This window comes from Mobula hypostoma, chromosome 22 (assembly GCF_963921235.1).
Source record: "Mobula hypostoma chromosome 22, sMobHyp1.1, whole genome shotgun sequence".
NCBI lineage: Eukaryota > Metazoa > Chordata > Chondrichthyes > Myliobatiformes > Myliobatidae > Mobula > Mobula hypostoma.
The window spans coordinates 38,535,038-38,607,126 of NC_086118.1; the positions used below are offsets into that span (position 1 = coordinate 38,535,038).

A 72,089-nucleotide genomic window follows, 5' to 3' on the forward strand; every position below is an offset into this window, starting at 1 on the left:
AAATGGAGAATTTGGAAAGATGGAGCGTAGAAAGCAGTTAATCAGATGTTATTTTGAATCACAGCCATTTAAGGTGATGAATGAAATAAACCATTGTAGCCAAGAAGAATCAGTGATAGTTTTCAAATAACACCATTCAGCCCCAAAGTTCATGATACACTCATTGGTCTCGAGTCACGGTATTGATTGGGATGAGTGGGAGTAGAGATGGGACATGAGGATAAGAATTAGTTTTAATATTGTAGGACAAAGGAAACAGGGCTAGAGCCACAGTTGGAAGCAAAACTTGTGGATGCCAGGCAAGTTGGAGATAAAGGAGACTGTAGATACTGAAACGTGAAGCAATAAGACAAACTGTTGGAGGGAACAGTTCATATGTGGTGGGAAATGGATAATTAACTTTTCAGCTGAACTGGAGGGTCAGAGATAACATAAGATCATATAGCCTTGAGATAGGAGTAGAATTAGGCTATTCAGCCCAGTGAGTCTGCTCCGCATTCCTAATGGTTGATTTGTTTTCCCCTCAACCCCATTCTTCTGTATTCTCCCCATAACCTTTCATGTCCTGATGAATCAAGAACTTTTCATGTCCTGATGAATCAAGAACTTTTCAACCTTCACCTTAAGTACACCCAATGACCTGGCCTCCATAGCAGCCTGTGGGAACAAAATCCACTGATTCCCCACCCTCTGGCTGAAGAAATTCCTTGTCATCTCTGTTCTAAATGGATGTCCTTCTATTCCGAGGCTGTGCCCTCTGGTCCTAGACTCCCCATATCAATTCTATCAAGGCCTTTCAACATTTGATAGGTGTCAATAAGATTTGCCCCTCTCCCCAGACATCTAAATTCCAACAACTACTGGCCCAGAGCCATTAAACGCTCCCCATATGATAACCCTTTCATTCTAGTGAGCTCTTTTGAACCCTCTCCAATGTCAATACATCCTTTCATAGATAAAAGACCAAAAGCTGCACACAATGCTCCAAGTGAGGTCTCACTAGAGCCGAATAAAGCTTTAGCATTACATCCTTGCTTCTATATTCCAGTCCTTGTGAAATATATGCTAACATTGCATTTGCCTTCCTCACCACCGACTCAACCTGCAAGTTAACCTTCAGTGAATCCTGCACTAGAACTCCCAAGTCCCTTTGCAAATTGCACTTTTTGAATTTTGTGCCCACTTACAAAATAGTCCTTGCTTTTGTTTCCTCTGCCAAAGTGCATGATCATGCACTTCCTGACACTGTATTCCATCTGCCACTTCTTTGCTTATTTTCCTAAACTCGCTTAAGTTCTTCTGCACCCTCCCTTTTCCTTAACATTACCGCCCCTCCACCTGTCTTCGTATCATCCGCAAACTTGGCCACAAAGCCATCAATTTCATTATCCAAACCATTGTCATATAATGTGAACAGTCGCAACACTGACCCCCATAGAACACCACTGGTCGCCAGCAGCCAATCAGAAAAGGCACTCTCTATTCCAACTCTTACCTCCTACCCAACAGCCAGCCCTCTAGCATTTTCCTGCAATACCATGGATTCTTATCTTGTTAAGTCACCTCATGAGTGGAACCCTACCAAACCTTCTGAAAATCCAGTACACAATACCCACCAATTCTTTTTTGTCTATCCTGCTTGTTATTTCCCCAAAGAATTTCAACAGATTAGTCAGGCAAAGTTTTCTCTTAAGGAAGCCACGCTGATTTTGGCCTATTTTATCATGTGTCCAATTATCCTGAGACCTCATCCTTAATGATTGACACCAACGTCTTCCTATACACTGAGGTCAAACTAATTGGTCTATGATTTCCTTTCTCCTGCATCCCTCCCTTCTACAAGAATGGGGTAACATTTGCAATTTTCCAGTCCTCTGGAACCATATCAGTATCTACTGATTCTTGAGAGATCATTACTAATGCCACCACAATCTCTTCAGCTACCTCTTTCAGAATCTTGAGGTGTAGTCCATCTGGTCCAGGAGACTTATCTACCTTCAGACCTTTCAGCTTCCCAAGCAACTTCTCCCTTGTAATAGGAATTGCACTCACTGCTGTCCCCTGACATTCTAGAACTTCTGACATACTGCTAGTGTCTTCTACAGTGAAGACTGATGCAAAATACTTATTTAGGTCTTCCCCCATTGCCTTGTCCCCCATTACTACCTTTCCAGTTTCATTTTCCTGTGGTCTGATATCTACTCTCGCCTCTCTTTTACTCTTTATATATCTGAAAATTCTTTTGGTATCCTCTTTGCTAACTTGCCTTCATAGTTCATCTTCTCCCTCCTTATGGCTTTTTTTAGTTGCCTTCTATTGGTTTTTAAAAGGTCTCCAATCCTCTAACTTCTCACTGATTTTACTCTATTATATGCCCTCTTTTTTGCTTTTATGTTGGCTGTGACTTCCCTTGTCAGCCACAGTTGTGTCATCCTGCCTTTAGAATACTTCTTATTCTTTGGGATGCATATCAGAATCAGAATCAGATTTAATATCACTGTCGTATGTTGTCAAATTTGATGTCTTTACGGCAGCAGTACAATGCAAGAAACAATATTAGAAAAAAAACTGTGAATTACAGAGAAAAATATATATATAAAAGAGTTAAATTAAACAAGTAGTGCAAAAATAAAAAAACTTGAAAAGTAGAGAGGTAGTGTTCATGGGTTCAATGTCCATTCAGAAATCGGACGGCAGAGGGGAAGATGTTCCTGAAACATTGAGTGTGTGCCTTTAGGTTCCTGTACCTCCTTCCTGATGGTAGCATTGAGAACAGGGCATGTCCTGGGTGCTGGGGGTATTTAATGATTGATGCCAACTTTTTGATGTATCACTCCTTGAAGATGTCCTGGATACTGTGGAGGCTAGTGCTCATGATGGAACAGCCTAAGTTTACAAGTCTTCGCAGCTTATTTCAATCCCGTATTGTAGCCCCCTCCCCATATCAGACTTTGATGCAGCCAGTTAGAATGCTCTCCACAGTATGTCTGTAGAAATTTGCAACTGTCTTTGGTGGCAAACCAAATCTCGTCAAACTCCTAATGAAATAGAGCTGCTGTCTTGCCTTCTTTGGAGCTGCATCAATATGTTGGGCTCAGGATAGTTCCTCGAAGATATTGAACTCAGGAACTTGAAACTGCTCACTCTTTCCACTTCTGATCCCTCTATGAGGACCAATGTGTGTTTCCTTGTCTTACCCTTCCTGAAGTCCAAATCAGTTCTTTGATCTTACTGGCACTGAGTGTAAGGATGTTGCTGCAACAGCACTCAACTAGCTGATATGTCTCTCTCCTGTACACCTCCTCAACACCATCTGAAATTCTGCCAACAATAGTTGTGTCATCAGCAAATTTATAGATAGTATTTGAGCTGTGCCTAGCCACACAGTCATGGGTGTAGAGAGAGTAGAGCAGTGGGCTAAGCACACATCCGAGGTGATAGTCAGCAAGGTGGAAACATTACTTCCAATCTGCACAGATTGTAGTCTTCCGGTTAGGAAGTCAAGGATCCGGTTGCAGAGGGAAGTACAGAGGCCCAGATTTTTGTGCTTTTCGATCAGAACTGTAGGAATGATTGTGTTAAATGCTGAGCTGTAGTTAATAAACTGCATCCTGACATCGTCATTTGTAGTGTCCATGTGATCCAAGGCCACGTGAAGAGCCAATGAGATCACATCCACGCAGACCTATTGTGATAATAGACAAATGCAGTGGGTCCAGGTCTTTGCTGAGGAAGCAGTTAATTCTAGCCATGACCAACATCTCAATGTACCTTCAGAATTTCTCCCAGAAACTCCAGCCATTGCTGTTCTGTCATCCTCCCTGCTAGTGTCCCCTTTCAATCAACTTTGGCCAGCTCTTCTCTCATGCTTCTGTAATTCCCTTTACTCCACTGTAATACTTGTACATCTGGTTTTAGTTTTCTCTCAAATTGTAGGCTGAAGTCTATCTTATTAGGATTACTGCCTCCTCATTTTAGATTTCCAGTATCTGCAGTTGTTTTTGTAAATTTTAATTTACTGTAACATTCTGAATGATATAATCTTCCAGTCATTCACATGCTTAAGCTCCCTAATCAAATCTGGTTCATTACTCAACACCCAATCCAAAATAGCCTTCTTCCTAGTGGGCTCAACTACAAGGGTTTCTAACGACCCAACTTATATACAAACTCTCTCTCTTGGGATCCAACACCAACCGGAGTTTCTCAATCAACCTGCGTATTGAAATTCCCGATGACTATTGTAACGCTGGCTTTTCGACAACCATTTTGTATCTCTCATTGTAATTTGTAGCACACATCCTAGCTACTGTTCAGAAGCCTGCAAATGCATTTTTTAAATCTCCCCCCCCCCACCCCCAGTTGTGTGTAGCATCCTCTCTTGATTTGATTGGGCTGTCGTTAAAAAATATCCAGTGTAAAGAGGTGAGGGGGAGGGTTGGGGACGAAGCTGGCAACTGATATGTGGATCCATGGAGGAGGGATGATAGGCAAATAGACGCAGGCGGGGAGAGAGGTCTGGAAATAGTGACTGAGGCTGGGAGGTGATAGGTGGAGGCACCAAAGGGCTGCCTCTGATAGAAAAGGAAGGTGGAGCATGTAGGCAAATAAGGGAGGTGGGGAGAGCAGAAGGAACAGTGTGGGGAGGGGACAAGTGAGTGGGTGGTGTGCAGATGGAGTAGGTGGAGGAGGGGAAAGCACAGAGATAGGGGTGAATGAGTGGGTGGATTTGGGTGTGTACAGGAAGACCTGGGTAGATCAGAAGGACAGAGGGAGAGAGGGTTACCTGAAATTGGAGAGTTGTCATCGGGTTGTCGACCAGCCAAGCGGAAAAAGAGGCACTGGTTCTCTAGTTTACTTATCGGCCACATCCTGACAGTGGAGAAAGGCAAGGACAGAAGGGTCAGTGTGGGAATGGGGAGGGGATTTAATGGCTGGCAACTGGGAAACCCAGTCGGACACAGCGGATGGAGGGCAGGCGCTTGGCAAAGCATTCGTCTAGTCTGCATTTGAACTGCAACACTGAGCCAGACCATGGCGCCTGCAATACCCAGAAAGTCTTCTATCAGGATTGCAAGGCTTAGTGAAGGATGAATGGCTATCCAGGGCAAACTGGAGAGAAGGTTCCTTTCCATCCACGGATGCAGCTCGACCCTCCAAGTTCCTCCAGCAGTTTGTTGCTTTGTGTTTCCAGCATCTGCAGCCCCTGGACTGGAGTGATTGACAGACGTGGCACAGACACCACCAAGGAGAGAAAGCTGTCTGCAGAAGGAAGGGTGTAACCTGTGAAAAAGGAAGATGGTGTTTTAAAAGGCAGCAATGACTCTGGAATTAGTACCTCATGCAGAATCACAGGCATGGAAGCAGAACCTAAGTGAGTGGAGAAGTGTTATTTATGAGTCAGTGAATGCCCCAGTGGGACATGGGTCAAAACACACAGAAATGCAGCATTGCCCTCTGGAGCCAATGCACGTTACTACAAGTGACAAGAGTCAGATTTTGTTGCAAACCAACAAAATCTGTTCAAGAACCAATGAAGTTCATTTGAGATTTGAGACTCTTTTCCCACTTACCTGAGAACTGCAAAGGAACTCCTCTGTGTGAATCCGCAGTCACTGAAACCTAACAAGTGAGTTGCTTTGGGAATTTCTTTACTCAGGTAGTTCATTCCAACCATCTCATTTAGTTAATGAAACCATCTGGAGCATGACAAAAAGAAGTTTACATTTCGAGGTGCAGTGTTGCATATTTTGGAAGAGCAGGATAAGGTAACTAATCATCCTCCATTAAAAGCTTAGCTGTAAAGGAGGATAGCATCTTCTTGTTTATGTGGAATGTGATAATTGCCGTTTTCCATTTTAGGTGAGTTAAGTAAATACACGAGGGCCACAGCACTGTTCAGTCTGGATTTCACTCAGTGCCAATATGAGCCGCTGTCAATCAAACCCATTAACAGTGGTGGAAGAGATCTCTTCTCTATCAGTGAAGAACCACCCTGTTCTTCTCACAGCCGTAATGCAGTATGACAGCACTCACAATGAAATTGCAGCACACATTCAGATCCAGCAGGTTATTGCATCTGAGCCCAATCCTGTCTTCACCTATCTGCGCCTCCCCACCCATTCCCTCTGGGCCACCTGGTAATCCTACTCTAAATGGGTTTAACCCCTGCATTCAAATAGCACACTGTGAATGAGACAAGTGTTCAGAAACTAATGTTGCAAGCAGCCATATGCTTTTATTAACTTTCCGTGAACAACCGTCTGACAAAGGCTGGAGTGCTCTCCTCCTGAACCCACCTTTAATCCTGACTGTGCATAATATTTCTGTCAGGTAGAATTCTCATCTCCAGCTTAGAAAACTGTAGATTATTCGCCCAAATATTGACTGCACTCACAATGTACAATGTGTTCCTGAGAACGGGCTGCCGGCGACGGTGGTGGAGGCGGATACGATAGGGTCTTTTAAGAGACTCCTGGATGGGTACATGGAGCTTAGAAAAATAGAGGGCTATGGGTAATCCCAGGTAATTTCTAAAGTAAGGACATGTTCGGCATCGCAATGTGGGCTGAAGGGCCTGTATTGTGCTGTAGGTTTTCTATGTTTCTATGTTTTGAGGAGCTGAAATGTTTTTTTTTACACATTTTTTGGGATGCAGGCGTTCCTAGCAAGGCCAGCAGTTATTTCCTCAAGAAGGCGGTGGTGCCCCTCTATATTTCCACTCCAAGCAGCCAAATTCCATTACTGAACTAATAGTCCAGCTGCCTTTAACCAATGATACTGACTTCATCTCTGAGAGAGGACAACAACCTGGCCATTGGCTACTTAGTTGGCCTCCTTACAGCAGTGAGCACTGTTCAGAAGTACGGAGTAACACACACAAAACGATGGAGGAACCAGGTCAGGCAGCAGCAACAGAAATGAATAAAGAGATAACGTTTCAGGCTGAGACCCTTCCTTGGGACTGGAAAGGGAGGGAGAAGATGGAAGAATTAAAAATGTGAGGGAAGGGGAAGGGGCAATAGCTAGAAAGTGAATGGTGATGCCAGATGGGTGGAAAAGGTAAAGGGCTGGAGAAGAATGAATCTGATAAGAGAGGAGAGTGGACCATAAGAGAAAGAGAAGAAGGAGGAGCACAAGGGAGAGATGATGGATAGGTAAAGAGAAGAGGTAAGAGGCCAGAGTAGGGAATAGAAGAAGAAGAAAGGGGGAGGGAAAAGATTACTCAAAGGAGATGCCGATGTTGATGCCATCAGCTTGGAGGCAACCTAGATGGAATAGGAGGTATTGCTCCTCCATTCTGAGAGTGGCCTCATTGTGGCAGAAGAGGGGGCCTCAGACCGATAGGTCGGAATGGGAACGGTGATAGGAATTAAAATGGTTGACCACCAGGACATCCTGCTTTTGACAGAGGGACTGGAGGTGCTCAAAGAACAATCCCCCAATTTAGGTCGAGCCTCACCGATGTCGAGGAGGCTACACTGAGAGCACTGAATACAATAGCCAACCCCAACAGATTCGCGGTTGGAGGTTTGCCTCACCTAGAAGGGCTGTTTGGGGTCCTGACTGGAGGTGAGGGAGGAGGTGAATGGACATGTGTAGCATTTCTGTCGCTTGCAGGGATAAATGCCAGGTAGGAGATTAGAGTGGAGGTTCGAGTGGACAGGGGAATCACAGAGGGAGTGAGCCCTGCAGAAAGCAGGGGGTGGGGAGGAGGTAAAGGTGTGTTACTGTTCTAGTTACTGTTCAGAAGTAGCTTGTTGAAGTGGAACAAGTGCTGCACATGCCCTTACACTTCCTCTCTCACTACCATTCAGGGCCCCAGACAGTCCTTCCAGGTGAGGCGACACTTCACCTGTGAGTCGACTGGGATGATATACCGCGTCCGGTGCTCCCGATGCGGCCTTCTATATATTGGCGAGACCTGACGCAGACTGGGAGATTGTTTCGCTGAACACCTACGCTCTGTCTGCCAGAGAAAGCAGGATCTCCCAGTGGCCACACATTTTAATTCCATGTCCCATTCCCATTCTGATATGTCTATCCACAGCCTCCTCTACTGTAAAGATGAAGCCACACTCAGGTTGGAGGAACAACACCTTATATTCCGTCTGGGTAGCCTCCAACCTGATGGCATGAACATTGACTTCTCAAACTTCCGCTAATGCCCCACCTCCCCCTCGTACCCCATCCGTTATTTATTTAATTATATACACACATTCTTTTTTTCTCTCTCTCCTTTTCCTCCCTCTGTCCCTCTCACTATACCCCTTGCCCATCCTCTGGGCTTCCCCCCTCCCCTTTATCTTTCTCCCTAGGCCTCCTGTCCCATGATCCTCTTATATCCCTTTTGCCAATCACCTGTCCAGCTCTTGGCTCCATCCCTCCCCCTCCTGTCTTCTCCTATCATTTTGGATCTCCCCCTCCCCCTCCCACTTTCAAATCTCTTACTAACTCTTCCTTCAGTTAGTCCTGACGAAGGGTCTCGGCCTGAAACATCAACTGTACCTCTTCCTAGAGATGCTGCCTGGCCTGCTGCGTTCACCAGCAACTTTTATGAGTGTTGCTTGAAATTCCAGCGTCTGCAGATTTCCTCCTGTTTGAGTTGAAGATAATCCTTGGGTTGCTACAAGGATATTCTAAGTTGCTAGATAAATTCTAATTCTTTTTATCTAATTTTCAATGGGTGAAGCTTAGCAATTTTACAGAACAATAGCATCAAGTAGGACTTCCACAACCTTAGTTTAAGGAAGCTTAACAGACACTGAAATAACATTAGACTAGGCTATTTATCAAGTTGCCTTGGCAACCATCCAGTTTAGGGCCCTTCCATAGTTAAGTGACAAACTCGATGTCTGATTGAGTTTCTACTGTTAAACTGAGCGGCAAAATCATACTGCTACATATGGGATCCTTAAGGAATAGCCATCACCAACCAGTTTATCACTTTTGGAAAAACATTCCAAAGTGTTTTTCCTTTAAAAGGAAAAGCAGGAGTGACTGCCGACTCCAGGGGATCTCTGCTGCCTCCTTACTCGAGCTGTCCACATCTTCCCCACCACCATTCTCACACTGCTACCCAAAGCTATATCAAGTAGCTCTTAAACATATGAAATATATGTTGCTTTTTGTTGCATGCTGGGCTAAAACATCACATATAAATGAATATGGCCACTACAGCTGATCTTTGATGGTTTGATGGACTGGGTGTGTAGTGTCAAATGGGTTGAATAATCTTAGGAGGCTAGAGGTCCAATATCCATTTGACCTCAGGCCCTTGTGGCCTTTGTGCGCAGCATCTACTTTGGGCCAAAGATTCTGACTAAAGCAGTTCCTCTGCTTAATCTGAGTTGCAGGTGTTAGCAATGGTGGGATGGGGTGCTGGTGTGTGAGAGCAAGTTGGAGAATGGATATACAGAGTAGCTGCAACGTTTATGTTTCATTTAATATTGAACTTATTAAAGCTCTTTTTTTTCAACAGAGTTGCTTTAAGAACATTTGTCTTAAACTAGACCTGTCTGAGGCATGGTTTTGATTATGAAGACACGCAGTCCTCTTTTATTGTCATTTAGTAATGCATGCATTAAGAAATGATACATTAATTCCTCCGGTGTGATAACACAAAACACAGGACAAACCAAGACTGAAAAGACTGACAAAACCACATAATTATAACATATAGTTACAAACAGTGTAACAATACCGTAACTTGATGAAGAAGTCCATGAGCACAGTAAAGTTCAAAGTCTCTCAAATGTCCCACATCTCACACAGACGGGAGAAGGAAGAAAAACTCTCCCTGCCATGCCGACCACAATCCGACTCTGAGTCATCCGAAAACTTCGAGCTCTGATCAGCTCTCCGACACCGAGTACTGAGCGCCATCTCTGTCTGAATGATTCGACCTCCTTCTCGGTCGGCAAAAGCAGGCAAGGCCGGGGATTTTGAGGCCTACCTTCCGAAAGATTCCCGACCACACAGTAACGACAGCAGTGAACGGGCGCTTCAGAAATTTCAGAAATTGACCTACATTGAACAATAAACCTCTTCAAAAACTGGCTTTCATGATCCAATTGCTAAGGCCTTCACCCACTTTGCTAGAAGTCCAGCATAATCTACAGAAAGATCACAGCATCTCCAGCCACCAACCCTATCGAGCTTCTCCTGGCTCACATTGGTCTCATCAGAAGCCTCCAAACAGGAATGGTAGCAAGTCATCCTTGACCCTGAAGGACTGCATAAGAAGATACCTTAGAGAGATACCATGAGAGCCATATTAAGGTGAATGAGTGGGAAGGAGGCGGGTTGTCAATTGCTGCATGTAGCTCACCAACTTCGACCTCAGCCACGACACTGAGGTCAGAAGATACTTAAAACCTGCTAATGATTACAAATGGGTGTGGTAAACCATATATATAGGTTGTAACTGGGTTACCTGTCTGGACACGCCCCTCTGTTGACTGCTCCTGTGGCTCTGTCACTGCTCCTCCCTCAGTCCAGATACTCAGCATGGATGTTGGTCCATTTACTGTTAGTAAAAGCCTTTAAGTATTTACTCTACTTCCAGTCTTTTGGAGTAACTGATAGTGTATCAATGGGCTTGATAGGTTGCAGAGCTGGATATACAGAGGTAATCAAATATTCTAAGAAACAATGGCTGAAATGTTTTGTTTTCCAGATGATACATAACTAACCCACTGGTGAAAATTAACTAGGTTTGAATCATGTAAGTGTAAGTGATTGTACATATTTTGTGAGACACCTATTTTGTTTGTCTTGGTTAAGAGGTGGAGTTATTTTGCTTGTTTTAGTTAAGAGGCAGAGTTATATTAATGGATAACTTTCCCTCAGCTGTCTGAATGAGTTAATTAGAATTCACACTACTTAGTCTGTGGATTGGGTGTGCTGGATAGGTCATTGTGTTTTTTTTTAAACTGAACATTCTGTTCCAGTTCAGACCTTGCTTCTTTTGATGTATGTAAAGTCTCAAAATTTAAAGTGGAAAATGGGAGGCAATGTCATGTGGAATGAATTTTAAAATTCAATACCTGATTCAAAGACAAAAAAATTTCAAGGATTTTGTAAAATGTAAATTACTGCAGATGTCGGGAGATCTGAAATCAAATCTGAAAGTCCATCTGCCAGTTATAAAAAGTCATGTTAAACATGTATGCCAAAAAAGAGGATTTTCAAAATACCATTTTGGCTGTTCTGGATTTCGAATACAGGCATAAGTAATTGAGAATAAAATTAATGAAAGTCTACATTGAGGAGAAAGCAAGGTAAAAAGGACAACTATTGTCCAAATACAATGAACCAGCTGGTTTGAAAGCATCATTTGATCAAAAGCTCCACCTGGGATCTTAGATTAAATCACACCAATACTAAAAGAGGCTTTTAAAGAACCATGTGATAAAATAAATGCAGATTTAAAATTTTAGATTAACAATGTTGATAATTTATCTAGGTACTAGCACATCAAGGTCCATTTAGAATCACTTCCTAAAAGCAGATTGAGATACTTAAGCTAGTTCAAAGCAAACCTTGAGTTTATTATTACTGGGATCTGCTCAACATGCCCTTGAAAGAGGTAATTTTTATGCGATTATGCACCATGAGAACATCTATTTCCTTTACTTGCCTTTGATCTGTAAAGTATGCAAGCTTTATAGAGAGAAAAAATAAGTTGTGCAGTTAAAGAGGCTGCAACATCTTCATAAGAGGGAGGCGAAGATCAGCGATGACGGAGAGGAGCAGCAGCAAGTGTGCATTGCTGTCCAGCTCAGCGGTGGGAATGGAGCACGTTATCGGTGATACGCACAATGAACTGACAGGCAGCTGATTCTCAGCACATGCAATGGATAGTGTGGCCATTGGCGTAGAATCAGAATCATTTATTGTCACTGACGTACGTCCAGAAATTTGTTGTTCTTGGCAGTGTAATATCTACAGTGCAATATATAAAATATACTATAAATTACAATAAGGTATATATATGTGTATAGTATATCTTATCATTGTTTATTTATTGTATATTACTTATTTACTTGAATATTAGTACCAAGTGTATACTATGTGTGTATTTATATCTATATATATATTGCGGCCGCTCTGAAATGATATCGTATTTGATAAATAGGTACCGTGCACAATCCTGATTTGATGGAGACAGACGTGAACAGATCGAGAATCTCCAGAGGGGAAGGCCCCAAATCCTTGGCTTTGCCTATTGCCTGTTGCCGGGGCCGGGGTCGAAGCGCTCGGCGGAGATGATGCTCGGTGTCGGAGGGCTGGTCGGAGGCTCGAAGTTTTCGGATGGACTCAAGAGTCGGCTGTGGTCGGGTGCTTCCAGGGTGCTGCATCGGCAAGTTTGCGGCGCTGGAAGCTCATGGCAGAAAGAGAGTTTTTCTTCCTTCTACCGTCTGCGTGAGATGATGGGGCTTCCGAGAGACTTTGAGTCTTTTTTTAACCGTGCCTATGGTCTGTTCTTTATCAAATTATGGTATTGCTTTGCACTGCTGTAATTATATGTTATAATTATGTGGTTTTTGTCAGTTTTTTTAGTCTTGGTTTGTCTTGTGTTTCTGTGATATCAGTCTGGAGGAATATTGTATCATTTCTTAATGCATGCATTACTAAATGACAATAAAAGAGGACTGCATGTCCTCATAATCTTTTATATATATATATACATACACATACATACACTTATATATACACTTAGTTACATACTACCTTTCTACTTACTTCCATTATATACACTCAGTGGCCATTTTATTAGATATGCCTGTACTCATGCTTGTTAATACTAATATCTAATTGGCCAATCGTGTGGCAGCAACTCGATGCATAAAAGCAGGGTCAAGGGGTTCAGTTGTTCAGACCAAACATCAGAATGGGGAAGAAATGTGATCTAAGTGACTTTAACCATGGAATGATTGTTGGTGCCAGACAGGGTGGTTTGAGTATCTCAGAAACTGCTGATCTGCTGGGATTTTCCCGCACAACAGTCTCTAGAGTTTATAGCCAATGGTGTGAAAAACAAAAGAAAGAAATTCAGTGGGCAAAAACGTCTTGTTAATCAGAGAGTTTAGAAGAGAATGGCCAGACCGTTCAAGCCAACAGTAACACAAATAACCACACGTTACAACAGTGCAGAAGAACATCTCTGAATGCACAACATGTCAAACCTTGAAGAGGATGAGCTACAGATTTGCATGTAGTTCATTTTTTTAACTGTAGTGTATGTGATTAATGCATTAATTTACATTCACATTAATAACACCCAATATTACAGATTATTTAGCAGGCATAAATGGAATTCTAACATCTGAACAGAAATTCTGTTCCTCAATAGCTGGAAACATGTGTTGACCTCTTTGGCCTGATCTAAAATGACTGTTGGCTGGAAACAATAGTTGACCAGAGTGCTTTGCTGCCAGTTGCAGAAGTGTCAGTGAGCGCATGGTGTGTTGGAAAAGGAGCTGAACTACACTCTCATTTTAATTTTTAAAGCATGTTGCTTGAGTTGGAACCAGAGTTTGAGTCAATGGACCACCCTTCTGTTTTCAGTTTACTCTGTTCCTCTCTGGCATGTCATCATGGAGAATAAAGTGATCTCCTCAAAGCACATCATAAGATTCAAGAATTGCTAAGAGCAATGTTTTGACATGCATTCTTATGTAATGATACTAGGATGATATGTTTTTTTAATAATATATGATGGAATCTACCTCTCCTTCCAATTATAGTGCAGTCCAGGAGGAATATGTCAGAATACTGACCAGATAGACGGTATTAATGTATTGGTTAATCAGAGGGGAGAGAGTTAAAGTATGTTAAAAAGCACATGGTGATGGGCAACAAAAAATGTTTGGAAGTAATATTTATTTTAACAAGAGACTTTTATTTTAAGACATTAAAATATTTGCTTGAAAAAGCTAAGTTGTCGTGTTGTCAGGATATTTGAACCGTTGTCAGGTTTTAACAAAAGTGAAGAAGAAATGAAAATATGTACCGGTGGAGCGAGAAGGTCTTTCTGAAGTTGGTGCTGTGAGGAGTTTCTCACTACTGTTACCCTGGCTCGAGGCAATGAAGTTAATTAGCTGTTTAATCGTGGCTTGAGTGCTGGCTTCAGGGGAATGCATCTGTCCCTTTTCCTTATCTGTCACATCACCAGATAATCTTTTCTTTCATTATCAAGCATATGCATCAGATCTCAACTCTGCTAGTGCACAGAGGACATTGCAGCAGGTCCAGACCCTGCTCTCCTTGCAACTCATCTCATTCCATCCACATTCTGACAGTGTCACTACTCCTCTGCACTTCCAAGCTGTACAGCAGCCGATGCTGAACTGGAAAGCAAGTGTACTGATCCTCATCCCCCTCCAGCACAACTCAAAAAGAAAATGTTTGATTATCCGTGAGACACTGATTCTTCTCGAACACCTTAAGGTTAACTTCTTAGTCTAAACTGGAAAATGAAGTAGCCTTTGTGTTGATGAAAATTTTCCTCCAAAATCCTAAAACTGTTATGCCTGAGTCTAATTTGGAATACATTCATGTGGCTCACATTGATTCCTCAGGAGGAAAACCAAGTTCTGGTATATCCTTTGCAAATTTGTGCAGAATTTGAGCTCATCCAATATGGCTGCTCTCATAAGACATCAAAGTTAAAGTAAAATTATTATCAAAGTATCTATATGTCATGTATATGCCTTGAAGGCAAAACTGAGCCAATTTGAGTACTCTTCTATGAGGTTACTGATACAAAGACTATGCGTAATGTATTGACATTGGCGATAATACAATTTGTTTTATTGTTCATACTTCACACTACAATTAGACTTTAGAGTGCTCACTACAATCACCCTTGTATTTAGGGATTATTACACTTGTTTTCATTCCACTCTTGGAATAGTTAATGTATGCAGTATAACTGTATTCAGACTGCTGAGTGGATCTTTCATTATCCAGGCCTACCAGTCCTGGAATTCCCCTTAGATATCCAAGTACCGAGCTGGCTAGTTTCTGCTGAGCTCGGTACAGATCCATTGCACCCATCGTGTGCATTGAATGTTCCAAACAAAGTTTCAGAATCATATTTATTACCACGGACATATGTTGTGAAATTTGTTGTTTTGTGACATTAGTACAGTGCAAGATGTAAAAAAAAAAAATTACAGTAAGTTACAAAAAGTAAATAAGTAAATAGTGCAAATGTGGAATAGCGAGGTAGCATCCATGGGTTCACGGGAAGTTCTGACAACTGATAACGGAGGGGAAGAAGCTGTTTCTCAAACATTGAGCACGGATCTTCAGGCTCCTGTACTTCCTCACCGATGATTGTAATGAGAGGAGGGCATGTCCCAGACAGTGAGACTCATTAGTGATGGATGCCGCATTATTGAGGCACCACCTTCTGGAGATGCCCTCGACGCTGGGGAAGGTTGAGCCCAGGATGAATTTGGTTGAGTCTACAACCCTCTTCAGCCTCTTCTGATCCTGTACATTAGAGCCAGTCAGAATGCTCTCCACGGTACATCTGTAGAAATTTGTTAGAATCTTTGATGGCATACCAAATCCCCTCAAACTCCGAATGATGAAAATTCTGATGAATTTATAAATTATCGGAAGATCAAAGTTAAATCATAGAAACATAGAAACATAGAAAATAGGTGCAGGAGTAGGCCGTTCGGCCCTTCGAGCCTGCACCGCCATTTATTATGATCATGGCTGATCATCCAACTCAGAACCCCGCCCCAGCCTTCCCTCCATACCCCCTGACTCCTGTAGCCACAAGGGCCATATCTAACTCCCTCTTAAACATAGCCAATGAACTGGCCTCAACTGTTTCCTGTGGCAGAGAATTCCACAGATTCACCACTCTCTGTGTGAAGAAGTTTTTCCTAATCTCGGTCCTAAAAGGCTTCCCCTCTATCCTCAAACTGTGACCCCTCGTTCTGGACTTCCCCAACATCGGGAACAATCTTCCTGCATCTAGCCTGTCCAATCCCTTTAGGATCTTATACGTTTCAATCAGATCCCCCCTCAATCTTCTAAATTCCAACGAGTACAAGCCCAGTTCATCCAGTCTTTCTTCATATGAAAGACCTGCCATCCCAGGAATCAATCTGGTGAACCTTCTTTGTACTCCCTCTATGGCAAAGATGTCTTTCCTCAGATTAGGGGACCAAAACTGCACACAATACTCCAGGTGTGGTCTCACCAAGGCCTTGTACAACTGCAGTAGTACCTCCCTGCTCCTGTACTCGAATCCTCTCGCTATAAATGCCAGCATACCATTCGCCTTTTTCACCGCCTGCTGTACCTGCATGCCCACTTTCAATGACTGGTGTATAATGACACCCAGGTCTCGTTGCACCTCCCCTTTTCCTAATCGGCCACCATTCAGATAATAATCTGTTTTCCTATTTTTGCCACCAAAGTGGATAACTTCACATTTATCCACATTAAATTGCATCTGCCATGAGTTTGCCCACTCACCCAACCTATCCAAGTCACCCTGCATCCTCTTAGCATCCTCCTCACTGCTAACACTGCCACCCAGCTTCGTGTCATCCGCAAACTTGGAGATGCTGCATTTAATTCCCTCATCCAAGTCATTAATATATATTGTAAACAACTGGGGTCCCAGCTCTGAGCCTTGCGGTACCCCACTAGTTACCGCCTGCCATTCTGAAAAGGTCCCGTTTATTCCCACTCTTTGCTTCCTGCCTGCTAACCAATTCTCCACCCACACCAATACCTTACCCCCAATACCGTGTGCTTTAAGTTTGCACACTAATCTCCTGTGTGGGACCTTGTCAAAAGCCTTTTGAAAATCCAAATATACCACATCCACTGGTTCTCCCCTATCCACTCTACTAGTTACATCCTCAAAAAATTCTATGAGATTCGTCAGACATGATTTTCCTTTCACAAATCCATGCTGACTTTGTCCGATCATTTCACCGCTTTCCAAATGTGCTGTTATCACATCCTTGATAACTGACTCCAGCAGTTTCCCCACCACCGACGTTAGGCTAACCGGTCTATAATTCCCCGGTTTCTCTCTCCCTCCTTTTTTAAAAAGTGGGGTTACATTAGCCACCCTCCAATCCTCAGGAACTAGTCCAGAATCTAACGAGTTTTGAAAAATTATCACTAATGCATCCACTATTTCTTGGGCTACTTCCTTCAAATCGGTTGACTGGATATTATGTTTAGGAAAATAAATCTCTTGACACACTTCATGCACCAGATTACAATTGAACATCTCTTGTAAAGTGCAAGGAGTTTGAATGAAAACAGGACTGGTCTTTGTAGTGACATTTTTCATAGTCAAATCGCTTATCAACATACACTGTCCACTTGCACAAAATAACTGTTCTTACACAGTGTCGCTGATGAACCAATACATCTCAAAGGACTTCACTGGGAAATATCCAAATGAAATCTACCGCAGAAACGCATGAAATGATGTTGAGATAGTGACTAGAAAAACTTGGTCAAAGAGAAAGGATGTAAGTAAGGAAAGTCTCAGAGGAGGCAGGAAAGGGTAGAAGTTTAGGAGAGTAATTCCACAACTCACTGCCTTGGTAGATGAGGCCGTAGCAACATTGATGGTCTGATTTAAATTTTGGAGAACATCACTGTAGGAGCAAAGGTATTCTGGTGGAATATAGGCTGGAGTACATTACAGAGACGGGGAGGAATGAGGCTTGAAAACAAAGATTTTATCAAGGAGACAGCAGAAGTCATAGGACACAGAAATGAGGAATGAATAAGACAATGAATTTTAGGATTCCGGACATCAGAGGTTTTCATTACATTCTAGTGCAGAGTGTAGGAGGCTAGTGGGAGTGCTTTGGAGGAATCTAGTCTAGAGGTCATAAAATCATGTGAGGGCAAACACAAGGAGATCTGCAGATGCTGGAATTTCAAGCAACACACATAAAAGTTGCTGGTGAACGCAGCAGGCCAGGCAGCATCTCTAGGAAGAGGTACAGTCGACATTTCGGGCCGAGACCCTTCATCAGCATAAGTGAGGGGCTTGGTTGCAGATTAGCTGAAAAAGACCAGAGTCAAATGATGTTCTGGAGTTGGGAATACGAATCAATTGGCTTTAGTTCCTGAATTCTGGGCTGATTGCAATATCCCCTTCAGGTAGGAAGCTATCTTCATAAAAGCATATTTTATATACTGAAACCAGCAAGTGTATTTTGTTGTGTCTCTGTCTCCTGAAATGGGTTGAAACACCAACAAGTGGCCATGTAAACAAATACTGGGTGGTGGTCCAAGATGCTGAATCCTCCCAGAGATTCTAAACCTCAGCAATTAAAATGGAAATCTCACCAAGTTAAGTAACTACTTTGAGACAGTTGCTGCCTATTCCTAGGTTCCTGTGGCTGTCCGTTGCAAGATTATGATTTGCAAGTCAAAAATTTCCCTTGATAATGTTCATATGTCTGTTGCAATTCCAAAGGAGTTTTGGTGAGTCAATGTTAAAGAAAGGGGAGAAACACTAATGATTGTTAAAAAGCACGTTAATTAACAATAGATAGCAACGCGCAGGGGAGTTATAACTGATAAATCTGTACAATGTCATAATATATCCTTCTCGGTTAAAGTCTGATGACAGCAAAGCTGATAGACCATCCCCAGTAGTAATAATTACACAGCTTTAGTTAAGGATTGTACAGGTCCTGATGGAGCATCACAGGGCCAGAGCTAAGACTAAGCAGAATGTGAATAAATTCTCATAATTGCCATCCTAAACTTCAGTAATGGTGATTTTATCTGTAGTGTAGGGAGCAGATTATCAAAAGACATCCAGATTGATTAAATCCAGGTGGCTATGAAGTGACATAAATGTGTAAGGTTGTTGCTGGTAACCTGTGTATGATTGGACAATAAAGCTCAGCCTGGAGGAATTAGAGGGTTGATTACTGTTGGTCTCTGTATCTGATAGTTGCTATCCATTGATTTTGATGGAATGACTGGTTTGGTCTACATTGGAGCAACAGGCAATCTGCTGGAGGCATGCACCAGCTCAAGCGGCATCTGTGGGAAAAGAGTGGAAATTTCTACTTTTCTGGTCCAAAATCTGCAAAATCTGGACTAGAGGAACAGTATTCTACAACCTGAGAGCATGAACTTCGAATTTGCCAACTTCCGGTAACTTGTTCCCCCTTGGTTCTCTCTCCGCTTGATCTGCCCACTTCTTGTTACACTCACCCCAGCCACCTTCACCCTGATTCTTTCCCCTCCATCACCCACACTCTCCTCCCAGTGTCTCCCTCCCAACCTCCATCACCCACACTCTCCTCCCAGTGTCCCCCACCCAACCTCCATCACCCACACTCTCCTCCCAGTGTCTCCCTCCCAACCTCCATCACCCACACTCTCCTCCCAGTGTCCCCCACCCAACCTCCATCATCCACACTCTCCTCCCAGTGTCTCCCTCCCAACCTCCATCACCCACACTCTCCTCCCAGTGTCCCCCACCCAACCTCCATCACCCACACTCTCCTCCCAGTGTCCCCCACCCAACCTCCATCCCTTGATTCCATATTCCAGCTACTTCTCCGATCAGATTCCATCACCTTCAGCCCTTTGCCGTTTCTGCCTGTCACCAACCGGCCTGTCGTGCTATCTGCCTATCACCCCTCCTCACCTGGATCCACCCGTTGACTGCCCACTCTTGCTTCGCCTCTTTGCTCCAACTTTTTATGCTGGCTGTCTTCCTTTTATCTTTCAGGCCAGGTGACGGATCTTGACCCATAAGACCATAAGAACCAGGAGCACAATTAGGCCATTCGGCCCATCAAGTCTGCTCCTGGCTGCTCTATTTCCATTCTCAACCCCTATAACCTTTGACACCCTTACTAATTAAGCTCCTTTCAACCTCCCCTTTAGATATACCCAATGACTTGGCCTCCACACTGTCTGCCACAATTAATTCCACAGATTCACCACCTCCTCATCTCTATTCTATTTTGAGGCTATACCCTCTGGTCCTAGACTCTTTGGGTTCTAGAGCTAAATCATCGACTGCACATTTCCCTCCATAGTTGGTGCCTGACCTGTTGAGTTCCTCCACCCTGTTGTGTGTCACTGTGGATTCCAGCATCTGCATTCTCCTGTTACATCTGGTTTTCTGCTGTAACTGGGGAGAATTGAGCACGGAAGGGATTTACTCAAGGACTCCATAGAAGCACTAGAGGAGCAGTAGCAACCACTTTTCTAAGTCTGGGTCTTTTGTACTCATTTGCTCACAGTTTCAAAGGGATCTGCCAGCAGATGGAATAGAACAATTCACCACAATCCTGCTGGCCATCATGTTCCACCGACATTATAAGGGGTTAATTGTTGACCAGGGGATATTCTTTGGAGTAGTGATGGGACCTTTGACGCAGGCACACGAGAGCTCAATGGTGCAGCTTTCCGTCAGAAAGGCAACACCCTCGGACACGTCTTCAGTGCTGCCCTGGAGCATCTCCCTCGGTTTTAAGCTAAAACGTAAAATACAACAGATGCTGGAAAACTAAAATTAAAATGTGAGATTGATCAGTAGTTCAGGCCACATCTGTGGTGGGGAAAACTGAATTAGTACTTCAGCATGATGAACTTCTAAGACCGTAAGACCATCAGACATAGAAAGCAGAATTAGACTTTTCAGCCCATCATTTGCCTCGCTGTTCAATTAGGGCTGATTTATCATCCCTCTCAAGCTCATTCCCCTGCCTCCGCCCTGTAACCTTTGACACCCTGACTAATTAAGAACCTATCAACCTCCACTTTAAGTACACCCAATGACTTGGCCTCCACAGCCGTCACTGGCGATGAATTCCACAGATTCAAATATTTCTGTCAGAATGTCGTGCTGGCGTCCCTGGTGTGGGCAAGAAACCCACAGGCCCCTCACTGAGAGCTACCATGGGAGAGAAGAATTAGAAGAGGATAAAAAGATAGATTGTAACAAGTTCAAACTCATATACTCCATTGTCAAAATGCATTAATTGATTTTAACGCAAACAACAGGAATTCTGCAGATGCTGGAAATTCAAGCAACACACATCAAAGTTGCTGGTGAACGCAGCAGGCCAGGCAGCATCTGCAGGAAGAGGTGCAGTCGACGTTTCAGGCTGAGACCCTTCGTCAGGACTAACTGAAGGAAGAGTTGCAGTCGACGTTTCAGGCCAAGACCCTTCGTCTGGACTAACTGAAGGAAGTTAGTCCTGACGAAGGGTCTCGGCCTGAAACGTCGACTGCACTTCTTCCTACAGATGCTGCTTGGCCTGCTGCGTTCACCAGCAACTTTGATGTGTGTTGCTTGCATTAATTGATTGACAGTCCTGGTGGGATGATTATCTAAGGCTTGAGAATGAATAAAAATTAAACAGAAAGCTGTACAAACCCTGTCTTCAATGAGGCCTGCTGCTAAACTGATGATTTGATAACGTTAAATATTGGTGCCAGAGCAAAGTCATAAATCTTTCCCTTTTTAACCTGCTGAGATGCCGTTTCTTTGATACCAAACCCATCCCAAGTTAGTTATAAAATTAAAGCTTTAGAATGTGAAGTAACACAGGATCCTTCCTGGTCTCCCAGTCTCACTGGGAGTCTGAGAAAACTCACGTGGAATTTCAGGACTGCATCAGAATTCCCCAAATTTTGAACTGGAAACACTGACATCCAGTGTTTACGGCTAATATCTACTTCCAAAATGTGAACCGGACACCCTAGTGTACGAGTGCTGAACACTTACCCAGCTAGCAAACTACACACACATAGCACTCAGACACACAAATCACCCAGACACTGCAAATCAGGAGAATGTTTGTATGAAGGCAGGAGGGTCTTACTCAAGGAAGAGAGGAATACATCATTAGTTTAATTATTTTGCCTACCTGCCATTTCTGTACAGATGGAAACAAGCAAGTTGAATTATTAGATTTAAGTCATGCAGATGAAGAGTTGCTTAAAATAGGCAGACTCTCAATTAAAGGAAGAATGCAAATTTCATACTTGAATCTGAAAAAAAAAACTAATATTAAGGATTCAGAGGGACTTGGGTGCCCTTGTTCACAAATCAATGGAAGTTAACATGCAGGCAAAAAAATGAATTTAGGAAGGTAAATGTTAGGATCAATAAACTCTTTTTGGGCTTCCAGCCACGTACTGAATGCCACAGAAGAGTTTATTCGGCGTATACACTGGGTAAGTGCTAGATCCTTTTTCAGGTAAGTGTTATGTTGGGCTTAATGCAACATTATTGAATACAAGTGAGGAAACCTGTCTCTCCATTTATAGAACACCATGGTGAGAATGCTTATGGGAAACTGTATATAAGTTTGCACTTTCCATCCAATGAAGATCTGATGGAAGGAACACAGCCGAGTTTCAGCAGAAATGAAAGTGGTTGTCATATGAAAAAAAAGTTAAACAGAATGGGGTCTGCTGTGATAAGATCACAGGAGTTTTGAATAATGAGAGGTAATCACTTGAAACACTCTTCCTCAACAGAGTGTTTAAGAATTCTCCTGGCTGAGGTGTGGAGAATTGGGGATTGGAGTCTCAAACTGAGGAGTTGGAACAGAGATGAGAAGAAATTTCTTCACACAAAGGATCTTTGGAATTCTTCACCCCAGAAGGCTGTTGAGGCTCAGTTGCTGAATGTATACGAGAAAGAGATCAATGGATGATTAGATATTAAGGGAACCGTAGATTACAGGGAAAGTGGCAACAAGATAAAAGCTCAGTTGAGTGGTGGTTAGTGAAACAACCAGTGCATTCCTGCTGCAATTTCTTTTGTTTGTGTGATACTCTGTAAAACTATACCTTCTATAAAACTGTGCAGGATTCCCATGGAGACTTCCTCCAGCATTCTCAATTCCTTCTGTGTCAGGTCATTTGGGGGGGGGGTGTTGTTAGCCTTTCAGAGAGGTTCTGGCTAGTTTAGTTCTGGATTTGAGGGGGCTTATTCTGAATGAAAATCATTTTACATCTAGAATTTCTGTCAATGAGAAGGAACATCCTCCTTGAACATGGTTTGTCAAGCCTTTTAAGAATTTTGATAAGATCCTCTCTCATTCCCTTAAATTCTAGAGATTACCATCCCATCTGCCAAAATGGCAAACCCACTATCACTACATCCCCTCTGTTGCAACTATAGCCATTCTTAAGTCCAAAACCCAAACAATGTTCCAGTTGCATTGCGGACCCCAAAGAGCTTGTCCCCTCAGGCAAACTCCTGCGGACAGACGTTCAAATACTCCTCGGGGGAAAATGGAGGACTTAGCTACGATGCCCACAGTGGTGGAAGAGCCCTATGACACTCACTGTGTGGCTTTGACTCAGATGAATGTACATTTGATTAAGGCTCTAGCACCTGTGGAGCCTCATCTGAGGAAGAAGTGAATGCCTGCACAAGGGCAAATGATTGAAAATGCTGGACCAGCCTTAAATCAAATGTTATGTTCGTCAGCATCTGCATTTCCCTTTCAGCAGAAATGGAAGAGCTCGTGACCAAAGTTCTTCACCTGTACTGAGAGAAGCTAAGGCTATATATTGCCATTGCTGTGGCACTGAAGGAGTTAACTGTATCTGTTCTGTCAGAACACAGAAATGACAATAACCAGCTCACATCACAGCATCACTGCTTGTCTCCTGTGAATGGAAGACCACAAATATGGAAGACCTAACCTCAGGGTCAGGCACACAGAGCCGGAACAGCTTGTTCGACATTTCTGTTTACATATATCCCATCCCCTGCCCAGCAGCCCTCTATCAGACCCTGCCCTGCCATTGGCTACTGGCTAATCCCTTTCACAAATCACAAGAGGGCATCAGCTTTGCAGCTTCCAATGAAAGGAGAGCCTGGCTCAGAAGGATTAGATTCTGCAATCAGTGGGTGCTAACAATTTCAAATAGGTTTAACAAGAGATTACCAGCGTGGAATTCAAACTCACTCAATTGCCAAGCTTTCTTATAAATGATGATTGCTCCTCCTCTTATGGGAATAAGTAAAAGGTTTGGATTTGACACATGCCTTGAAGCACGAAATTCATTTTCATCTTCTAAAAAAAATTCAATACTTTGTTTCTTTTTTGTGTTAATCTGGAAAGAGAACCAATGTGCAGGGCTTGGTGTTATTTTAATTTCCGCTCATCGAAAGGCTCTTTATTAGGACTTAATATTTTCAGTCTTGTTTTTAATGAGGTCTGTGTGGGCTCATTAACACAACAATCACCTGCGTGTGGGCGTAGTTTTCACTTTTAATCGTGCAGGAAGAATATACTTACACAGCCAGATAGCTGGAACAAAGAGGGGGGAAAAACTGTTCAGTAACTGGCAAAAGAATGCACATACCTTAAATTGACCCCAGGAATTGAAAATCAGCTCACATTGGCTGGCCCAGGGAAATGAAGCCAGTCCACTCCTCTTACAGAAAGTCCTCTATTTGACTCCTGACCCTCCGCTGGCTTTATCTGAAGTGTGTCAGGGAGAAGTATGTCAATGCTAGGATGGAGAGAAAGGAAAATTACACTCTAATCTCCCTCAGATTAATGTTCTGCTGACAGCTCACCTGCAAAAGTGCAAGCAGCCATCAAGTTATAGTGCATGAGCTACAGACAAATTGGGGGAAGAACTCAAATGTAAATTCAAAGTAAGTTTTTTTTAAATCAAAGTATGTCTATCTCACCATATACTACTTTGAGATTTGTTTCCTTGCAGGCATTCACAAGAAAACAAAGAAATACAATCGAATCAATGAAAAGCTGCGCAGAAAGAAAGACTGACAACAAGCAATGTCCAAGTGTGCAACTGTGCAATAAATAGACAAATAAATAATACCGAGAACATCAGTTGTAGAGTCCTTGAAAGTGAGTCAATAGGTTGTGGAATCAATTCAGAATTGAGGTGAGTTAAAGTTAGCCTTACTGGTTCAGAAGCCTGATGGCTGTAGGATATTTAAACGCAAACAACAGGAATTCTGCAGATGCTGGAAATTCAAGCAACACACATCAAAGTTGCTGGTGAACGCAGCAGGCCAGGCAGCATCTCTAGGAAGAGGTACAGTCGACGTTTCAGGCCGAGACCCTTCGTCAGGGCTAACTGAAGGAAGAGTGAGTAAGAGATTTGAAAGTGGGAGGGGGAGGGGGAGATCCAAAATGATAGGAGAAGACAGGAGGGGGAGGGATGGAGCCAAGAGCTGGACAGGTGATAGGCAAAAGGGGATACGAGAGGATCATGGGACAGGAGGTCCGGGAAGAAAGACGGGGGGGGGGGGACCCAGAGGATGGGCAAGGGGTATATTCAGAGGGACAGAGGGAGAAAAAGGAGAGTGAGAGAAAGAATGTGTGTATATAAATAACGGATGGGGTACGAGGGGGAGGTGGGGCATCAGCGGAAGTTAGAGAAGTCAATGTTCATGCCATCAGGTTGGAGGCTACCCAGACGGAATATAAGGTGTTGTTCCTCCAACCTGAGTGTGGCTTCATCTTTACAGTAGAGGAGGCCGTGGATAGACATGTCAGAATGGGAATGGGATGTGGAATTAAAATGTGTGGCCACTGGGAGATCCGGCTTTCTCTGGCGGACAGAGTGTAGATGTTCAGCAAAGCGGTCTCCCAGTCTGCGTCGGGTCTCTCCAATATATAGAAGGCCACATCGGGAGCACCGGACGCAGGATGAGGCTTTTCATTCTAGCAATTCCTCCGTCTCCGCCGCATCTGCTCTCAGGATGAGGTTTTTCATTCTAGGACGAGGGAGATGTCTTCCTTTTTTAAAGAAAGGAGCTTCCCTTCCTCCACTATCAACTCTGCTCTTAAACGCATCTCCCCCATTTCACGTACATCTGCTCTCACTCCATCCTCCCGCCACCCCACTAGGAATAGGGTTCCCCTGGTCCTCACCTACCACCCCACCAGCTCCGGGTCCAACATATTATTCTCCGTAACTTCTGCCACCTCCTACGGGATCCCACCACTAAGCACATCTTTCCCGCCCCCCCCCCTGTATTCCGCAGGGATCGCTCCCTACGCGACTCCCTTGTCCATTCGTCCCCCCCCATCCCTTCCCATCGATCTCCCTCCCGGCACTTATCCGTGTAAGCGGAACAAGTGCTACACATGCTCTTACACTTCCTCCCTTACCACCATTCAGGGCCCCAAACAGTCCTTCCAGGTGAGGTGACACTTCACCTGTGAGTTCGCTGGGGTGATGTACTGCGTCCGGTGCTCCCGATGTGGCCTTTTATATATTGACGAGACCCGACGCAGACTGGGAGACCGCTTTGCTGAACATCTATGCTCTGTCCGCCAGAGAAAGCAGGATCTCCCAGTGGCCACACATTTTAATTCCACATCCCATTCCCATTCCGACATGTCTATCCACGGCCTCCTCTACTGTAAAGATGAAGCCACACTCAGGTTGGAGGAACAACCCCTTTTTAATCCATCTGGGTAGCCTCCAACCTGATGGCATGAACATCGACTTCTCTAACTTCCGCTGATGCCCCATCTCCCCCTCGTACCCCATCTGTTACTTATTTTTATACACACATTCTTTCTCTCACTCTCCTTTTTCTCCCTCTGTCCCTCTGAATATACCTCTTACCCATCCTCTGGGTCACCCCCCCCCTTTGTCTTTCTTCCCAGACCTCCTGTCCCATGATCCTTTCGTATCCTCTTTTGCCTATCACCTGTCCAGCTCTCAGCTCTATCCCTCCCCCTCCTGTTTTCTCCTATCATTTTGGATCTCCCCCTCCCCCTCCAACTTTCAAATCCCTTACTCACTCTTCCTTCAGTTAGTCCTGACGAAGGGTCTCGGCCTGAAACGTCGACTGCACCTCTTCCTAGAGATGCTGCCTGGCCTGCTGTGTTCACCAGCAACTTTTATGGCTGTAGGATAACTGTTCCCGAACCTGGTAGCATGGGACCTCCTGCCTAATCAACGCTAGTAACGAGAAGAGAGCATGGCCTGGATAGTGGGGTCCTTGGTAATGGATGCTGCCTTCTTGTGGCATCCTCCTCAGTGGGTGAGGTGGCATCAATGGAAGGAAATGGACAGTCAATGCCTGAAGTTGAGACCTTTCATATATCCCTAGATGCTGCCTGATCTGCTGAGTTATTCCAGCATTGTGTTTGCCGCTCCGCATTCCAACATCTGCAGACTCTTGTCTCTGCAAGTTGGAATTGAGATTTGATGTTGCATCCCATTCAGACTCCGTGGCTGACAGGTTCACTATGCAATGTGGCAGGACTTCCTGCATTGGAGCATTCACAAATCTCTGTCCAGTATTCTTAGAGTACCCAAATTCCCATAGCACCAGCTAGGTGAGAGTCTGTACACTGGGCTGTTCTCGAGGGCTTTCTTCTGTTTTGAAGAGATTTGAAAGTACTCTTAAACATAGAAACAAATCTTCTGTTAAAAAATGTATTTTCAAAAAGATACTTCGCAAATCTCACATACTTTAGTGTATTCTTTTGCCAATGTTTGGGAAGGAAAGAATCATATATTCCCTGCCAGAAAACCGGAAACACATTATAACTTTTATAGGAGAAGTAAGGTGAAGAGAATCTGAGAAAACAGCTGCTTAGGAAAAAGGTAAGTCTGACTGTGCTAAGTTCTTTGTAGGCAGGCCTTTATTATCTGTATAATATGAATATTATCGGTATATATTTACTGATATATTTAATATCAGTAAATATACAATGATGAAAACCATAAATCAAAGCTTATTACATTTTTAAATAGTGGTACAGGAGTCAAATAGTGTGTTAAATGCTGCAGAGCAGTGGGAAAAAAATGTTTTGTGGGGTGGATGGTAGAGCTTACAATGCTTTTAGTCACTAAATTTATTTCTGGCTGCTGCCCTTGTTTCAGTGTCAGGGGAATGGTTTTCGAGGCTACCAAGCAACGAGCAGGATCGATCCCTAGTAATAATTTGTTCATAGGATACATAGAACATGACAAGATGGCCTTTCCAGTGAGCCATGTTCTTCTGGTGTCAAACATGTTCACATAATGGTATTTCAAAGAAGTATAACAGTAGATTGACTGAGTGATAGTGAAGCAATGGTGACAAATATCCAAGTCATGATAGTATGTGACCTTGAGGCTAAACTTGAAGGAGACGGTTGCTCCAAGTTTTACTAAACCCTGCAGAACTGAGTTAAATAGGTACAATATGGCAGGCAAGCAAATATTTTGTTCGTGCACCTTCCATTAGCAATTTTAATATTAAGGAATTGGAAATGGAATTGGTTTGTTATTGTCACATGTACAGAGATACAGTGAAAAGTTTGTCTTGCATACTGTTCATATGGATCAGATGATTACACAGCGCATTAAGGCAGAACAAGGTGAGACAATAACAGAGTACTGAATAAATTGCAACAGTAACTGAGAAAGTTCAGTACAGTTAAACAATAAGAAGCAAATCATCACAAGATAGATTATGAGGTCAAGAATTCATTTTATCATACTAGGGAACCATTTAATAGTTGTAGAACAATAGGATAGAAGTTGTCTTTGAGCCTGTCAAATCATGAGAGCATGATCAATGCCAGGAGACCATGGCTTACTGGAAAGGCCATCATGTCATGAACAAATCATTACAAGGGATCAGTCCTGTAAATCTCGAAAACCATTGTCCAGACACTGAGCCAAGGGCAGCAGCCAGAAAAAAAAATTTCTGACTCAAAACATAGGCCCTAAAATCCACACCACCAAACAGATTGTCTCTCCTCCATTGCTTCTATAGCATTTAACACGCTGTCTGATTCCTGTACTTGGGAGAAGGCTGAAGAGTGGGGTTGAGAAAAAAAAATCAGTCATTGAATTGACTTTATTTCTTACATTCTTCACATACATGAGGGGTAAAAAATTTTATGTTACATCTCTGTCTAAATGTGCAATCTGCAAGCATAGTAATTTATAATTATTTATAATAAATAGAACAGTCAATGTAACATAGAATACACTCGAATCAGTGTGAGTTCATCTGTCTGATGGCCTGGTGGAAGAAGCTGTCCCGGAGCCTGTTGGTCCCAGTTTTTATGCTGCGGTACTGCTCCCCGGATGGTAGCAGCTGGAATAGACCATGGTTGGGGTGACTTGGGTCCCCAATGATCCTACGAGCCCTTTTCTCACACCTGTCTTTGTAAATGTCCTGCATCATGGGAAGTTCACATCTACAGATGCGCTGGGCTGTCCGCACCACTCTTTGCAGAGTCCTGTGATTGAGGAAGGTACAGTTCCCACACCAGGCAGTGATGCAGCCAGTCAGGATGCTCTCAATTGTGCTCCTTTAGAAAGTTCTTAGGATTTGGGGGCCCATACCAAACTTCAACTGTCTGAGGTGAAAGAGGTGTTGTTGCGCCTTTTTCACCTCACAGCTAGAGTGTACAGACCACGTGAGGTCCTCAGTGATGTGTACACTGAGGAACTTGAAGCTGTTCACCCTCTCAACCCCAGATCCATTGATGTCAATAGGCATGAGCCCGTCTCCATTCCTCCTGTAGTCCACGACCAGCTCCTTTGTCTTTGTGACATTGAAGGAGACGTTATTTTCTTGACACCACTGTGTCAGAGAGATGACATCTTCCCTGTAGGCCACCTCGTTATTGTTTGAGATAAGGCCAATCAACGTAGTGTCGTTGACAAATTTAATTAGCAAATTGGAGCTGGGGGTGGTGATACAGTCATGGGTATACAGGGAGTAAAGGAGGGGACTTAGTACACAGCCCTGTGGGGCTCCTGTGTTGAGAGTCAGAGGGGTGGAACTGAGGGAGCCCACTCTTACCACCTGCTGGCGATCTGACACGAAGTCTGGGATCTAGCTGCACAGGAAAGGATCAAGCCCGAGGTCTCTGAGCTTCCTTGCGAGCCTGGATGGAACTATAGTACTAAATGCTGAACTGTAGTCCAAGAACAGCATTCTCACATAAGCACCCTTCTCCTCCAGATGTGTAAGGAGGGTATGTAGAGCAGTGGCTGTTGCATCTTCTGTCGATCGGTTGTGTCATGATTGAGTTCTGTTTCAGTCTTGGTGGGTTGAATGGCATAATTCCGCTCTGGTGGTCTTCAGTAGTGCGTAGGGGCTAAGCCCTTGCTTAAGCAACCTTACTCAAGCTTGTGTAGGATGCAAGGTAAGGCCAGGGTTGGATTTGGATCCAGGGCTTACGAAGGAAGCGGGCCTGATATTGGGGTTAGGATGGTGGTTACGGATCAAGGTGGGGATGAGGGCCAGCCGCCAGGAATCTCTTGGAAGGGGAAGGAGCTCAGTCATCATGAGCAGGCGCCTCAGAGGATCGTAGACCTTCTGGTACGGGGAATGAAAATTAATGTCACCATCAGGCAAGGCCGTTGCCATGGACCCTGTAGTCTGCCCAGTGGGATTCACCTGCCCTGCCGTCAGTTGGCCTTGCTGAGTAGGTTCCAATCAGCATGAAGCCAGTGCATGTCCAGCCTCCGCGGTCTGTGTCCTTGTGATCCGCGGACTGTGCTCAAAAGGCAGGGAGGAAACGTCAAACAAAGCTGTGAAGCACAGCTATTCCACAACATCATTTAAAGGTCGCATCTACAAACAATGGGATCCTGTCTATCTATTTGTTACTGTAGCAACACAGAACGGTCTCAGCATGAAATTACCAGTTTAGCCACAAATAGTTGAACGTTATGACATCACGTGACCCACAACAAGTCATTCAGGTCCAGCCTGTTTAATCCTTTATCTTTAAAAATCTTCATTTAAATTTGAACAGGTGGACAGCTGTGAAAGTACGTTTGAATACTTCTAACTTTTCATGTACTGTTTGTTTCTCCTTCCTTTTGGGGAAACAGTTTCCTCAGACTCAAGTATAATTAACTGTTTCCCTTATAAGCTTAGGGTCAATAAAAACAGAAATTATTCAAATTTTAAAGCCAGATTTATTTCATTAGTAATGTGTCATACTAAGTTTTACAATGCCATTACTTCAGTTTTTGTAAAATATAAAATATATTATTATGGTTGGGTTGAACTGTTCTCCGATCTTGGCAATCCATTTGCAAAGGTTTCATCACCATACGAGGCGACGTCATCAGTGAGCTGTTCACTTGTGGTGTGTCCTCCAAGCGCTTGGCCATTATATACATCAATCAGCTGATTGGTCGTCATTATGGAAACTCAGTTGTGACATAGGGCGGGCGCCTCATCGCTGATTGCGCAGTGAACTCTGTACATTGTCTGGAATATTGCTTGCATTGGCTTAGAAATTAGATCAAAGTCTACATGTCTGTTTACAGAATTGTATGCTTGCGCCATGACTTTCACCAAAGCCCAGTTGAATTTATGCCCCTCTTGATCTTCACGGGTAGAAACTAGGAAGAGTTGGTCATGCCACTTAACAACCAGTCGACGTTCATGGATCCTTTTGGTTAGTTTTCTCCCAGTCTGGCCAACAATAGTAATATAATACTTAATATCATAATATGGCTGACTACATAATATATAATAGGCATCCGTTTGTCTCGTGAGACCATGGATTTGCGCCTTGGAAGGTTTCCAGGGTGCAGGCCTGGCCAAGGTTGTATGGAAGACCGGCAGTTGCCCATGCTGCAGGTCTCCCCTCTCCATGACACCAATGTTCTCCAAGGGAAGGGCACTAGGGCCGATACAGCTTGGCACCAGTGTCATCGGAGAGTAATGTGTGGTTAAGTGCCTTGCTCAAGGACACAACACGCTGCCTCAGCTGAGGCTTGAATTAGCAACCTTCAGATCACTAGACTGACGCCTTAACCGCTTGGCCATGCATCAACACATATAATATAATATATATTACATATTATTGTAAAATATACAAAAATAATGTGGAAAATAAATATTTAATTCTATTTATATCAATTTTACAGTCATAGAGTACTACAGTACAGAAACAGGCCCTTCAGCCCATCTAGACTCTGCTGAACTGCTATTCCTCCTAGTCTCATTCACCTGCAATTAGACCAAAGCCCTCCACATCTCTTCCATCCAAGTACTTACCCAAACTGTTATCCGATGGATGTATTGACATTGCACCAGTGTAGAATCCCTACTTCACTCCCTCCCTTCCCCACTTCCATTTTAAGGACCCTTCCAAGAATATCCAGGAAAACTTATTCATCAGATTTTATAACAACAGTCTCAAAATTATTGTCTAAATTCATAGTATTAAACAAGACATGAATAAGAAAATACATACAAATGCTAGAGGAACTGAGCACCTATGGAAAAGAATAAAGAGTCGACGTTTCAGGGTGAGACCCTTCATCATGTGAAGGGCCTCAGTCCTGATGAACGATCTCAGTCTGAAACGTTGGTTCTTTATTTCTTCACATAGATGCTGCCTGAAATGCTGAGCTCCTCCAGAATTTCATGTGTTTTACGTGGATTTCCAGCATCTACATAATCTCTTGTGTTTATGATTAAGAAAACAACCTAGGTACTTACTAATTGAATTCATTGCAGATGGACTCTCTGGCAGATACAACTGAAGTGGTGTTCCTTCAGAATCAGGTTTTTCATCTCTGACATATGTCATTAAATTTGTTGTTTTGCAACAGCAGTACAGTGCAATATATAGAAATACTATAAATTACAAACAAAAATTGCATAAATGGAATAATGAGGTGGTGCTTATGGGTTCCCTGACTGTTCAGAAATCTGATGGCAGAGGGGAAGGAACTTCTCTGACACTTCTCTGTAAATGTTAAACAGAGCATTTCAACTGGAATCTCCACGACTCCTTGCCTCTGATTAATTTTCAACAAGGGCCACTCTAAGTGTGCCTGGGTGGATGTTAAACATGTACACTTCACCTAGAACTGAGAACAGTTAGACATTTAGGATCAAAAATCAAGTTGTTTTCCAGAAAACAGTATTAGAAAGTAAAACAAGAAGAATGTGAGCAACACACACAAAATGCTGGCAAAGGAATGTGGATGCTTTTCATTGGAGAGGGGAGCTTGTGAAATATGGATTAATAAAGAAAGATGTAGGTCCTACAGGGCTTATTTGGTTTAGTAGGGATTGCAAACATTCTATGGACAATTGTAAAGACAGCCGTTGACCAAATTTTCTTCCAAACACCAGGCAGCACCACCTGGGGCCACATACACAAAGAACTATAAGGCATTGATCAGACAGCACTTCAAATATTGTGAGCAGTTTTGGCCCCCTTATCTAAGAAAGGACGTGCTAGCATTGGAGAGGGTCCAGAAGAGGTTCACAAGCATGATCCCTGGAATGCAAGGGTTAACATATTTGATGACTCTGGGCCTGTACTCAATAGAGTTCAGAAGAATGAGGGGGGATCTCATTGAAAGCAATCGAATATTGAGATAGATAGATAGAGTGGATGTGGACAGGATGTTTCCTGCAGTGGGGGAGTCTAGGACCAGAGGACACAGCCTCAGAATACAAGGATGCGTTTTCCCAGTTAGTGCAAGAGCAGAGATGAGGAGGAATTTCTTGAGCCAGAGGGTGGTGAATCTGTGGAATTCATTGCCATAGGCAGCTGTGAAGGCCAAATCGTTGGGTGCATTTAAAGCAACGGTTAATAAGTTCTTGATTGATAATGGTGTCAAAAGTTCTTGGGAAAAATCAGGAGAATGGAGTTAAGAGGGATAATAAATCAACCATGTTGGAACAGTGGAGCAGACTTGATGGGCTGAATGGCTTAACTCCGCTCCAATGTATATCTTTTGGTTTTAGGGCCTTAACATACCTACTGTGGATATTGTTTTCTATCAGTCTGTCCAGATCCCATGGATTCCTGGGAACACTCTCCTATGCCCTTCCAATCAATTCCAGAATCAATTAATTCAATTGCAGTATTGCCCCGTGGTTGTCAAAACCCTGTTACTCATATTATCATGTGTTCCTTTAAGATCTGACTGCAAATGTTGCACCTTCTGGGCTTCATGCTGACAAGAGCAAGACTTGCAACACATCAGTAAGGAATGCTGTAGTGAAGCTGTAAAGTCGTTTTCAGCAAAGCCAACAGTACTTTTCTGTCAACCAGTTGTATTTTGCCCTCTTTATGTAACACATCAACAGTGCAAGGGTGACCTACAACACTGTTTTAACATCAAAGTAAAGCATGGACCAATTTCTAGTCCAATGCCTTTTAAATTGGAGAGGGCAAATTTTCCAGATACAAAGTTAAAGGGATCACCTGTTTCAAGATTAAAGTGCCAACTGACCAATCCAAAATGTATACAACTGCTCAGACAATAGCTGTCACAGATAGAAAAGAATTGATTCGCTCTCAGTCAGATGCGGTTGGAATATTTCACAGGAATAAGGCATTCTTTTGGCTAATTTGGTGATATTTATTTCTGGGATGCGGCCTTCTTGAACTGCTGCAGTCCCTACACTGGAGTTTGAACCACATTGCTGTTGTGTGTGGAGTTTTAGAATTTATACCCTATTACAAGGAAGGAGCTGCAATATATTTTCAGGAATGGACAAATCTGTTTTGTGCAGAGGAGCTTGCTGCTGGTAATGTTCTTTGAGTAGACACAGCTTAGGAGGTGTCAAGCAAGACTGGTGATTGTTCCGTACGACAGAGAAAATTATGAGTGGAATATACTACTAACAAATTTTTGCTCATGTCAATGAATCTACTGAAACATAAACTTGGATAATTACAGGGGTACAGATGGGTGAGCATATTCACAATGTGATGTTTCAAAATGACTTAATTAGACAATTTTATTTTAAAGATTGAGCATGTAGAAATGTTACCTGTTGGCTATGGAATACAATTACTGAGAACAAATTCATGTTAGTTTTACAGTAAGTTGATAGAACATAGAACGTAAACAATCTACAGCATATTACAGGCCCTTCAGCCCACAATGTTGTGCCAATGATGTACCTACTCTAGAAACTGTCTAGAATTTCCCTTCTGCATAGCCCTCTATTTTTCTAAACTCCATGTACCTATCTAAGAGCCTCTTAAAAGACCCTATTGTATCCGCTTCCACTACTGCCGCCTGCAGTTCACTCCACTTACTCACCACTCTCTGTGTGAAAAACTTACCCCTGATGTCCCCTCTGTACCTACTTTCAAGCACCTTAAAACTATGTCCCCTCGTGTTAGCCATTTCAGCCCAGGGAAAAACTTCTGGCTATCCACACAATCTATGCCCCTCATCATCTTATACACCTCTATCAGCTCACCTCTCATCCTCTGTCGCTCCAAGGAGCAAAGGCCACATCTACTCAACCTATTCTCATAAGGTATGCTCTCCAATGTAGGCAACATCCTTGTAAATCTCCTCTGCACTTTCTCTATAGTATCCACATCCTTCCTGTAGTGAGGTGACCAGAAATGAGCAGAGTACTCCAAGTGTGATCTGACCAAGGTCTGATATAGCTGTAACGGTACCTCACGGCTCTTGAACTCAATCCCACGATTGATGAATGCCAACACACCATACGCCTTCTTATCCGAACTCTGTTAGGTTCTTTGGAACTCAGTAAGTTATGATGCTCTTGGATTGGGAAGCTCCTTCGGCTGCTCTGTTAGGACACCCTAAACCAGAAATTGGATCCATTATCATTCATTTTGTAGATACAACTCCTATATAGGTGTGGTTATGCCTATATTAGGTAACAATTTTTTCTGAGTGAAATGGCACCCACTGGGAAGTTGCCTCACTTGGTTCTCCACACAACCCTTCTGAATGTTTTGAGCAGTTTTTGGTATCATTTGTGCATTAAGTGATTCCAGAAGTCATACACCACACATTCCTGACATTACTGGCATAAATTGTAGGTTTTGGTTACAATCTCTAAACACCAATAACAAAAAAAAAACAGAAGCCAATCACCCTGATATTATCGTTGGGTTGATGGCTAGTACACAGCAGCAGTTAGCCTCGATTTTCAACCATAAGGACGATGGGACCATAACAATGGACACGTTCTATGAACAGACCCTATGATTAAACCATTTTTGCCTAATCTCACAATTTTTTTTACAGGACTCTGGCTGGACATTAGCACTATAATTTTACTGAAGTTGCCTATGTTTGGATTGGAGTTACTACCCCTCAAGCATCAGGGTCTTGAACAAAAGGGGATAGCTCCATTCATTTAAGGACTCCGTTATATTGATATTTCATGCTCGTTATTTATTGCTATTTGTTTATATCTGCATTTGCACAGTCTGATTACAGTTAACAGTACCTGATGTTTACAGTTTACACTTCCTGTTCTATAGATTTGCTAAGTATGCCCACAGAAAAATAATCTCAGGATTATATGTGGTGACATGTATGTACTCTGATAATAAATTTTACTTTGGCGATAATGGCAATTTTATGAATCAGAATAATGTTGCTCTTTTATCTCCCTTAAACTGGCAGAACTGCAGAACAGGACTGACTGCAAAGAGCTTAAACTTCATACCTTAAATATATAACAGTATGATAATCAGTTTGCAAAACACAGACATTAGAAATACAAACGTCCTGCTCTCAAGAAATTAAGTAGGTAAGGTCACATGCTGCCAATTAGCTGCCATTGCTACAGATTTGCTGCCCCCTAGTGACTGAATAGTCTAATTGCATCTCAGACTGGTGTTAACCAGTCGTATACCAGTTCAACCCAGCCGGCTGAGCAGTATATTGCTGTACTGTGAGGCCGCTTCACCCACTGTTCTTCCAGCTCCATATTCCAGCATCATGTACCATTTTCAAGTTACCATTTGCCATGTACCATTTCCGCATCACTCACATTGATAAAAAAAATCCTACAAAATGAGCACCTACTGAATCCTTACATTTCGTTCCAAGCTAGAAATGCAGGATGCTGCTTATGCAGTCAGCATGAGCTACAGTTCTCAGCTTTTGTGTTATTATCCAAGTCAAATACAATCACAAACTAAAACAAAGACTTGTCATTGAACCCTGGCAGGTAGAAGAGCACCTACGTTTGGTAGGATTATGGGAGGCTCGACAGGGATGTTTGATATCTTGTTCCTTTCACTTCTATACTGATAAGAAAACGGATTCACCGGCTCCAGATCTATTTTGATTTGCGTATTTGCTTATTTAATTTGGATTACTTTTGACATTTATAATAATGATTATATAACTAATTGACGATGATCTCATAATTTTTTTTCATTTTCAGAATCTGGGCATTGCTGAGAAGGGCATCATTTACACAGATCTCTGTTTGCCCTTAAGAAAATGGTTGTAAGCCGTCTTAAATTCTGTTGTCACGCTGACGAAGATACTCCTGCAGAACTTTTGGGTAAGAATTTTGAGTAGGAAGACCTAGTAAAATTCAAAGTTAGAAGTAAATTTATTATCATAGTACATATATGTCATCATATACAACCCTGAGATTCACCTTCTTCTGGGGAAACTCAATAAATCTAATTACCATAATAGGATCAATGAAAGGTGAAGGGTCTTAGTCCAAAATGTCAGCTATTTGTTCCATTCCATAGATGCTGTCTGACTTGCTGAGTTCTTCCAGCAGTTTGTGTGTGTTACTCCAGAGTTCCACATCTGCAGAATCTCTTGTCTTTTCAACAACGGAGGATAGATGATGTTTAATTCTGTGGTATTCCACAGAGGTCAATGCTAGGACCTCCTTTGTGTGTTTTAAATGATTAATACAAAAGTGCCAGTGGGCTGATTAGTAAGTTTGCCGACAACACCCAAATTGGCAGAGTAAGGTTGTCAAAGGATACAACAGCATGTAGATCGGTTGGAAATATGGGCAGAGAGATAGCAGATAGAGTTCACCTTGGAAGGTCAAGTTTAAGGGTAACAGGCACACCACTTAGGACCAGTGATGTACAAAGAGATCTTGGGGTGAAAGCTCCTTGAATGAAACAACACAAGTCGATACAAAGGTAAAGAAAACAAACAGAGGCAAAAATCTACAGATGCTTATTTCTGTGGAGGGAAAAGAATTGCTTCAGGTCAAGAACCTGCATCGAAACTAAGCGTGGAGAGGGGATTTCAGCGATGATGGAATGGAGGAGCAGACTTGATGGGCCAAATGGCTTAATTCCGCTACTATATCTTATAGGGGAAAAGCCAGTATAAGGAGGAGAGAGGGAGGGTGAAATAAGGCCAGTGGGGGGTGAGACACAGTTGTTAAAAGAGGCATAGGCATACTTGTCTCCATTAGTCATGGCATTGAATATACTACTACTATGTCGACTCAGGCCAAGGGGGCCAGCGTCGGGCATGATGACGGACTCTCCACTTCTCCCTCTCCCTCATTAGTGTGTTCAGTTCATCTATATTAGCCGCGCCGCTGTCTTCTAGGAGCATGTTGATCATAGTCTTGGGAGGGTGCCCAGGGTTCATCCTCTCGTGCTTGGGCTCCCATATGATGACTAGGCTGGCAGGTAGCTCGGGGTGGCGTAGACAGTACCCCGCTAGTTGCAGTCTTCTCGCCTTGATTTTAGTGGAGAGCATCGGTAGGTTGTTATAGAGCTCGACGTTCATCATGTGCTGTTGCCAACTCACATCAAGAGCCATCCAGAGCATTCGTGTATAGCAACCATCTAGAGACTTCTGTATCGTCTTGGTGAGTGTCCACTTCTCACATCCGTACGTGAAAATGGACCCTATGACTGCTATGAAAATTCAATTGAATATAATAATCCAAAAGTTATGTTGCACCTGTAAACAATTTTGGTTAGGCTATGTTGGGAGCATTATATGATGTTCTGGTCACTGCATTTTAGGTTGGATGAAGAGACTTTGGAGAGAGCAGAGAAGAAGTTCAGCAGGGCGTTGAGGGGATTGGAGGATTGAAGCTATAAGGAAAAGTTGGACAAGTTTATTTGTTTTCTCAGGAGCATCAGAGGTGGAAGAATGATCCATATAAAATGATAAAAAACATAGGCAGATCAGATAGTCAGAACCTTTAACACAGGTTAAATTTGTTAAGTACCAGGGAGCCTAGGTTTAAGATGAGAGTGGATATATTTAAAGGAGATTTACTATGACAAGTTTTTATAACAGAGAATGGTAGATGCCAGTTGAAATGATGAAAGTAGATACAATAGCAATATTAAAGAGGTATTTAGGCAGGTACACAAACAAATAGGGAATACAAGGATATAGATCATGCGTAAGCAGAGGTACAATTTAAATTGCTGTCAGGGTTGGCACCAATATTGTGAGCTGATGGGCATATTCCATTACTGATTTGTTTCTTTCAATATTCTATGTGATATATATACAGTGGCCACTTTATTATGTAACTCCTGTACCTAATAAAGTGGCCACCCAGTGTAGATTTGTGGGCTTTTGCTGCTGTAGCCCATTACCTTCAGGGTTTGATGTGCTGAGTGTTTAGAGATGCTCTTCTCCACACCGTTGTTGTAACGTGTGGTTATTTGAGCTACTGTAGCCTTCCTATCAGCTTAATCCGGTCTGGTCGTTCTCCTCTGACCTCACTCATTCCGACTGCAGTAAATGCTACTAATGAGCTAAAAGAATTTTAACAGCGAGCAATGGGAGTGGGCCAAGGAGCTAAATGTTGGTAGTTCCCTCCAGAACTTCAGGGAAGAAACAGAAGTTGGAGAACGAACAATCCATTGATCTGGAAGAGATCATATAACACATGTCAACCAATCCAAAATTCCATATCTGATGATATCTAAATCTTGACTAACAGGCTAATAGACCCCATCCATCCATATTGTTAACATTTAAATTATGGAAGTAAGTTGCATTTCACCTATTTGCATCGATTATTAATATCCATTCATGCGTTCGGCAGTGTTTATTCTCACTGCTGGATGGTGTTCATGACAAAATAGGCATTCTTGAGCAATGGCACCAACATGTCTTTCCAACTTGGAGCTCTGGCGTGTTTGTTCTCAGAGGGAGACAGGGAGGAATGGCACAAGGAGATCTAGCATCCCGCTGCATCTGGGATACCTGGCACTCACCCGTTGGTATTCTCACATCACTGTGATGAGGATAAATCAGACATGTACCTTCCTGTCCAAAAGAAAAAAAGAAAATTAGCTTTAATTGTCACACGTATATCAAAATAGTGATTCTGCGAAATGCACTGTTTTTTGCGTCATCGACCAACACAGTGAAAGATTGTGCTGGGGGCAGCCCACAAGTGTTGCCGTGCTTCTGGCACCAACATAACATGCCCAGAACTTACTAACCATGACCCTAACCATATGTCTTTGGAATACCGGAGGAAATCAAATCACCTTTTGCAAACCTACGTGTTTATGGAGAGAAAGTACAAACTCCTTACAGACAGTGACAAGAATCAAATACCAGCTGGTAATCACCGGCACTGTAAAGCAGCGGTCCCCAACCACCGGGCCGCAAAGCATGTGCTACCGGGCTGCGAGGAAACGATATGATTTGGCGATATGATTCAGCGGCACCTTTCCACATTCCCTGTCACGTCCACTGTTGAACTTGAACGCACGCGTCATCCATGTCAGTGCGGGAAGAAGATCAACTCCTCGAGCTTGCAAATGACGGCAGGCTGAAAAGTATGTTTGACATAACATCTCGCTGGCATTCCGGATCGAGGTCAAGGCTAAATATCCTGAGATAGTCACGAAAGCACTGAAAACGTTGCTTCCATTTCCAACATATCTCTGCGAAGCGGAGCTTTCTGCAATGAATGCAACGAAAACTAAATTGCGGAATAGACTGGACATAAGGAACTCCCTTCGAGTATCGCTGTCTCCCATCACCCCTCGATGGGACCGTCTTGTTGCAGGGAAAAAAGCCCAGGGCTCCCACTGATTCAGCGACATTGGTGTGTTGCAATGATTTTATATGCTCATACGGGGAAAATATGTGCATGTGCTGTGTGTTTAATATCCAAACGTTACTTAAAATGTTATGATGCTATTGACTTATGTGACTTATAATTGACTTATCACTATATTCATGTGCTGTGTTACATAAAACCTAAAATAACACTAACATATAGTAAAAGCAGGCATGATATGATAAATACACAGTCTATATAAAGTAGAAATAATGTATGTATAGTGTAGTTTCACTGAACAGAATCTCCAAAAGCGATTTGTAGAAACAAATCGGCACGTACACGCATGCGCACACAGGTGCCCGCGCAAGGCTTCATGGTCATGGCAGTCTTTCTCGGGGTGAACACAACGTATTTGACTGCTACTCTTGTCTGTTGACAACCCTCCCCCCTCCCCCCCGCCCCGGGTCGGCCAGCCCGCAAGAATATTGTCAATAATAAAGCGGTCCGCGGTGCAGAAGAGGTTGGGGACCCCTGCTGTAAAGCGATTGCACTAACCGCTACATGACTGTGCCACGCAAGAAGCAGTGCTTTGGTAGTAAACTTACTCGGAACTTTTTGAACCTGGAACTTTGGGGCATTATTCTACACACGGACAAGCACAGCAATATTCAATGGCTGATAAAACATTTTGCACTGGGGCATTTCAAGCTGCCAACAGGAGACGATGGAGTATTGGACAATCAACAATGTGTGAACACGTGATTGGAGGTACTACTTTCTTGAGCTTCACAAGAATCTTCTCCCTCACATCAGGGAAACTGGTATGCAAAAGCCTCTGCTAGCCAACAGCGAGTCAGGACAAATAAATAACAATTGAGCCATACATGCAAAGCATGAATGTGAGACCAAACAAAGCATCCATTCATGCCTTTGCAAAAAAGAAGCAAGTGTGCTATCAGTGGAAGAGAGAAAACCACAGGTAGGCAAAAGATTTCAGCTGCATAAGTGGTTATTGATCACATCTCAGCTGCTTCTGTACGTCACACATACAGTGCACCAAATCACAAAATATCCCACTTCCTCCGTGTGTGGTTTGGTTAAAAACAAATTTTATGTTTTCCTTTTCACACAGCTAGAAAACAAGTTTAGCCACAAACAGAAGTCAGTTGATTCAGGGCTGAACATGCTGACGGGTAAAAACAACATTATAACAAAGACAGGGCTTTGCACAACTCCATCAAGAGCCTGTGGATAGAAAGCAACTTATATGCAGTAAATTTTTCACAAGGCATTTTACAGGAGTACTATCCTTCAAAATCTGACACTGCACAAATGATGAAAAGCTTGGTCAAATAGGTCATTGTAAAGAAACTCTTAAAGGACAGAATATGAGTAGAGCATTGAAGGGAATTCCAGCGCCTGGGAGCTGAAGGTCTGATCACCTATGAATGCTTGTGACCACAAATGGAGAGCAAAGATAACGCTGATGGTTACAGAAGATTACAGGTACCTGGAGAGGCAAGAATGTACAGAAATTTGAAATTAAGAATGAGCATTTTTAATTTAAGCTATTGCTTAAGCAGGAACAACCAGTGTAGGTCATTATGTGTTATAATGAATATGACTTGTTTCTAATATACACAGGAGAAAAGGAAAAACTCCAAATGTCACTCTCCATCAAATGAAACAGCAACACACGAACATATTCCAGCAGTACGCACAGAAAATGTTAACATATGTCCAACTTCAATTGCAACAGAATCTACCTGTGTAACATATGACCATAATCACCAGGGGCATTGTCTGGATCGTGAAGGCTGCCAGTTCCAGTGGAGGCACAATAATAATCTCCAGGGGCAGCATCTTCATTGTGAAAAATGACGGCTCCACGATGCTGACAACACCACAACTACCAGGAGAAGCTTGCAGCTTGCTGCTTGTCTTTTACAGTTGTAATGGAAAATAAGATAACAAAAGCAAAACAAAGTTTATCAAAAATGTACTGTTTTTCAATAATTGTGCTCCTGTTAACATTTTGCTCTACAATATACAGTACTTCATCAGTAAACACCGATTGATTAAAAACCCAAACTTATGCAAAGTATTAACATTCTTTATATATAACAAATACTGTGCCATTTTTTCTTAGATTGCGCATTCATTTAATAGCAAAATCTACATCTGGAGCTCAACACCACGGTAGAATTGTGGTTAGCACAACGCTATTACGTCTTGAGGTGTCCTGACGTTTGGAGTTCAATTCGGCAGCCATTTGTAAGGAGTTTATATGTTCTTCCCATGAACCATGTGGGTTTCCTCCAGGTGTTCTGTTTTTGTCGCACAGTCCGGAGATGTACCGGTTAGTAGGTTGGTTGGTCTTTGTAAAGCGTCCCACTATTAGCCTCGTGCTAAATAGGCAGGTTACTGGGTGATGCAGCTCATTGTGCCAGAAGGACCCGTTCCACGCTGTATCTCTAAATAAATAAATAAAAACTAAGTTGACGCAAGGAAACTATTTGGCAAACTCAGGACGCATCCATTCTTAAATAATTCTAGTGGTGCATTCATTCATTATTCCCTTTTTTTTGGAGTTCCTTTTCTGCAACAACTTTTTATTACATGTATTATTAGGAAGAATTAGGAATTTCTGTGTTTCCGTTTGAGAAATGATTTTTGATAAAGAGACCACTTTGGCATTTGGGCTGGAACCCATTGACAGGAGGTAATATTCATGCTCAGCTCACAGGGATCAATTGAAGAGCCTGACAATCATGTTGTATCTTCGAACTGCCTGCAGCATGAATGAGTCGTGTGAATTCTAAAGAAGGGGTGTAAAGATGTGAACCATACTATTATTGTCAGATTTTCAAACTGGAAAGCTGAGTCAATTTCTACCATCTTTCACTCATAGAGATTAGAATGCCACTATCTTCCACTGCTGTGGCTGCACTCTTAAATCCAGTTGGAAACTTGTGGGTTGGAGTTCCTCTCCAGAAACTTGAACATAAAACCTGATAAATACTCCTACACAACATTGAGAGAATGCTGTAGTCAAAGGCCAAAAGTTAAACATTTTGAGTGAGATTTTGGTTCCACATCACCTGTCCTCAACAATCCTTTCTTTATCCATGGACTTAAAGACAGGCATTATGATGGATTCAGTAAGCAGAAACTGAAAAACAAACAAACAAACAAAAAGCTTGAAATCTGAAGTGACATTAGAACATACTAGAAATAGTCATCTGGGTAGGCAGCATCTGTAGAGAGAGAGAGGCAGTGTTGATATTTCAGGTCGAAGACCTTCATCTCAATTTTTTTAACTCTTATTTTGCTGCATTATCTGACTGGTTACATTTGCAATACCTTTATATAATTGTTCTACAACAGCCTTCAAAAATAAATATATTAGGAAAATAGAAACAAAGGAAATCCATTCACTTTCTCAGCATGTCCAGGCAATGTTGAACCATGGTTATCTATGTCTATCTACTCCGTGTAATCTTGAAGAAGATTACTTATTACAAAACCCTATTTTAGTTAAAGATTCATCTTATTAGCAATGCTTTATTGGGGGGGGGGGGGTTTCCAGGTTGCACTGTTTCTTTTGTACACAGAAAAGCAAGCAGATCCTTTGCAATAACATTTGGGGTGGCCTGGAAGGCCAGTGGTTAACACAAAGCTTTACAGTACCAGAGACCGCTGTCCGTAAGGGGTTTGTACGTAAGGGATGGATGGATGGATGCATGGATTTCTTCCAAGTGATTTGGTTTCCTCCCACAGTGCAAAGGCGTGCCAGTTGGTATGTTAATTAGCCATTATAAATTATCCCGTGATTACGCTGGGTTTATTACGGCGGGTGCTGGATGGCACAGCTTGGGGGACCGGGAGGGTCTATTCCACGCCGTATTAGTTCCTGAGGATTGGAGGGTGACTTATGTAACCCCGCTTTTTAAAAAAGGAGAGAGAAGGAATTATAGACTGGTTAGCCTGACATCGGTGGTGGGGAAAATGCTAGAGTCAGTTATCGAAGATGAAATAACAGCACATTTGGAAAGCGGTGAAATCATCAGACAAAGTCAGCATGGATTTGTGAAAGGAAAATCATGTCTGACGAATCTCATAGAATTTTTTGAGGATGTAACTAGTAGAGTGGATAGGGGAGATCCAGTGGATGTGGTATACTTGGATTTTCAAAAGGCTTTTGACAAGGTCCCACACAGGAGATTAGTGTGCAAACTTAAGGCACACGGTATTGGGGGTAAGGTATTGATGTGGATGGAGAATTGGTTAGCAGACAGGAAGCAAAGAGTGGGAATAAACGGGACCTTTTCAGAATGGCAGGCGGTGACTAGTGGGGTACCGCAAGGCTCAGTGCTGGGACCCCAGTTGTTTACAATATATATTAATGACTTGGATGAGGGAATTAAAAGCAGCATCTCCAAGTTTGCGGATGACACGAAGCTGGGTGGCAGTGTTAGCTGTGAGGAGGATGCTAAGAGGATGCAGGGTGACTTGGATAGGTTAGGTGAGTGGGCAAATTCATGGCAGATGCAATTTAATGTGGATAAATGTGAGGTTATCCACTTTGGTGGCAAGAACAGGAAAACAGATTATTATCTGAATGGTGGCCGATTAGGAAAAGGGGAGGTGCAACAAGACCTGGGTGTCATTGTACACCAGTCATTGAAAGTGGGCATGCAGGTGCAGTAGGCGGTGAAAAAGGCGAATGGTATGCTGGCATTCACAGCAAGAGGATTCGAATACAGGAGCAGGGAGGTTCTACTGCAGTTGTACAAGGTCTTGGTGAGACCACACCTGGAGTATTCTGTGCAGTTTTGGTCCCCTAATCTGAGGAAAGACATTCTTGCCATAGAGGGAGTACAAAGAAGGTTCACCAGATTGATTCCTGGGATGGCAGGACTTTCATATGATGAAAGACTGGATCAACTAGGCTTATACTTGCCGGAATTTAGAAGAATGAGGGGGGATCTTATTGAAACATATAAAATTCTAAAGGGATTGGACAGGCTAGATGCAGGAAGATTGTTCCCGATGTTGGGGAAGTCCAGAACGAGGGGTCACAGCTTAAGGATAAAGGGGAAGCCTTTTAGGACCGAGATTTGGAAAAACTTCTTCACACAGAGAGTGGTGAATCTGTGGAATTCTCTGCCACAGGAAACAGTTGAGGCCAGTTCATTGGCTATATTTAAGAGGGAGTTAGATATGGCCCTTGTGGCTAAAGGGATCGGGGGTATGGAGAGAAGGCAGGTACAGGGTTCTGAGTTGGATGATCAGCCATGATCATACTGAATGGCAGTACAGGCTCGAAGGGCCGAATGGCCTACTCCTGCACCTATTTTCCATGTTTCTATGTATCTCAATAAATAATTATCGAATAGCAATGAACTGAAGTGTTGGTGCATCACTCTGGAATATCCAGATCCTGCAATCATGATGAGACAGCACTGTCTACTTCTGGCTTCAAAGGAACCTACCCACAGAGTTCTGGCAACCTATGTGGTGATTTCCAACATTGGGTTTTGAGAAGCAGTGCTTCATGAGGGCAACGTCACCGTCCCGGCACCGGCCAATCATATTAAAGTGTTCTTGTGGACAACCAGCCAATTGCATTAAAGTGTTCTTGTGGGCAACCAGCCAATCGCATTAAAGTGTTCTTGTGGGCAATCGGCCAATCGCATTAAAGTGTTCTTGTGGGCAACTGGCCAATCACATTAAAGTGCTTTTGTGGGCAATGTGCCCCTAAAGAGCCTCACATTATATCCTAGGGAGAAGAGATTAAAATGGGCATAACTGAGAGTCATGTTGATTAGTGGACTAGAATGTTCAGGTGAAAAACAGTTTTTGGATGACCACTTATAGAATATGTTATTAACAGCCTGATGCAATGAAAATGAAGAAAAATGGAAGTTTGAAATTGTTGAGTCTACACATGTACAGAGAAACACAGAAGTCATTGTCTGAATAGTCCCGCCATCAAAAGGCCTTTGTTTAGAGGAGGAAACTAGTAAACAATAACAAGGATGAAGCATTATAAAGCATTATAAATCTACTGAAAATATAATCATAAATATGCTATTGGCTGATTTCCTGGAAGCCTACCTCAACTGTTATAAAAATGAACATATTAAAAATGTGAGAATGAATGATATGACAAAAACTGAGTTTTTCGCCTAAATGAGAAACAATGTGTACTTACATTCTTCCGTCTGCTTTAAGGTCAAAACAATTGTCAGATCCTTAGATAATGGGTAAGAGCGACGGACATTTAGTCAGTTCTCAGACAGACCACCAGGTGGTGCTTTCCACTAACAGGAATAGGAAGTGAACTAGGTCCCCTCTAAAAATTACAGTGGAATGGCCCAAATTTTCCTGGGACTTGCACCCAGTGTAATTGTTCATTTACACCAAATGGACTCATTAGGTAATGCATGGGTGAAAAGCATAGAATTGATTAATTATTTCAAATTTTCCTGGAACTTTTGAGCCTCCCTCCAAGTAAATACTTTTTGAATTGCCCCCGCTTCTGTAATGGAGGAAGTGCAGCACCCTACTAGTTCAATAGTACACCCGTTGTTCACCCCTACACCACCACCCTATGCTTCTTTAATGTACTGTCACAGGGTCTTTCACACCCACCACAGAGAGTGGCGAGATCCTTGCTTTAGGGTCTCAGCCTGAAGAACTGAACTCCAACAACGTAGCTCCCTCAAGCGCTTTGCTGGAATGTTTCTCTTGCATTTCTGTGAGTCAAGTCTCTGGGGTGGGATTGAATCACAGCCTGCTACTGACTTAGTAAATCACCAGCTTATCTAACCTTATGGTGCACAATTCAAGCACATTTTATCTAGAAGTACACTGAAATGAAGTTTCTGATCCTTATATGCGAACCTGGTGCCAAATCATAACCGTTTGTAATCACCGTGATAATTATAATTTCATTTGACTGCCTCACACTGCCTATTTGAAGAACAAGTATATATATAACCATATAACCACATAACAATTACAGCACGGAAACAGGCCATCTTGGCCCTTCTAGTCCATGCTGAACTCTTACTCTCACCTAGTCCCACCGACCTGCACTCAGCCCATAACCCTCCATTCCTTTCCTGTCCATAGAGCCGTCCAATTTAACTTTAAATGACAACATCGAACCTGCCTCAACCACTTCTGCTGGAAGCTCGTTCCACACAGCTACCACTCTCTGAGTAAAGAAGTTCCCCCTCATGTTACCCCTAAACTTTTGCCCTTTAACTCTCAACTCATGTCCTCCTGTTTGAATCTCCCCCACTCTCAATGGAAAAAGCCTATCCACATCAACTCTATCTATCCCCCTCATAATTTTAAATACCTCTATCAAGTCCCCCCTCAACCTTCTACGCTCCAAAGAATAAAGGCCCAAAGAATTTACATATATAAATTAATTTTCTCATTATAATGACTTTGCAAATATAGTCTTGAATTCAAAGGAGTTTGTGCTTAAAGGAAAACTGAAATGCCCAGCAATGCTCGCGCAGCTCTTTGGTCACTGGTATAATTGCTGCCCTTTTGAAGTAGGTGAGAACTTCTGACTGTAGCAGTGAAAGATGGTAAATGTTTGAATAACCCTGCCAGTTAATTGGCACAGATTTTGAGAGCCCTACCGAGTACTCCATCAGGCCCTACTGCCCTGCAAGGGTTCACTCTCGCCTGACATGGTCCTCCAAGACAGAGATCACAGGATGCTCCAGGGATCCTCCTAGCTGCAGTTTTATTCTGCCTTTCAAAGCGAGCATAAAGGACATTGAGCTCATCCAGTAGTGAAGCATCACTGCCATTCACTATGTTGGGTTTTGCTTTGTAGGAAGTAATGGCTTTTCTTTGCTGAATGATTTGATTTTCATTAGCAGGTGACCTGAAAGCAGTCACTTTGGATATGGGGAAAGCTGTTGTCTGGTGGAGGATTTTGGAGTATGCCCTTTACATTGTGAAATAACAATGACAAATAAATTGCTTTAAAATTGCCTTTCATCTGCCTGCATCTTGAAACCGGCTCCATATTTTGTCTCTCTCATCATCACCAGCAGGCCTATCACCCACCTTGTAAAATAAATTTGAAAATAGACACAAGGTATTCAACGTACCAGAAAGGGAAACCAGATAATGTTCCAGTCCATTTCTTGTCCCTAGAAAAACTCACCTGACTTCCCAACACTTCTAAACATTAGGGGCAGCACAGGAGAGTGGTGGTTAGCGCATCACTTTGCAGAGTCACTGATCCGAGTTCTATTCTCAGCACTGTCAGTAAGGACTTTGTACATTCTCCCCGTGACCATCTGGGTTTCTTCTGAGTGCTTCAGTTTCATCCCACATGCCACAGACGTGCGGGTTAGGGCACCAGAAACGTGGGCATACTCGCTGGACGCCCAGCACAATTCTCGCTGATCTGCTTCATAGATCACCGTGGTATTTGGCTCTTTGGCCAAACGTCATGGCCTCCTTTTCCCGCTGGACCCTTTTTCCAGATACAGTGCCGTTAAGCTGCCCTCTGTCAGGTCTTGGGCATGGTGGCAGAGCATTTAACTCTACAGGAACAGGAGATCCAATTAGGCACGGGCTGATGAAGTGGCTAGAAATTTTCACAGCACCAAAACACCAGGCACTGACTATCTCCAACAGGAGAGAATCCAACCACCAAATCTTGACATACAATGGCATTACGATCATCAAACACCCCACCATCAGTATCCTGGGGGTTACCAATGGAGCAACAACACTACGTACCTTGCCAACAAGAGCAGGTCAGAGGTTGCATAGCTTACATTGAATCAGTGTCATCCCAACAACTTCCCACCATCAATAACGCACAAGTCAGTAAGGTGACGGAATGCAATGGTCCCCAAGCCTGGCTGCGAAAGAAGGAGGTCTGGGCAAGGGGCTAGCAACTCCATCTGGTGCTACAGGAATGCCAGCAGAAACTCCAAAGACCTCATCCCTGGGAGAGGAAGAATCTTCAAGGATGGGATACACCTTGAGACAACTTGGAAGACTGGCCTCGGACAGAGCACTCTGGCGAACTGCTGTCGAAAACCTATGCCCCAGTGAGGGTGATAGGGGCTGGATGAAACAATTCTAAGGAAGCTTGGTGCCATCCTATTGAAAACAGAATGTAGAACATAGAGCAGTAAAGCACAGGAACACATGCTTGATCTCACAATGTCTGTGCTGAACACAATGCCCATATAAACCATGCGTAGTCTATATCCCTCTGTTCCCTGCCTGTTCATGTGCCTGTGTGAATGCCTCGGAAACATTTCTATCATACCTGTTTCCGGTATTTTACTTGGCTGCATGTTCCAGTTTCTCTACCACTCTCTGTGTAAAAAGCTTAGCTCGCACATCGCCTTTAAACTTCTCCTATCTCACCTTAAACATATGCCATCTAGTATTTGAAATTTCCCCCCTGAGGTAAGGATTCAGACAATCTACCCTATCTAGGCCAGTCATAATTTACAGTACTGTGCAGAAGTCTTAGGCACATATATATAGCTAGGGTGTCTAAGACTTTTGCACAGTACTGTAGTAATTTTATGTATTGTGCTGTACTGCTGCCACTAAAAATAACAAATTTCATGACATATGTGACAATAGATCTGATTTTGATATGAGTCTCTATGAGAATGGGAAGGGCCAGGGAGAGAGGAATCATATTTGGGAAAAGGAGAAGGGAGAGGGGAGGGAGCTGGAAGAAACAGAGAGATATTCTACAATAATCAATAAGCCAATTGTTTGGAATCAAATAACCTTGCCTGGTGTCTCAGGGCTGGGTGTATCTGCACCCACGCCTCTCCCTGCCCCTGGCACTCCTTCTCTGCCACCTGTCCCACACCCCTCCTCTGGCACTCCACCCTCACCATTCCCAACATCCCTTGCTCCCGCCAGGTTTACAAACTCGCTCTCCACTCCATGTTGACAAATAGAGTACTGTTCAAAAGTCTTAGGCATCCTAGCTATATCTGGGTGCAAGATATGGAGAGGCTGAGATGCCCAGTCGTCAAGATCCTCCGCTCGGCCTCACCAGTGTCGTCCAAAGGAAAGCTTATGATGCAATATGTTTGGCACCAGCTTGGCTGCAGGAGCTGCCGGAAGGATGTTCAAAGATGTCCAGCCAACTTAGAGGCTCCACTCCGGATTTTCTGTCTGGGTTTACTCCTGTAGCCTTTGACTCTCCCGAGGCTGCCCACAAGGCAGTGGGGCTATTTACCCATAGCTGGGGATCTGGTTCAGGAGCACCAGGGCCTGTTCACACACCGGTGGGCCTGCGTGCTACGTGTGCAGGGGCCAGGCCTCCTCCCCGTCCTCTGTAGTTCAGCCTGAGTCCAAAAGCTGTTCAGTTTCCATGTGTCACCAGTGAGGAGGCACTACATGAGGCTTGCTGTTGGAGAGACTGGCAGGGAGAGACTTACTTGTTGTCAAAATGGTTGCTGCAATGTATCTAGTGTGGTAGTGTTTGTTGCCCTCACTTTCAGCTTCCGTCGCTGGTTAGCAGTCTTGCTGAAAGAAGAGCTGAATGTGCAAGACATTTATGCACTTAGATAATAAATTTACTTTGAACACTTGGCCTCGCAAAGTGCAATACCTCACACTTTATGACGAAATCCATCTGCTATTTCTCAGTCCATATTTTCAGCTGGTCTATATTCTGCTGAATCCTTTGACAGCCTTCTTCGCCAACCACAACTCTGCCTGCTTCATTGGAACCAACACAAGTATCAATTCCGGCTACCACCACAGTACACAAAGGCTGCAATGTGTGTATTCTCTACAAACGAGTCACTCAAGCTTCTTTGATAGAGCTGATCAAATCTATCATGAAAAAGGAAGAGGGCAGCAACTGCATGGGACACCAACACCCTATAGTTCTGCTTTTAAATCATGGCATCCTGAATGGAAATATGTTGCCAGTATCTCATAAAGTAGCTAATTCAGAAAGTCAGGACGCATGGGATTGATGGAAACTTGGCCGTATGAACACGGAATTGGCTTACCCATAGAAGGCAGAGGGTGGTAGTAGATGGAGAGTATTCTGCCTGGAGGTTGATGACCAATCGTGTTCCGCAGAGATCCGTTCCAGGACCTCTGTTCTTCGTGAATCTTATCAATAACTCGGATGAGGAAATGGAAGGGTGGGTTAGTACGTGTGCAGATATCATGAAGGTCCGTGGAGTTGTGGATGGAGTGGAGCATTGCAGTAGATGGCAATGGAACATTGACAGGATGCAGAGCAGGGCTGAGATGTGGCAGATGGAGTCCAACCCGGCAAAGCGTGAAGTGAGTCATTTTTGGAAGGTCGAATTGGAAGGCAGAGCACAGGTGTTAATGGCAGGATTCTCGGCAGAGTGGAGGCCCAGGGGGATTTCCGAAGTATCTTTTCACATAGAGAGTGGCGGGTAAGTGGAATGCCCTGCCAAGGGAAGCGGTAAAGGCAGATATATTAAGGACATTTAAGAAACTCTTAGATAGGCACATGGATGATAGAAAATGGAAGGCTATGTGGGAGGGAAGGATTAGATTGATCCTAGAATAGGCTAAAAGGTCGGCACATCATAATGCACCTAAAGGCCTATACTGTTCTGCAATATTCTACGTTCTACATTCACCATTATAGTGTCAAAATGCGGGAACTCCCTCCCTAACAGCGTGCAGAAGCACCTTCACTAAAAGGACCGCAGCAATTCAAGGTGATGGCTCACCACCAAAAAATGCTGGACAAATGCCAAAAATAAATATTAAAAATTCCAAAGTCAATGCAGTGATCAAACCCACAGGGGAGATTTCCCAGGACAAGTGATCTCTTGCACAAAGTGCTCTCCTTTCATTGTCTAACATTTCTAAATGCGTAACAATAGCTTTGTCCAAAAATACAGGTTTCAGGCCAGGGAAGTCTCCCGCTGAATTCATGGCAATCCAAGTATAATAGAACATCTGCTGATCTTCGGAAAGCTGGTGTTTAAAGAGCTTTCTGACATCTTCTCCCCCTGCTGTAGGCACTGAACACCATCTCAGTGGAACCAATAACTCATCTGTACCTCGTCTGACTCTTACTCTTCTGCGTACAAAGAGACGACAGATCTATTCAGACCGGTAAAGTGGAATCCAAAACCCTTCACATTAGTGAACGCTTTGAAGCTATTTGCTGTCACCATCCAATGAGTCAAATGTTAAAAGACATGCCTACACTTTCTAAAAACTTATTTTATACGTAAGTGCAATTCATCTTTAAGAACTGCCTGCCTTACCTCCAGAACAGCTTCCAGACACATTCATAAAGAATTACAGTTAACTTTATTTGAAACACTTGATCTAAGAGACAAGATGGGGCATTATGCAACTGTACATTTCCTATACCAGTATAAGAAGTATGTGGCAAGCAGTGTCTGTCAAGGATCGGCCTGTACAGCCACTCCGGGACGCACATATCAAATCCCGCTAACTGACTGAAAGGAACCATCATCATCCTATGGGATGGATAGCCAGCGGAGGATACCAGTATATCAGTCTGGCAATAAATCTTACATTGTCAGGTGTTCTAACCTCACTCTGGGACATCAGCATACAGCTGAGGCAAGTACAATACTGTCAATTAGCCACATACCTTTTGTAGCATTTTCTTGGATTAAGTATTACAATAAAATCATGATCTGGTGATTCGGATTCGGAGGAGATGTTTAAAGAGCCACGGGCGTTATTTGAAGAATGCATTGTTCTGGTTGCCTTCACCGAAACACAAATAGCTGCCTGTTAATTTTATTTCCAATTTGACAAATTTCCGCATTTTAAAATAATTCATTTGAACTGGTGATTTGTTACGGGCCACACTTGGACAGAAAGCATTGGGAGAGGAGTGAGATTCATACGCAGGAGATTTAAAATTCATATAATCTTTTATAAATGTAGCAGGGCAAAAAATTGCTAAAAAGCTATAACTCAGAAATTCAAGTCAGTCCCCTGAAGAATGAAGATATGGTACATTTTGATAGATCACACACATTTTGTTGGATTGTCTTAGTAATTAATAAACAGATCACTTCCATTGGGTTGGAGTGTTTGTGGACTCAGATAGCCGGCATTCTTTCCGTGAACAATGGGAAATAACAGAACTATAGAAATAGTCAGTTAATCAGGCTTTGAAATGGAAAGCAGACTTTCACCCAATTTTAAAAGGATTGAATGCAGAAGAGTGGATTTACTTCGCTTGGTTTGTTTCCACTGAGGTGAGGAAAGAAGATTTTACTGCGAATTTAGCCGTGAGTAGAGGCGTGCAGTTAATGATAACAGTCTAGAGACACAATGCTACCATACCGTAAACTAAAGATTAGCTTTGTTAGTTACATATAGATTGCAATATTCAGTGAAATGTGTTGTTTGCATCATATCATACCAGCGAGGGTTGTGCTGGGAGCCCAGGTGTCTCCATGCTTCTGGTACCAACATAATGTGCCCCCAACTCACTGACTTTAAACCTGCATCTCTGAAAACCAGAGCACCCAGAGGAAACCCATGCGGTCACGCAGAGGACGTATAAAGCGCTTACAGACAGCGGTTGGTATCGAGCCCCGAATGGTGATCGCTGAGGCTGTAAAGCGATGCACTAGCCACCATGCTGCTATGCTGTGAAACCAACAGAGCACAGTTCAACTTCTCTTTCAGTGGGTGAATACTGGTACAGGCAGTCCCCGGGTTACGAACGGGTTCCGTTCCTGAGTCCGTCTTTAAGTCAGATTTGTGCGTAAGTCGGAACAGGTACATCCGGTATTATGTAGCGTCAGTTACTCAAACGTTTCTTAGTATATAGTATATATTTTACCTTTCTATGCATATAAAACACTTAAGAAATGCATGTATTTCAATAATTAAATCAGTGCGTTGCTTAGTAATAATTGTAGCTTTCATCGGGGCAAGACCTTTCACATGCTTCATTATTTTCACTTTATCCTTTAAAATTGTTCCGATTGTTGACCAACTGTAGCTTAACGCTTTTACAATGACCGATGGCATTTCACCTCTTTCCGATCGCTTTATTATTTCTACTTTATTTTCAATCGTGATCGTTTTCCGTCAACGGAACAGAAACACTGTGGATTCAGCAGCAGCTGCAGGTGGCAGGTCCTGACCTGAGCTCCCCCAGGTCCTAAAATCCACCCGCACTAAGCCAGGTTAAATGGGACAAGTGGGAGCAGTGCTGACTGGAAAAGGGGGTCAGGGTGAATCTTGCTAAGAAAATATTAAGCCAAATACAAAGTTACACACTCAACACAATGTTAATGGCAACGACTTAAAATGGCGGACAGCGTCGTGATCCAATTTAAAATGGAGGACGGCGTTCTCCTTCCTCCGTTCGTAAGTACAAGTTGTTCGTAAGTCGGACGTTCATAACTCGGGGACTGCCTGTATAATAATAGGGATTCAGGGAAGGAAATCCACCACCTTTACCCATCGGTGGGGCTTGATTCTTAACTGAATCCCCTGTTCGAAACATTCGGGTATCGACCCTTGCCCTTCCCTTGGACAACATCGTGGCATAGAGAGGGGAGACTTGCAGCTTGGGCAACTGTCGGTCTTCCATACAACCTTGCCCAGGCCTGCGACCTGGAGAGACTGAAGCAAGACTTTCCAGGCGCAGATCCGTGGTCTTGCGAGACTAACGGATGCCATCCAGAAACATTCAGGGATGGACAACAAGTGGTTGTGTGTTCCTGTGCTGAGAAGAAATAGCCAATTGGAAAAAAAAAATCACAAAGTGCCTCGGTGCCTCACCCCTAAAACTCATTTATTCTTGTCCATCGGGGGCATTGTTCCCTCTAAGCTGCGCGGGTGCACGGCCCGACGGTAACTGAAATGCTCCCGCACATGGAGACTTCGTAGGCGTGGTGCTGGAATTTCCTTTTATATAAAGTGCCATACAGTTTCAGGCTGTGCAAACATTCCCCGCTCAGAGCAATGGTTGGTCCACGCAGCTGTAAAAAAAAATCGGAGGGAACGTTGATTGGGGCCCAGTCAGCATGAAGATGACAAAGCTGCAGCACTGTCACCCTACTGTAATTATCATAGTATGGATGCCCGTTTGTTTCTAATGTTTGTTTTTATTGTGCTCCCTGCAAAAACATTATCAAATTTATATCCCCGCACATAACTCTGCTGTCTATGTATTATTTTAATGCTTTGTAAGTCTTAATTACTGTCAAACAATTTTCCATGGTAATTTTTTAAGAAATAATTTTATTTTTTTCTCTCAGATTATTTAGTTCAGTTTTACACCTTTATTCCACTTTTTATTTTCCTGTAATTTTCTTTTTGTATTTGAATTTAGATTTTATTTATTCACTCTGATTCATATTTACAGCCTCAGTGCAATCAAGATTAATTAATTGGATTGATTGTGAAGATGCACGGTTGCTTGTCTTAGTCGCCCATTGGAAGGTAGATGTACTTGGATGGACGACTGACAGCATCGTGCTTTGCAAACCCCCTGTGTAAAGTCAATGGAAAATTGAATGGCTCATTCACAGCTCATAGCAGCGTTCATCTTTAATATTATAATACCAGCATATAGCACATTGGGTAAATGTCAGACAGTCAAGACTCAAATGCGTGGAAGTGACAATAGACTTAATTCATTCCAAGAAGTCACTTGCTTTGTGCTGCTGCCCTGCAATTTATTGTGTAACTGTTGAAGTATCCTGTTTGCATTTAAGGAACATACTATTGTATCTTCTGTGGTTTTGAACCATAATACTTGGAAGTAATTAAACACCATCTATAATACTTGACTGAATTCTTGTGGGAAATTCGTTGGATAAGTGAAAGATAACTATGTACCTGTAATTTCGCACCTTTACTTAAGATGAAAGACTCAGCAAGGAATCACACTGTGGATATAGAATATTATTCTTTACCAGTGCCACTGACAGGGAAGCTGCTGGAGGCAGAGATTCTTCCTGTCCAAATAAATGCAATAAAGTTCTTGCAATATATGAGAAACGATATGAGTTGTAGCAGATGTCACTGGTAGTGCTATTAAAGGCACTTACTCACCAATAAGCTGCTGTTCAATGGCCAACGTGGGATCTATCACAACTGCTCACCTCCAGGCTTGTCATAGCCTTGGACCAATCATGGACAGAAGAGCTGGATTCCAGAGGTCAAACGACAGTTACTGTCCATGACATCAAGGCAGGATTTGACAAAGTATAGTACTAAGGGATTGTGGTCAAACTGAAATCATTGGGTACCCAGAGGAAAACATTCCATTTCAAGATTCAAGATTATTTAATCATTTCCAACACATAAGTGTAGAGGAGAATGAAATAATTGTTCCTCTGGATCTGATGCAACACAAAAAAGACACAATAAGATAAGAACACAATAATAAAAAAACCACAATAGATATAAATACATAAGATAGCTTATATACATAGATTGATTGCATGTACATAAAGTGATGATGGACACGGGAGGGTCTGTACATAAGGTGACTGACAGAAAATAATAAAGTAGTGGTAGTTGGGTGGGTTAATGGGTAGAGGTGTTGATCAGCTTTACTGCTTGGGGAAAGTAACTGTTTTTGAGCCTGGTGGTCCCAGCTTGGATAGGCCATTTAGAACGGAGTTGAGGAAAAACTTTTTCACCCAGAGAGTGGTGGATATATGGAATGCTCTGCCCCAGAAGGCTGTGGAGGCCAAGTCTCTGGATGCTTTCAAGAAAGAGATGGATAGAGCTCTTAAAGATAGCGGAATCAAAGGTTATGGGGATAAGGCAGGAACTGGATACTGATAGTGGATGATCAGCCATGATCACAGTGAATGGCGGTGCTGGCTCGAAGGGCCGAATGGCCTACTCCTGCACCTATTGTCTATTGTCTATTGTCTACATAGACTCCTCCCTGATGGGAGTGGGACAAACTGTCCATGAGCTGGCTGGGTGGGACCCTTCATAATAACGTTGGCCTTTTTCCAGCACCTGTCATTGATGGTGGATCGGTGTGTATCGGTGATACGTTGGGCAATTTTGACTGCGCATTGCAGAGCCTCCTTCCCCACCGCAGTGCAGTTTCTGTACCATACACCGATGCAGCATGCTATGATGCTTTCTACTGCACATCTGTAGAAGGTAGTGAGTATTGATGTGCATAGTCCAACTTACTTCAGCCCTCTCAGAAAGCAGAGGCATTGATGAGTTTTCTTGATTAGGATGTGTTCTGGGACCATAAGAGGATTATGTGAGATATGCACTCCCAAGAGTTTGAAACTGCTCACAGTTTCGGACAATGGGTGGAATTATATATACCTTGTACAGGGGAATATGGTTGTGGTTGTTGCAGATTAATCACCGCAGTCCCAGGACATGACTGCAGAAGTTTCTCAGGGCGGTATCCTAGTTCCAACCTTCTTCAGCTATTTCATCATTCACCTTGTCTCATAAGATCAGAAGTAGGAATGCCTGCTGATGATTTCACAGTTGTATCCTATTCATAGTTCCTCAGTAAATGATCCTGCACGTAACAAGACCGAAGCGATATGGAGTTGTAGGGTCATAGAGAACTCTAGCACAGAAACAGATTCTTCAACCCATCTAATCCACCCAAAGATGTTATTCTGCCTAGACCCATAGACGTGCTCCTAGATCATACCCCTCCCTCCCCCACCCATCCACCTATTTGTCCAAACTTCTCTTAAATGTTGCAGTCAAATCCACATCCATGACTTCCACTGGCAGCTCATTCCACACTTGCACCTCCCTCTGACTGAAGCAATTCCCATTTTTCCATCTTTCACCCTTAAACTGTACCTCTAGTCCTAGTCTCACACCACCTCAGTGTAAAAAGCCTGCTTACACTTATCCCATCTGTACCCCTCATAATTGTATACACCTCTATCAAAGCTCACCTCATTCTCCTACACTCCAGGGAATAAAGTCCCAACCTGTTCAACTTTTCCCTATAACTCAGGTCCTCAAGTTCCGGCAACATCCTTGTAAATTTTCTCAATGTTGTTGATATCTTTCCTGCAGGTGGGTGACCAGATCTGCCAGGTATCTGAACCGCAACGGTGCTGGCTAATGACCATCTACAACGAGAGAATCTAAATGATCATTTTCATAATAGAGCTACCAAGACTCTGCCAACATTCTGTGGATCAACACTCACCAGAAGCCAACCATGTGCCACGGCCACATAGACTCAGAGATTTATTCAATAGCAAACAGCCCTTTGGCCCAACTCGTCCACTCCAACTAGGTTCTTATCTAAGCTCATCCTGCTGGCCTATATCCTTCTAAATCTTTCCAATCCATCTGCTTGCCCAAATGTTTTCTCAATGTTTTATTCGTACCTGCATCCAGCACTTCCTCTGGCAGCTCATTCCACATGTCCTCCACCCTCTGCATGAAAAATTTTCCCCTCGGGTCCTTTTAAATCTTTTTCTCTCACATTAAGCCTATGCCCTCTGGTTTTAGACTTTTCTTCTCCAGGAAAAATCCTGTGATTACCTTATCTAGTTTTATAAATATCTAGAACTGGGGTTCCCAATCATAATAACACACATAAAAGTTGCTGCTGAACGCAGCAGGCCAGGCAGCATCTCTAGGAAGAGGTGCAATCGACGTTTCAGGGTCTCGGCTGCGTCGACTGCACCTCTTCCTAGAGATGCTGCCTGGCCTGCTGCGTTCACCAGCAACTTTGATGTGTGTTGCTTGAATTTCCAGCATCTGCAGAATTCCTGTTGTTCCCAATCATAATGGTAGGGGTCCATGGTATAAAAAAGGTAAGGTACCTTGGCCTATAAGGACACCACTCAGCCTCCATTTCTCCAGGGAAAACAGCTCCAGCCTATCCAATCTCTCCTTGTAATTCAAACCTTCTAGTCCAGGCAATACCCTTGTGAATTGTTTCTGCAACCCCTCTAGCTTTATCACATCCTTACAATCACAACTACACTTCCGGATATCCTGCAGCAATAACTTACTCCTTGATATTCCAATGTCTTTCTAGCATCAATGGAGCACAGATCAGGAATGTGATGGAATAACTCCCCCCTTGCATGGTTGACAAGTACCTTAGGTCAAGAATAATGAGTTTGGAGAAGAACATAAAGATACGGAAGGTGCTGGCGTGGAGGGCTATGAACGACATGAAGGAAATCTGGAAGTCGAACCTGACTAGAGGGCTTAAAAAGAGGATTTTCATAGCAGTCATAGAATCCATTCTCACATACAGATGCGACACGCGGACACTCACCGAGACGATGCGAAAATCTCTAGATGGTTGCTATACACGAATGCTCCGGATGGCTCTTGATGTGAGTGGCAACAGCACATGATGAACGTCGAGCTCTATAACAACCTACCGATGCTGTCCACAAAAATTGAGGCGAGAAGACTGCAACTAGCGGGACACTGTCTACGCCACCCCGAGCTACCTGCCAGCCTAGTCATCATATGGGAGGATGAACCCTGGGAGCTCTCCCAAGACTATGGTCAACACGCTCCTAGAAGACAGCGGCGCAGCTAATGTAGACGAACTGAACACACTGATGAGGGAGAGGGAGAAGTGGAGAGTCCGTCATCGTGCCCGACGCCGGCCCTCTAGGCCTGAGTCGACGTAGTAGTAGTAGTGTATGGTTGAAGTAACTCCCACAGCTCTCAGAAACTCAGAACCATCCAGTACTAGACAATTCTTCTGATAGGGTCCACATCAAGCACTTCAGATTCAGATTCAGATCTATTTATCACTGGAACATTGAAAGGTACAGTGAAATGTATCATCAGTATTAACAACCAACACAACCTCAGGAAGCACTGGGGGCAGTCCGCGAGTGTCGTCGTACGTTCCATGCCAGGATAACTTGCTTGACGCAATGTTCAGCAGAAAAACACGAGCAACAATGACGGAAAATTACCAGCAAAACAAGAGCGAGCCACTTTCACTCCCCTCCCACACTCCACACACACAGACAGTCTTCCAATACCAAGACCCGTCACCAAGCCTTCAGCCTCTGGTGGTCTCGTTGACATTGGGTCTCCTTAAACCTTTATTCCCTCTATCAGCAGTGCAAGCTCACTGCAGCACATAGCACCTCCATAATGCTCTGCAGATATTTCAGAAGTTCGAAGTAACTTTATTATCAAAGTATGTCACCATATCCTACCCTGAGATTTATCTCCTTGCAGGTAGCACTGCAATACAATAGGATCAATGAAAACCCAAGCATAAACAAAGACCGACAAGAGACCAATGTGTTAAAGAAGACAAACTATGCAAATACAGAAATAATACTAAGAATATGAGTTGTAAATTCACTTGAAAATGAATCCATAGGGTGTTCTCAGTGTTGAGGTGAGTGAAGTAATCCCTGCTGGTTCAGGAGTCTGCTAGGCTGCTTCAACCGCACTTCCCAAACCCATAGCCACTACGATCAGGAGTGATAAAGGCAGCAGGTGCATGGGAACTCTGCCACTTGCAGGTTGCTCTCCAAGTCACACAGCACCCCGATTGGAAAATATAACACCAGTCCTTCATCCTGGCCGGGTTCATATCCTGGAACTCCCGGCTCAACAGCACAGCATAAGGACTGTAGCAGATCAAGAAGGCACACAACACCACCTTCCCAAGGGCAATAAGAGTGGCACCATAAACGCTGCCCTGAATCCAAGAAATGAAAAGAATCTTCCCACAGTAACACAGAGGCTGCATGAGGTGACAACGATATACAAGGACACAGAGGGGTTGATTGAACAATCTGGCTGTCTTGGGTGCAACTCTACCAAAAGTGACTGAGGTTGAATTGATACGCTTAAGTTGTTTGGAGCTGATCTTCACTTATTGGATGTTTTTGTCAAATTCAGTTTATTATCAAAGTACGTAAATGTCACCATATACTACCCAGAGATTCATTTTCTTGCAGACATTTACAAAAACTAAAGAAATACAATAGAAAAGCTAACATAAGGAATTATTGATAACAACCAATGTGCAAAAGAAGACAAATTGTGCAAATAAATAAATAATACTGAGAAAATGAGTTGCAGAGTCCATGAAAGTGATTGTGTGGGTTGTGGAATCAGTTTAGAATTGAGTTAAGTGAAGTTATCCATGCTGGTTCAGGAGCCTGGTGGTTGTAGGGTAATAACTGTTCTGAACTTTGAGGTGTGGAACCTAAGGCTCCTGTACCTCCAGCATGACGGCGGAAGTAAGAAGAGAACATGGCTTGGATGGTGGGAGTTCTATCACAAGTTTGGATTCCACCACTGTTTAATGGACCCAGCATGGACCCTGTCAATTCCATCAGAAACTGGTGTTCTTTTGAGATTACGTTTCTCTCTATTCAATTCCAACAAGATTAGGACAATCAATCTAGTGAATTGGGGGGATGTTAGAGGTAGGTTTTTTACAATGAAAGTGGTGGTTGTGTGGAATGCCCTGCCGGGGAGGTGGTAGACGCAGATATATTAGGGACATTTAAGAAACTCTTGGATAGGCACATAAACAATAGAAAAAAGAAGGGCTTTGTAGGAGGGAAGGGTTAGATTTATCTTAGAGTAGGTTAAAAGGTCAGCTAAAATTTGTGTGCCAAAGGGTCTGTACTGTACTGTAATGGTCTATGTTCTATGATTTATTTTACTATCTCCAAACTTTCCTTGGAGTAATTCACTCTTCGTTCTCTTTTCAACCTCTAGAATTAGAGTCAGCATCAGCATCAGGTTTATTATGATGGGATATCAAAGTTCAAGGAAAATTTATTATCAAAGTACATACAGTATATGCCACCATATACAACCCTGCAACTGTACCTCTTCCTAGAGATGCTGCCTGACCTGCTGCATTCACCAGCAACTTTGATGTGTGTTCCTTCAAGACTAAGTCCTGTTGACATTGGATAAGATGTTGTTGTGACACCACTCAGCCAGGTTTTCAATCTCCCTCCTAAAATGGCATTGGAGCTGTGCGTAGCCACATGGTCATAAGTGTAAAGTGAGCAGATCGGGGGATAAGCACACAGCCTCATGGTGCACCTGTGCTGATGGAGATGGTGGAGGATATTCTTTTGCCAATCTGAACTGACCGGGGTCTGCGAGTGAAGAAATTGAGAATTCAATTGCACAAGGAAATATTGAGATTAAGGTCTTGAAGTGAGGGGTTAGAGATCTCAGTGAACACCCCAGCCAGTTGATCGGCACAGGTCTTTAGTGTTCAGCCTGGTACCCCATCCCGGACAGGTGCTTTCTGTGGATTCATCCTCCTGAAGGATGCTCTCACATCGGCCTTAGAGACTGAAATCACAGAATCATCGCGGGCAGGAGGAGTTTGGGATGGTTCCTCCATGTTTTGGTGGTCAAAACGAGCATAGCAAGCATTGACAAAAACACGAGGAAATATGCAGATGCTGGAAATTCAAGCAGATCTGCAAGAAAGAGGCAGTTGTGGGGGGGGGGCGTGTAAACTTTGTCCATGGCAACAGTGCTGGTGAACGCAGCAGGCCAGGCAGCATCTATAGGAAGAGGTACAGTTTGATGTTTTGGGCTGAGACCCTTCGTCAGGACTAACTGAAAGAAGAGATAGTAAGGGATTTGAAAGTGGGAGGGGGAGGGGGAGATCCAAAATGATAGGAGGAGACAGGAGAGGAGGGATGGAGCCAAGAGCTGGAAAGTTGATTGGCCTAGGGAGAAAGAAAGAGGGAGGGGAGCCCAGAGGATGGGCAAGGAGTTATAGTGAGAGGAACAGAGGGAGAAAAAAGAGAGAATAAATAAATAAGGGATGGGGTACGAAGGGGAGGTGGGCATTAACGGAAGTTAGAGAAGTCAATGTTCATACCATCAGGTTGGAGGCTACCCAGACGGAATATAAGGTGTTGTTCTTCCAACCTGAGTATGGCTTTATCTTGACAGTAGAGGAGGCCGTGGATAGACATATAGAATGGGAATGGGACGTGGAATTAAAATGTGTGGCCACTGGGAGATCATATCAGAATGGGAATGGGATGTGGAATTAAAATGTGTGGCCACTGGGAGATTTTAATTCCACGTCCCACTTGCATTCTGACATGTCTATCCACGGCCTCCTCTACTGTCAAGATGAAGCCACAGTCAGGTTGGAGGAACAACACCTTTTATTCCGTCTGGGTAGCCTCCAACCTGATGGCATGAGCATTGATTTCTCTAACTTCCATTAATGCCCCACCTCCCCTTTGTACCCCATCCCTTATTTATTTATTTATGTATGTATGTATGTATGTATGTATGTATGTATGTATGTGTTTGTTTATTTATTTATTTACTCGCTCTCTTTTTTTCTCTCCCTCTGTCCCTCTCACTATAACTCCTTGCCCATCCTCTGGGCTCCCCTCCCCCTTTCTTTCTCCCTTTTGCCAATCACCTGTCCAGCTCTTGGCTCCATCCCTCCTCTCCTGTCTTCTCCTATCATTTCGGATCTCCCCCTCCCCCTCCCACTTTCAAATCTCTTACTAGCTCTTCTTTCAGTTAGTCCTGACGAAGGGTCTCGGCCCGAAACGCCAACTGTACTTCTTCCTATAGATGCTGCCTGGCCTGCTGCGTTCACCAGCAACTTTGATGTGTGTTGATAGAAGGCATTGAGCTCACCTGAGAGCAAAGCCCCGTTGTCACCCATGTTGTTCAATTTCACTTTGTAAGAAGTGATAGCATTCAATCGCTGCCTGTTGTTTGTGTCGTTTTGTGGCAGCAGTAATATGAAAAATATTTAAAACTTTACAGAAGTTACAAAAATATATAAAGTAGTGCAGAAGATGAATAACGAGGTACTGTTCGTAGGTTCATACACTGTTCAGAAAGTTGATGATGGAGGGGAAGAAGCTGTTCTTAAAACATTGAGTGTGGGTCTTCAGACTCCTGTACCTCCTCCCTGAGAATAGTAATGTCCATCACTGTCTTAGATTATAAATAGTTGATTGGTGATACAGTCTCCCATGGCATCCTATTAACAACAGGCTCCCAACTTAAGTATTTAAATTGGCAGACTGTATTGATAGGGTAATGGAAATTCACCCTTACAGAATTGATATAAATTGTGTGAAAAACATAAATAATCAAACACAAAAGAATTGTTTTCTTCAACAGAAGTTCATGTCATGGTCTCATTATACAGGGGGCTCTACAATTGATTTTGCAATTTAATGTCATTACAACACAGAATTCTGCTCATAGGCTCCTGTAGACTTCTGGTCTCATGCTCCATCTCTTTGCCCACTGTCCTACAAATTTCTTTCCTTCAAGTATTTGTCTAAATATTTAAACATTTAATCAGAGAATGGAGGGATATAGACCATGTATAGGCCGATGGGATTTCTAAAAAATTGGCATTATACTCAGCAAAGGATGAATCTGCTTCTGCACTGTAATTTTCTATGTTCTATGCTTCAACCAACCTGCCAGGCAGCCCATCTTCCTGCTGCCATTGAACCAAACCTCCATCTATGTTAGCAGACTAATTAGGGAGACAAATCTCATAAACACAAGAGTTTCTGCAGATATTGGAAATCCAGATTAACACATACAAAATGCTGGAGGAACTCAGCAGATCAGGCAGCATCAATGGAAGGGAATAAAGAGTCGACGTTTCAGGCTGAGATCCTTCATCATTCCTGAAGTTTCAACATAATCCCTTTCATCAAAGATTGGAAACATCCTTTCTTTAAAGAAAGAGTCCAATAAGCTTAGTCTAACTGTTGTAAAACAAGAAATATAAATTGCATTGATATGGAAATGCTAAATGCAAGGTAGAATTAATTTCTGGCATGCTGAACTTACATGTGAATGGACTTTGGAGGTGGTGGGGTGGTGCGATGTTTTCACAATCAACAGCTCAACATTTGTAATGTCAGTGCTGCAACCAACAGCCAACCAATTTCATCTGCACAATGAGTCATTAGTTTTATACGCCTCGCAACAGCTGGCATTTGGTAGTGGATTTGCGACCAGCTCATTTTCAGATATGTGTAGTCGTCGCTGGCATTGAACAAAGTTTAAAATCTGACTCAAAAGAAATAAACTTTCCTTTTTGAAATAAGCCAGCACACACCCATCCCTTTTATTCATATGTGGTGTTCTGCAACCACACAGCACATAAGTCAGTCGTAGTTTGATTAATTAATAGCTTAAAACATATTAAGGAATTCGATGCTAAGCTAATGAACAGGCTATCTATTTTCTGCAATGTTGAAGCAGGGAATTATAATATTAGTTTATCATCAATTAAAATTAATATTGGCATTTAGACACCTACTGCTGTAAACCTCCACCTATACTCAGCTTACTTTCAAAGCTCACTGCCTCCCTCCCCCCGCCCCCCACATACATTTGTCCACTGAAAAGGCTTGGTACCCAGCAGTAGCTTATTTTTCCTCTGAGTCATTGTACAGTCCATGATGGCTATAGCTTTGTTTATGATATGTCTTACATTTGTCCCTCCCGAGTGATCTTATTAATATTTGGCTGCAGTATTGGCCACTCTCCAGTTTAAACTGAAAGACACTAATATGGCACACCGTCTGGGCTAGGAGTGAACTCCTCCTCTCCATCACTGTGAGGGTGACGTTCTTTGGCAATACTTTCTATTGCTTGTATAACCATTTATATGAAGCAAGGTGCCCTTGTTCCTGCATAAAATAGGAGCAGGAGTGGGCCATTTTGCACTCAGAGCCTGCCCTGTCATTCAATACAATTGGCACATTGGAGTGATTCAAGTATGACCAGGAATCAGTCTGATGAATCTTTCTTGCAAGCACAGTACTGTGTAAAAGTCTTAGGCGCATGTAAAAAAGTTCTGCAAAGCAAAATAATGAAATGAAAAGTTTCTAAATATCAAAAAATTACCATAAAAAGCAATAAACAGTAGACATTAGATCAAATCAATATTTTTGTGTGACATCCTTTGCCTCTAAAACTGCATCAATTCTCTTAAATGCACTGTTGTGCAGATTTATAAGAAAATCGGCTGGTGGGTTGTTCCAACCATCTTGCAGAACTTCCTGCAGTTTTTCTGAAGACTTTGGCTGTCTTGCTTGCTTCTGTCACTCCAGGGAAACCTAGGCAGCCTCAATGAGTACTTAGGATGTGTGCCGCACAACTGGCAGGTGTGTTTACAGACTTTTTTAATCTCTCCCTCTCCCAGATCAGAGTGCCCTCCTGCTTCAAATTATCCACCACTGTCCCTGTACCAAAAAAAGACCAAGGTAACATGCCTGAACGGCTGGCGTCCTGTTGCACTGACCTCAATAATAAACAAATGCTTTGAGAGGCTGGTCAAGGATTACATCTGCAGCTTGCTACTACCCAAACTGGACCCCTACAGTTCGCCTACTGACACAACCGATCGACTGCGCTACATGCCGTCCTTACACATCTGGAAAAGAAGAATGCTTATGTGAGAACGCTGTTCCTGGACTACAGTTCAACATTCAACACCATAGTTCCATCCAGGCTCGACAAAAAGCTCAGAGACCTCGGCCTTGACCTTGCCTTGTGCAGCTGGATCCTGGACTTACTGTCAGATCACCAGCAGTTTGTAAGAGTGGGCTCCCTCACCTCCAACCCTCTGACTCTCAATACAGTAGCCCCTCGGAGCTGCGTACTGAGTCCCCTCCTTTACTCCACGTACACCCATGGCTGTATCGCCACCCACAGTTCCAATTTGCTAATTAAATTTGTCAACGACACTACGTTGATTGGCCTAATCTCAAACAATAATGAGGTGGCCTACAGGGAAGAAGTCAGCTCTCTGACACAGAGGTGTCAAGAAAACAACCTCTCCCTCACTGTCACAAAAACAAAGGAGCTGGTTGTGGATTACAGGAGGAATGGAGACGGGCTAACCCCTATTGACCTCAATGGATCTGGGGTTGAGAGGGTGAGTAGGTTCAAGTTCCTCGGCATCCACATCACCGAGGACCTCACGTGGTCTGTGCACACCAGCTGTGTGGTGAAAAAGGTACAAAGGCTCTTTCACCTCAGACTGTTGAGGAAGTTTGGCATAGGCCCCCAGATCCTAAGAACTTTCTACAGGGGCACAATTGAGAGCATCCTGACAGGCTGCATCACTGCCTGGTATGGGAACTGTACCTCCCCTTAATCGCAGGACTCTGCAGAGAGTGGTGCAGACAGCCCTGCACATCTGGAGTTGTGAACTTCCCATGATTCAGGACATTTACAAAGACAGGTGTGTAGGATCATTGGCGACCCAAACCATCCCAGCCACAATCTATTCCAGCTGCTACCATCCGGGAAATTGTACTGCAGCACAAAAGCCAAGACCGACAGGCTCCGGGACAGCTTCTTCCACCACACCATCAGACTGATGAACTCACACTGATCTGAGTGTACTCTATATTATATTGACTGTTCTATTTATTATAAATTACTATAATTGCACATTGCACATTTAGATGGAGACGCAACATAAAGATATTTACTCCTCATGTATGTGAGGATGTAAGAAATAAAGTCACTTAGATTCGATGATGTTGACTTTTGCCCAGTCCTATATATGGTAAGTATACCCTTTATCAAGAAGACCAAAACTTGATGCAATACTCCAGACATGGTCCCATTGTAATTGTAGCAAGGCATTCCTGTACACAAAACCTCACACAATGAAGCCAGTCGTACAACTTATGTTCCTAACTGCCTGCTGTGCCTCCATTTATCTGCACCTTGACGTCCACTGGGCAATACTACCTGCACCTAGTCACCAATGCCGAATGCTTCATCATGTTGACACCTGTCCAACAACCCCTTACCCCTCAGGAATTTCATCCTGTATGCTGTGACATGAGAACAATGAAACCATGCTCAAAGGGCCAAATGGCCTAATTTGCTCCTATGACGTGTGATGAAGCCTCATTTGAATACATGTTCATTCCTACGGATTATTCCTAGGTAAGGAGCTAATATGTAGATGAAAGGGAAAAGGTAGTGGTTAGTGTGATGCTATCACAGCTCGGGGGATCGGAGTTCTGAGTTCAAGTCCCGAGTCCTCTGTAAGAATAAACTCTTCTCACGCTCCCAGCTGGATACAGGTATTGATCTTAACCAATGTTTCAATGACAAACTCTGCCATCTTCATCAGGGATAATGCCTGGGCACGTCTAGTCTGGTGGCATTTATACCCCCATAGTCCGTCCCTCCTGATTGGTTAGTCCTCACTAGATCCTTTTTCCTCTGTAAGAAATATATATGTCCTTCCTGTGAGCATCTGGGTTTCCACTGGCTGCTTCAGTTTCCTCCCACATTCTAAAGATGTACCAGTTAGTAGGTTAAATGGTCATTGTAAATTGTCCTCTGATTAGGCTAGGGCTATATAAGTGGGGGTTGCTGGGCAGTAGGGCTCAATGGCCCAGAATGGCCTGTCCTACACCGTTAATAAAAAAACAAAATTTAAAAAATTGTTAGGATGGCTCTGAGATTCTATGCACTACATTGTAACCTGATGTAATTAAGTCGTGCTGACTTCACACTAAAGAGACACATTACTGACAACTGATGAAGAGATACTTCTTAAGTTTTATTCAAACATTTAATTACAAAGAAGAAGCCTCAGCACTCACAGTTGGCACTGTCTGCTACCCATCAAGGCACAAGGTGATCACTCTCAGTCAGGTTTATGGGACCTGCTGTTCTATAAGTCTCAGATGGATTCCTTCCTTGAAATTGCTAGTCTCAAGCCTTTGTGCTTTTCCCACAAAGTCAGGGCTCATATTATCCTTTCTAAGCATGTTGTTGATCCGTTGGCCTTTTTGCTCAGCAGTTCATCTAGCACGTGCCTTCATAATTTGTGTTACTTCCACATTATATCCTGTTCAGTGTCTTAACTGCCACATTGTCCTCCAAATGGCCAAATGGATTGCTGTCTCAGTGTCCTGTTATCAGATGGTTTCATTATAATTCCTGTTCTGGATAATTAGTCAGTCAGCAATCCCAACTCCCTATCACGTACTCCTTTATCAATCATAGCTCCGAGATCATTTCCTTATATGGTCATTTTCAGACTCTTGCCTGTCCATTCTGTTGTTTTAACTCTCCAACTACCAGAGTTGTCAACACGAATAAGCCTTTTTACAGCACCTTTAACAAACCAAACTATCCTAAACTGATTCAATGAAAAATTATCAGACAAGATTTGCTTTTTATTAAATTTAAGAATCATTAGAAATGGCGCTAAGTTATAGAAAAGGTTAGTCTCAATGCATTTCAGAGGAGAGGTGGGGAAGTTTTTGATGGTAATTCCAGAGTGCACAATTGAAGGCATAACTTGATGTCAGAATGAACAAAGTCTCTACAGTTTAAGAGTATTTCAAAAATACAATGACAATTGTGCCAGGATGGGATATGGACACAAGAATGATAATTTTATTATTGACTCATTGCTGAAACTAGTCAATGCACAGGGTGAATGAGACAGTATTAACTGAGACACTGCAGACGGGAGTGTTTTGCATGTGTTTGCAGATAATAGCAAATGTGAAGTTGACCAGAATTGCTTTGCATAATAGTCAATGTAAGAAATGTACAGGTGAGTTTCAGCTACAAGAGTGGAGCTGCATATTACAGGCGGAATCGATGGTGGGGTTGTGGCCAAAAGCTCTACTCTATACTTTGTGCTGTTCTTCAGGATGGTCTTCTTAACAATCCTGTGCAGGAACCCCAGCCTCTGATTGATGAGGACAGCTTTTGTATAGGAATTTTGAAGAACCTGCTACACTTGAGGAAGAGATCGGCTCTTCCTTATCCTCCAAGTTGCTATTTTCTCCTGTGAAGCATTACTCAATTTCCCAGAGAGCAATTTCAGATTTCTTGTGTCACGTGGAGCTGCTGAACTGAGATCAAACAGCAAGAGTGCAAAGAATGGGAACTTTATTGAGGTGCTAACTGTACAAACATTACCATGTGAATAAAAAACCTGCATGTGCCCCTATCATAAAAGGGACTATTACTGAAAATTTTGCTGGGAGGTTGCAAAGTTAAAGCTTTTCCCAGCAGTGTAAACATCAGGTGCAACTAGAACTCAGCAAGTCAGGTAGCATCAATGGAGAGGAATAAACAGAATAAAACCTAGTCTTGATGAAGGGCATCACAGCCTCAAATATGGGCTGTTTATTCATCTCCATAGACTTATTTAGTTACAGCATGGAACAGACCCTTCCGGCCTACTGAGCTCAGCAACCCATCAACTTAAGCCCTGGCCTAATCAGTGTTGTAATGGCCATTTAACCTACTAACCGGACTGTGGGAGGAAATAGAGCATGCAGAGGAAACCCACTTGCACACAGGAAAGATGTGCAACTTTCCTACAGAGGACGCCCAAATTGAACTCCAATCCCCACCCCGCTGTAATAATGCTGTGCTAACTGCCAGTGATGTTGCCTGACCTGCTGAGTTCCTTTGGCATTTGGTGTGTTGCTCTGGAATTCCAGCATCTGCAAAATCTCCTTTGTAAGAAATTGGGTGCCCTTACTAACTGTTCTGTGGTAACTGACTGGGCTTGACTTTATACATTGTAGAAAATACCCATTTTAAGAATCTATAGGTTTTGTCAATTAAATGTGACCAAATGTGTTGTACTTGCTGTGATTCGATACCTTTTCAGCCTAGTTTTCATCAGCGAATAGATTGTGAAAATCTGTCGTGCCGAAGCCTTCTTCCAATGTTGTCTACAAAAATAGTCGACTTGCCTTTTCCTGCAGGTCAACCAAATGCCAGATTTCATGTCTATGCTTTTGTTCAATAGCGCAAGCACTTCATGTTCCTACATAAATGTGCCTGGTTTGGGTTCTTAAAAGCACTTAGCTAATTTGTGGCAGAAAATGAATGTTCCGAGATAGTCAAAATTGTTGGGAGCAACAAAACACTATCTGATGGACAACATTAGAGCAGTAAATGGGGACTTACCCATGGGAAAGGTACAGGCAGAGCTACATGATAGCACCAAGATCAATAGATCCAGTTCAATGGAAAATACAGATCAGTTCTGATTTATGGCTGCTGACCGGATCAGTAAGGGAAAAGAAACAAAGTAGAGATTGGAGCTCAAACAGCGAGGGATACGTGCTTATAAAGCTGTAACTATTATGAACCACAAGTCTTTTAATACTCAGATCACATGTAGCTTTCCCAGAAGGTTGCAGACTCTCACCCCAATCTTTAAATCTAGTAATATGCTAGAAATAAAGGGAATAAGTTACTTAAATAAATTAGAAATCCAACATTGTGTATCCTCTGACTGGCCCTGGGG

At 43.0% G+C, this 72,089-nt stretch overlaps 1 long non-coding RNA gene across 1 annotated transcript; it reads left to right on the forward strand.

The window, feature by feature from the left end:
• Positions 1 to 19,006: 19,006 nt before the first annotated feature.
• On the forward strand, positions 19,007 to 42,840 carry LOC134336532 (uncharacterized). Its single transcript, XR_010015817.1, has 4 exons — positions 19,007 to 19,179; positions 24,742 to 24,927; positions 37,178 to 37,300; positions 42,419 to 42,840. It is a non-coding gene; the product is annotated as an uncharacterized LOC134336532 (long non-coding RNA).
• Positions 42,841 to 72,089: the final 29,249 nt, after the last annotated feature.